Source organism: Protopterus annectens, chromosome 4.part0 (genome assembly GCF_019279795.1).
Source record: "Protopterus annectens isolate FY-2018-M chromosome 4.part0, PAN1.0, whole genome shotgun sequence".
NCBI lineage: Eukaryota > Metazoa > Chordata > Ceratodontiformes > Protopteridae > Protopterus > Protopterus annectens.
Window position 1 is genome coordinate 772,432,516 of NC_056733.1, and position 72,089 is coordinate 772,504,604.

The following is a 72,089-nucleotide window of genomic DNA, read 5'->3' on the forward strand; positions in this document are numbered from 1 at the left end:
CTCATTCTCTTCATTCATCAACCCCTCAAAGTACTCTTTCCATCTGCTCAACACACTCTCCTCACTTGTGAGTATGTTTCCCTCATTATCCTTTATCACCTTTACCTGCTGCACATCTTTCCTAGCTCGGTCCCTCTGTCTAGCCAATCAGTACAGGTCCTTTTCTCCCTCCTTAGTGTCCAACCTTTCATACAACTCTTCATATGCCTTATCCTTAGCCTTCGCCACCTCTCTCTTTGCCATGCATCTCATCTCCTTATACTCCTGTCTACTTTTTTAATCTCTCTGACAATCCCACTTCTTCTTTGCTAACCTCTTTCTCTGTATACTCTCCTGTACTTCCTCATTCCACCACCATGTCTCCTTGTTGTCCTTCCTCTGTCCAGATGTCATACCAAGCACCTTTCTAGCTGTCTCCCTTACTAGCTCTGCTGTAGTTACCCAGCTATTTGGTAATTCTTCACTGCCACCCAGTGCCTGTCTTAACTCTTCCTTGAACTCCACCTCACAATTACCCTTTTTCAATTTCCACCATTTGATCCTTAGTGCAGCTTTTGCACCCCTCCTCATCTTTTTGATCACCAACGTCATCCTACAAACCACCATCCTATGCTGCCTAACTACACTTTCCCCGGTCACCACTTTACAGTCTCCAATTTCCTTCAAACAGGCCCTCCTACATAAGATATGATCCACATGTGTGCATCTTCCTCCACTCTTGTATGTCACCCTATGCCCCTCTCTCTTGTTAAAATATGTATTCACCACAGCCATGTCCATCCTTTTCACAAAATCCACTACCATCTGACCTTCTGCATTCCTTTGCTTAACACCATACCTACCCATCACTTCCTCATCCCCTCTGTTCCCTTCACCAACATGCCCAGTGAAATCTGCTCCAATCACCACTCTCTCACCCTTGGGTACAGTCATCACTACTTCATCCAACTCACTCCAAAATTTTTCTTTCTCATCCATCGCACACCCAACTTGTGGAGCATATGCACTAACATTCATCATTACACCATCAATTTCCAGCTTCATAAACATCACTCTATCCGACACTCTTTTCACCTCCAAAACACTCTCAGCATACTGTTCCTTCAGGATAACTCCTACGCCATTTCTCCTCCCATCCACACCATGATAAAACAATTTGAACCCACCTCCGATACACCTAGCCTTACTCCTGTTCCATCTGGTCTCTGGCACACACAATATACCAACCTTCCTTCTGTCCATCATATCGGCTAGCTCTCTCCCTAAACCAGTCATACTGCCAACATTCAAAGTTCTGACCCTCACTACCACAGTCCTAGCCTTTCTCTTCTCTTCCTGCCTTCCCCCTCTATTCCTACCATGGAAAATAATAAGACTAACTCCCCAACAATATATTTTGCATTATCTTTACATAAAGGGATAGCTTCAAGCAGAAGCACATCTAGAGAGGGGCAAATAGGGCAGACACCTCAGGTGCAATGCATTAGGGGGCACAATTGGTAGAGATTCTTTTTTTTTTTTTTTATTTTCTCGTCACAAGATAATTGTAGTTTTTTTTTCTGCTCTCACATATGGTACAATATGTAGATCATTAGAACCTAGCTGAGTATAGGAGAAGCACCAGACTGGAGCAGGGACTTTTTTCTGTTTATTTACTTTCTTTTTTACTTATTTTTTGAGAATGTAGCATAGCTGTAAGGTGACAGGATCTGGCATTCATCCTTAGTACAGGAGGAGAACCAGATTGTTGAAGGGACCTTATTTTTTGCACTTCCAATGAAGAGCTGAGAAGTTAGGGAGAGGGCAGGGATTTACCCAGGAATGCCAGAGTTATGGGGACAACGTTTTTTTGTTTTTGCTCTTTGACTGAAGAACTGGAGAGGCAGGGTGCCAGATCAGAGACCAACCCTGAGCACTAGATGAGCCAGCTATGACTCTAGCCTGATGATTAGTTGCAGAGTCCGAAATAACTAAAATATATTGAAATCCACTGCTGTATTAATATGCTTGAATTACATCTCTACAATGGGCATTGGAATCAAAGGATTTTTAAAATCTGAATGAGGGGCTGCCTTCTGGCACTCAGTGAATCCAGTACAGAACTTCTCAATTTCTTTCATTATTTTAGGCCAGCAAAACCTTCCTAGTATCTCTGCCTTAGTACTTGGGTATGTGCTAATCTCATCAGTAGATTTCTGAAAGATTTGTGTACCAATACTTTGCACACTGCTTCCTCTCTCTCTCCCCCCCCCTCTCTCTCTCCTTACTTATTCTGTATAACAAGTCACTTTGTAACTTATGAATAAGAAGTAGGAAGAACTTACTCAGTTTATTTCCCTACAATCCTAGGCATATCTTCCCCTTGCCCTGCACAAAGTGCAGTCTTTCCACTGTGCCTTTTTAATATGTAACTGGCTTACCTGAATATCACCTTGTCATGAGTTAGAAAGCAATGATGTTCTTCGTGTTTCACTGTTGCGTCATCACATTTGTGTTATCTGCTTGCAGGTAGCCCTCAGTCGGCCTGATTATCAATGTCTTGGGGTCTGCGTCAGTTGCTGTCTCATCTTCCCTGACGTCAGGTAGTCAGGGGTATAAAGCATGCAGCTGACGCCATTACATCAGTCTTTCTTGCTGTGCGGTGCCCGACGCAGAAGCAGTTCGCAAGTGCCGGTCGACTGACTTCTGAAATTTTCGTTTTCGAGTTTCAGAACCGAAGTCTTCAGCTAAAGCTAAGTACCCAGTTGGGGAAACTTTTTCTTGCTCTAAACCGATGTCAGTAAAAGTCAATATTTGTATTTCTTGTTTAAAGCAAATACCTCACAAAGATTTTCATTCGTACTGTATTCCTCGCCTAGGCCCAGACCACGATGTACCTCGCTGTCGGTTTTGTACCTTATTTAAGCAACAAACTATTCCTTGTCGGTATATTTACGCATCTAAATATTTTGGTACTCAGTTCAATTATCCAGATATGTCTTCAGTACACCATCCGACTACCGACATTCTGAAAAAACGCAAAGATAAAGACAGAGAAAGGCTGCCTAGGTACAAAGCTGCCAACAACGCTTCTCCTAAGCCAGTCGCCAGTTCGCCGGTACTCAGTGAGGTGCTTTCGCAGCCCCTGATACCTGCTACTTCAGATTCGCAGGCCTCTACTGAGACCCATTCAGAGTCTGGTATGCCATGAGATGCTTCTACTGTGGAACCTGCGGAGGTCTCTACCTTGGATGGGTCCGGAGCTGCTGTGCAGGCACCGGCTTCTGGGAGTGTATTCAGGCCTACTGACTTGCATATTAAATTGATGCCATCTTCTTCTTCAAGGCCTAAAACTCAAACTATGTCTAGAAAACCAGCGCACAGACTGCATGGTCAGGCCTCTATGACTAAAAAACAGATGATAAGAATGTCTGAAGACCTTATTACTTTAATCAGGGGAAGCCAACCTTCCCCCTCTAAGAGACCTAGGACTGAATTTGCTTATGATACTTCTGACCAGGATTCTGAAATGTCTGTTTCCTCTGAGGACCAGGATTTACCCTTATCTACCTATGAGGATTCTGATGTAGAGAATTCTATTCCCTCTGCTTCCCCCCAGAGGATTTCTCTTTTGGTGAAACCCTGCATACTCTTAGGGAGCAGTTTCGCTGGGAAAGCCAGGATTACTCTGATTCTAAAAAGATGCTTAGGGATTTCTTACTCCTGCCCCAACACAGGCCTTTAGCTATTCCTCCTGTGCTAGACATTGTTGATGATGCCTTTTTGGAATCTAGTTTGGCCCCTGATTCTTTACCTCCTGCTCCCAGAAAACCTGATAGATATTACAGGGTTCCTGACTCTTACAAGTTCCTTTTTAAAAATCCTACTGAGGATCCTGAGACCATTTCACAGGGATCCAAGGGCATCAAGACTACTAATGCCAAAAATCCTACCCCCTCTGATAGAGACTCCAGGGCGCTGGATAGATGGGGTAAGAAAGTATACACTTCTGCAACTTTGGCCATTAGGGCCTTAAACTACTAGTTTCATATGTATCAGCGGCATATCATTGGATTACTTAAACAGAAAATGATGTTGACTCCTGACTGTGCTGAAAATAAAGATTTACAGGATTTAATGCATTCTGCTGAACAGGTTGGAAAGCATACTTTACAATGTAGTTTTGATTCGCTAGTGGCATCTACTTGTCATCTTAGCCTCATATACACTGTTACTGTTTTTACATCAGCAGTTAAACCCCAACTCGTCCAAGATGTACCTGCATTTCTTATGTCTAACATCTCACTTGTGTAGTTACCATATCATTCTTCTTGTGGAATAAGAAAAATGTTCATATTATAAGTACGAAGGCTGTAAATTACATAATGCATATTCATCTGCAAACCCCCAAACAAGTACTTTTGTACATTTCACATCATCCTTTATTGTAAGCATTTGTATGGCGTACATTACATAACTAGCAGATACTAACTCTGCATTTAAATTTCAGTTTAAGTCAGTTCCAGCTATAAAACTGTTAGAAAATTCCATGCTACAAAATGGGCAATCAAAATCCCATAACCACTGCTACTATTAAATCTACTCTAGCCCTGTACAGGAAAAAATAAGCCATCTCTCAATAAAGAAATTTCAAATTGCAACTTGTTCACCTCACTACAAGCTAACAGTAGAGTTATACATCCTGGCTTGTTGAGCTGTCTTTAAGCAACAGTATTCTCTGCACTGTAAAAATCTACTGCCAATCATTAGCGAACCAGAGTTCCGCTGTGGCGACCCCTAACCGGGAAAAGCCAAAAGACAAACAACAACAACAATTAAGCGTCATCATATAGACTGCTGGATGTCAACATACACAGACAAGCCCTATCTTTATTCTTCAAAAGAAAATACTTAAAAGAGCCAGCAAAACTGTATAGATTTAAATTTCTTCCCCATCATACAGAATACTTAAAATGCAATGCAGTAAACAACTGCTGTGATGCACATGTCTCTATGTTCCACACATCTTGGTTTTCTACAAGAAGTGAACAAATTAAAACCCTACAAGAGACTGAAAGTCAAAGGAAAATACATATGCACATATCTACCTAAAACTCTATACAGCTGAAATGCCTTTCTCAGGAAATGGAACTTTAGATGAGCAAAAATTACTGACACAATGGCTTTCACATTTCAGGGATTTACTGCTCTTCAACAAATATATATCTGTTGTGAACAAGTTTTAAAGACAAGAGACATCTGAAAATGTAGACACAAACCCACTTAACGCATCAAACTGCACAAAGGAAATTTATTAAAGAGGGACTTCGAAGTAAAAAAAAAAAAAAATCAAACGAGATTGGCACCCGCAGACTTCTTAAACAAAGAGACACATTCACACCATTTAATGTTTTTTTGTAAGTTATATAGGACTGTGACTTGTCAGATAATGCAGTTTATCTGATGTATGCTGGACCAAAGTCTCTAAACAAGCTCTGACTTCCAGATTCACTAAATTAGGAGGTTTGATCCTACATAAACGTATTTTCACCTCCTTTGATGTGGCATAAACATGCATAAAACACGGGGGCTGGTTCTTTGTTAGAGACCAGTTCTACTGTTCTACACTTTATTAATATGTAAACAGTCACAGTTACATGTTGTCCACCTAACAAAAAAATCAGTTTGTCTCTGCGATATGCTTAACTTTTTGTATAGACCTTCTCATGGTAATTTATTTAAATCAGGATTTCACCTCCATTTTTCTTTTTTCGCTCTTCATTCAATGATTTGAAAGGTAGCAAAGGACCTGTGTGCATGCTAAATGCATGCAGATGTATACTTTATTTATTTATTTAGGGTATGGGTGGCGGTGGGGTCCACTGCTGGTTTTAATGTGGCACGTGATTTCATAAAGTCACATCGCTTCAATAATATACGATTCAAAATTTCAACCTACCTAGCTAGTGGCTACAATAAAGAGAAACTACACACACAAACATAAATACACATATGCTCATCTCACTCGTATTCACAAATTCACACAGACATACACATCTGCAAAAACGTCAACATTTATTATTTTAGTGACAGGGAGAGAAAGAGGGATAAGAAACTATGACAAAATCTAGCCAGTAGCCACTTTTTTTTTTACCTGGAGGAGTTGGAGGAGGAAGGAAGTCAAAATCAGTTTCTCATGCTCTTTCTCTTAGTTTGACTGTCACCGTGACCGGCTGGGCAGACTAACTCTGCAGGCTGCAGCTCGATTGCTGCACATAACGGCTCAGTTGCTCACTAGTTGCTCATATTAAATTAAGGGGAAAAGAACAGCTCAAGACTCAAGAGCTGCTCCATTCATTGGTCTGATTCTGACACTGTGTGCTGCTGACTGCTGCTATTTTAAATCCAGCATGGCAAATTGATTCCTCTTCCATAGCCACGTACGGAAAAAGGAAACAAAGAGAGTACACATCCCCCGAGGCCTCACCTTAATTCCAACAGGCTGACAGTTTGTATCATGAAGCTGAAGTCATCGCTCACACCCCTGTATGTGATGACACCAGCAAAAACTTTGCAAAAAAAAATTTTGAAAAAAAACCTGGGAAATTCAGGAATTGATGGGGCCACTCGGGAATTCGTGGCACCCCATTATTTTGCCCTCATAACCAGTAAATAGACTAAATACCTAGGAAGTCAGTACAGTTAAGAGGTAAATGCAACTGTAAAAGTGGGGGGGGGCTCCCCCTCCCCCTCGCTCTATGGTTCCGGTGCCCATGCATGTATGTTGCACCAGACAAGAGGAAATCGAGAGACATACAATCACCTCAGAAAAGATTAATGTTGCACATCTAGAGGTCAGTGTATCAGATCAACCAAGGAAGCATGGATCCACAATAGGGAACAACCATCTCATAAAAATGTCACATCTGTTTATCCCTAAAAAATCAGACTAGGGAATGACTGTGGGCATACTTTATGTAGACTGTGGACAGTTTACTAAAACATGAATCACCAAATCATGTTTCAGACAACAAATGTTTAAAACAAATGAAAACAAGTCTCACAGCAGATGCATTCAAAACACAAAACACAGTAACCATGGCAAAATAGAGAAACATCTTTAAAAACATATATGCCAATACAAACAGCCCTATTTAATAAGATGCCACTGGAGATATGTAAATTTCCTCTCAAAATTAAAACTGTTTTGGCAGAGTTGTGAAAGCACAATGTGAATGAGGTGTTTAATAACACAACTGGGCAACACGACAGATGCCATTAGCTACAAACATGTAGTACACCTGTGTAGGTGAAAGCACAATGTGAATGAGGTGTTTAATAACGCAAGTGGGCAACACGACAGATGCCATTAGCTACAAACATGTAGTACACCTGTGTAGGTGAAAGCACAATGTGAATGAGGTGTTTAATAACACAAGTGGGCAACACGACAGATGCCATTAGCTACAAACATATAGTACACCTATGTAGGTAAAAGCACAATGTGAATGAGGTGTTTAATAACACAACTGGGCAACATGACAGATGCCATTAGCTACAAACATGTAGTACACCTGTGTAGGTGAAAGCACAATGTGAATGAGGTGTTTAATAACGCAAGTGGGCAACATGACAGATGCCATTAGCTACAAACATGTAGTACACCTGTGTAGGTGAAAGCACAATGTGAATGAGGTGCTTAATAATGCAAAGTGGGCAACACAACAGATGCCATTAGCTACAAACATGTAGTACACCTGTGTAGGTGAAAGCACAATGTGAATGAGGTGTTTAATAACACAACTGGGCAACACGACAAATGGCATTAGCTACAAACATGTAGTACACCTGTGTAGGTGAAAGCACAATGTGAATGAGGTGTTTAATAACACAAGTGGGCAACACGACATATGCCATTAGCTACAAACATGTAGTACACCTGTGTAGGTGAAAGCACAATGTGAATGAGGTGTTTAATAACGCAAGTGGGCAACACGACAGATGCCATTAGCTACAAACATGTAGTACACCTGTGTAGGTGAAAGCACAATGTGAATGAGGTGTTTAATAACGCAAGTGGGCAACACGACAGATGCCATTAGCTACAAACATGTAGTACACCTATGTAGGTGAAAGCACAATGTGAATGAGGTGTTTAATAACACAAGTGGGCAACACGACAGATGCCATTAGCTACAAACATGTAGTACACCTGTGTAGGTGAAAGCACAATATGAATGAGGTGTTTAATAACACAAGTGGGCAACACGACAGATGCCATTAGCTACAAACATGTAGTACACCTGTATAGGTGAAAGCACAATGTGAATGAGGTGCTTAATAACACAACTGGGCAACACAACAGATGCCATTAGCTACAAACATGTAGTACACCTGTGTAGGTGAAAGCACAATGTGAATGAGGTGTTTAATAACACAAGTGGGCAACACGACAGATGCCATTAGCTACAAACATGTAGTACACCTGTGTAGGTGAAAGCACAATGTGAATGAGGTGTTTAATAACACAAGTGGGCAACGCGACATATGCCATTAGCTACAAACATGTAGTACACCTGTGTAGGTGAAAGCACAATGTGAATGAGGTGTTTAATAACGCAAGTGGGCAACACGACAGATGCCATTAGCTACAAACATGTAGCACACCTATGTAGGTGAAAGCACAATGTGAATGAGGTGTTTAATAACACAAGTGGGCAACACGACAGATGCCATTAGCTACAAACATGTAGTACACCTGTGTAGGTGAAAGCACAATGTGAATGAGGTGTTTAATAACGCAAGTGGGCAACACGACAGATGCCATTAGCTACAAACATGTAGTACACCTGTGTAGGTGAAAGCACAATGTGAATGAGGTGTTTAATAACACAAGTGAGCAACACGACAAATGGCATTAGCTACAAACATATAGTACACCTGTGTAGGTGAAGGCACAATGTGAATGAGATGTTTAATAACACAACTGGGCAACACGACAAATGGCATTAGCTACAAACATACAGTACACCTGTGTAGGTGAAGGCACAATGTGAATGAGGTGTTTAATAACACAACTGGGCAACACGACAGATGCCATTAGCTACAAACATATAGTACACCTGTGTAGGTGAAGGCACAATGTGAATGAGGTGTTTAATAACACAACTGGGCAACACGACAAATGGCATTAGCTACAAACATGTAGTGCACCTGTGTAGGTGAAAGCACAATGTGAATGAGGTGTTTAATAACGCAAGTGGGCAACACGACAGATGCCATTAGCTACAAACATGTAGTACACCTGTGTAGGTGAAAGCACAATGTGAATGAGGTGTTTAATAACACAACTGGGCAACACGACAGATGCCATTAGCTACAAACATGTAGTACACCTGTGTAGGTGAAAGCACAATGTGAATGAGGTGTTTAATAACGCAAGTGGGCAACACGACAGATGCCATTAGCTACAAACATGTAGTACACCTGTGTAGGTGAAAGCACAATGTGAATGAGGTGTTTAATAACATAACTGGGCAACACGACAGATGCCATTAGCTACAAACATGTAGTACACCTGTGTAGGCGAAAGCACAATGTGAATGAGGTGTTTAATAACACAAGTGGGCAACATGACAGATGCCATTAGCTACAAACATGTAGTACACCTGTGTAGGCTTTTCAATATAGTATAAATGGAGATTACAGTTATGCAGGGAAATACTCTGCTTATCAAAAAAGCCTGATGTACATTTAGCTTAGGGACAGCCACTAAATAAAGTACAAACAAAAAAACAAAACAAAAAAAACAGAAGTTCTACAGCAGTTTCATATATAATTCAGGGCCGGCAAAGGCTTCCAGGGAGGGGGAGGGATAATGTGAACCAAGGAGTCAATGCAAAAAAAGGAGTTCCGCACTATGCAAGCAAAATACCTTAGTCCCACTGGAGCCCCCCCCAAAAAAAAGAATGAAAAAAATATTGTGAAGAAAACAGCACACAACAGGAAATGTGGCACTAACTACAACAACAAAAAGAAAAGGAATTGAATTTATTCTGTAACTTCAAGAATGAAATAGTGACACTTCTTACTCAGGGTGGATGATTGGTCTTTACTCTAAATAGTAGCACAGAGATATACATCATACTGATTATTGTTTCAGTAGCATTAGCTATAAGGGTTATATCCTACATAGGAAATAATAGCCAGCTAGATTCCAAAGCTTCAAGGCACCTTCCACATGCCCAAATTGTTAGTCAGCTCTAGATGAACTAATTAATAGTCAGGTTTGGACACAAAGCCCTTCTGAGATTTCCTGCTGCCAAGAAGAGTCCTCCTCTGTGGCCTTTCGAGGATTGACAGAAAGCTCCTCCATTGCTAGATAGATAAGTTCTCTTCAGGCAAAACCCTTTCATCTCTACTTTTTTAGTGTTTAAAGTTACTTTTCTTTTTGAAAAAGTACATTTGAACTAGGGAACGTATTTCTAAATGGCTGTCTCACAACTATGGCATACTTTTAAACAGGAGCACACTTTTTTTTTTTTTACTTCAGAGGTTAAAAGTTGTTTAAAAGTGTTTAAAACTACTTCTCTGGAGAAACTGTGTTAATTTTAATTTTTGAGAGTGCAAAAGTGTTTTAAAGTGATTTTTATTGTATTTTACTGAGAAAAGGTTACTTTTTATAGACTTTCCATTTTTATTGACTTGTACTGCTAAGCTTCCCAGAAAAGGTGCACTATTTTTGACTTAACCATGGAACAAAATACCGGTTCCTTGGTTGGATCTTCTTCCACTGTCAAAAAGAAAAAGATTCTTAAGCAGCCTTTGTTACCACAGCAGGCTGACATTTTGCTTCAGCCACAGGTGGGTGACCATGTTGTGGCCACAGCTGGTTCCTCAGACCATTCATTTTTTTCTTTGTATCCCTCTGATGTGCATCATACCGATCCCATGGAAAGGGGAGTAGCCACGTCCTCTGCAGTTGTTGGGGTCCCCTCAATGGGCAATAGAGAGCAACTCTTGTTGGTAATGGGGAAAGGGTCAAGGAGTGTGTCCCTTCTTAGTCAGAAAAGAATCCCCTGTGTAAACCGTGGGAAGGCTTATGCTGATATTTCTAGATCTTTCTCTCTCTCTCTTTTTTTATAGCATCCCCTGTTAAAAAGAAACAGAAAATCAAACATTTCTAATCCTGAGCAAGTTTCTTTAGAAAAGTTAGTTGTTGGGTTTGGCTCAAGGTCTTGTATAAACTTTAGACCACATAAGGTGATTTCTGTTAAAAGGAAAAGAGATGAGATTTTGAATCTGTAGGGTATTGTAAAGGGACAGAAGTTTTTTCTTTGCAGATTTTTGATTAAGATTCAGAGGAGAGTATAGTATCTGATTCTCAGTGTAAGGGTTCTCTTTTGCTAAGACTATTTCCAGAATGAACCAATGTTTTTAGTGGGAGAACACTGAGGTCTTTTAGTCACTAAGAAAATATTAAGATTTGTTACAACTGGAATTTATAGAACTTTCATTTCTTCTTTCACTGCTGTCACAGCCTGTGAATTCCCTGACATTCAGCCAGCTACTCCCAAGAAAACAGTTAGATTGTATAAATTTCCTCCATCTTTTACGTTTCTGGACACTAATACCAGACCCGACACAGCAGTTATAGCTTTAGTGAATCCAGCTGCTGCTAAACATTTTGTTAACTCCAGATCATCTCCTTCAGATAAAGATGGCAAGGCTTTTGATGAGTTTGGGGAAAAGTGCATGCTTCTGCAGCTCTGAAGTTCAGCTATTTAAACTGTCAGGTTCACATACTGAACTTTATTCTGACTTACTCTAAAACTATGGGACATGTTTTAGCTTTGGTTTCCTCTTGTTAGGAAAAAACTGCTACAGGTAATTTGGTTTCTTCTATTCCTCAAATCACTATTCATGGTTCAAAAATGTGTTTCTGACTGTTGATACAAGTTCCTGGGCTGTGACTGCTAACAGTGTTTTTAGGTGATTTACCTGGCTGCATTCTCAGAAACTCCCTGATGCTGTTAAAACTGAAATTTTCAATTCTGCCTTGGATAGTTTTTGGACCCTCTGCTGAAGATATTATCAAAAAGTTTGATAAAAGAGTTAAGTTAATTAAGGGAATTTCTCAGGTTTATCAGCTCTACTTCCCTAATTTTCCAATGGATTTTCCATGCCCTCATCTAACTTTGATAAAAAAAAAAAAAAAAACAGTCTCAGAAGAATTTTGGTAAGCAGATGTTTAAAAAGACAGTGGCATGAAGGTTCCAGAAAGAAAGCTGGAGCTCCCCCCAAAAAACAAAGGTCAGTCAATTAAGACAGAATGAATATAGCAAGGGCCTTGCCCCACCCTGACAACCCATTAACTTTTCATAGGTTCATAGGTCCATAGGTAGGTACTAGGCTAGCAGCCCTGGGGCCTATATAAGCCTAGCCAAAAAGGTTCTCTGGCTTTCGCCACCCAAGAAAATTATTTTCCTGTGTTCCTGTTGAGCAGTGCCACAGAAGTGATCTCCGGGCTGAATTTTCTATTTCCCATCCAGTCGTCAAGAATTTTCTTAAAGAGGGCCAATGAGGAGCTTTGCTTGACATGAATGGGTAGTTTGTTACAGAGTATGGGAAGTCTCTGGGACAGGAATCTATCCCTCCAACATTTTCTGTTTATTGTGGTGACAAGGTTTAGGTCCCTGGAGAGTGTGATACAGAGAGATTGGGATTTCTTTAAGTGTAGCATGTCCAACAGCTCTGGGTTTGACATAGCTTTGTATGTTAGGCAGAGATCACCTCTGAGTAGGCGATATGTAACAGAGTAAAGCTGGTGTTTTTTCAGATGGTCTGCATATGGCATCTGTTTGAGGTCGGTAATCCTCTTAGTGAGGTATTTCTGTGACCTTTCCAATTGTAGGTGTCTTGTGAGATACATGCCAAATGGGGCATTGTACTCTATAATGGGTCTGATGAGGGCTGAGTAGAGAGGAACAATGACCTCCTTTTTTCTAGAGAAGAACCCTTTTGTGATGAGGTGTGCCACATAGAAGGATTTCCTAACTACTGTGGCAATGTGGTTATCAAAGGAGAGACTACTGTCCACATGTGTCCCAAGGTCTCTTATATTTTTGGTGATTAGTGAGCTACCACCTTTGTGGTAGTTCATGGGTACCAAGTTTTTCCCAAAGAGGATGACAATGCACTTCTTGGCATTGAGCTTGAGGCCATGACTTTGACACCAAGCATATGTCTCTGTGAGGGCCTTTTGTAGAATGTCTACATCATTAAGTGATTCTATTATGGCTCCCAGTTTGCAGTCATCTGCAAACTTTGTTAGCCAAAGACCTTTTGTGTTGGCCTGCACATCAGAGAAGTGGATGTCGAACAGGAGTGGACCCAGGACTGAACCCTGTGGTACTCCACTCGTCACTGGTCTGAAGTCGGACTTGGAGTTGGCTACTTTTACTGTGTGGGTTCTGTCAGTGAGCCAGTTGGCCATCCACCTTGTGACATAGGGATTTATGCCCAGTTTAGTGAGTTTATCTATAATTCCAGAGTGGGGGATGGTATCAAAAGCCTTGGCGAGGTCAAGATAAGCTGCGTGCACTACCTTGTTCTCGTCTACAGCTCTGGTGACTTATTCAAAGAAGTCAATCAGGTTTAGTAGACATGATCTACCTTTTACAAACCCAACTGAGTTGGGTCCAGGGTTTGGAGGTTACCTATGTCTTTGTTTATAAGCTCCAAGATGATACATTCCATGGCCTTGCAGAGTAGGCTCGTCAGGTTAATGGGGCAGTAGTTTCCAGGGTCCGTGGTGGCACCCCCCTTTGTGGAGTGGGATAACCATCATTGTGCGCCATTCAGCAGGCACATAGCCTGAGGTAAGTCTATGATTGAACATGGTACCTAGGTGGAGTGCCAGTTTGTTCTGTAGTTCATGCAGTACGCAGCCTGGGATGTTGTCTAGTCCCATGGATGCTGCGTTCTTGGCTTTGGAGAGTGCGGTCTTTACTTGTTCATCCATGATTGCAGGAGATTTGCATTCTTTCAGTATTAAGATGGGCCCTTTGGAGGGTGAGAGGGTAATAAAGTTAGCACTGAACCTATCTGCCAGGATGATGGCTATATCGGTTGGTTCAGCATATTTAGTGCCATTGTGCTGTAGCTCATAGCAGATCTGAGTGTTGCCATTGAGATTCTTGACATAGCTGTAGAATGCTTTCTGGTTGTCTTTGGAATGAGAAGCAATTTTATTTTCATAACTGGCTTTGGAGGATTTTATGAGGGATTTCAGCTTCTTACTGAGGCTGACCAAGGAGTTCCTCCAATCTTGGGATTTTACTCTTTTTTGCAACAGCGTCTTCCTTCTGTTGTAGAGTTTGTTTATGGCAGGGGACCACCAGATTAGCTTCCTTTTTTGGAGGATAGCATCTTGGTTCTGTTGGGGATGGCACGATCCATGCACTTGTGTATGTGATTATACAGTGCATTTGTGTAAGATTCAGCAGTTGTACCTCTATTTTCTGTCTGCATGGGTATCGTGACGTTTTCCACTTCTGTCTTAAGAAGCATGAAGTTGGCTTTGGAGTAGTTTTTGACAGTGGTTTCCTTAATGGGTGGTGGGGGTGGGATATGGATGTCTAGGGTGATTAGCTTGTGGTCGGATCTGACCAGCGAGGAGTTGACCTCTGGCGTGGAACACTGGTTACCCATATTGGCAATGACCAGGTCCCGTATATTGTTGCCCCTGGTGGGGTGTGGACAAGCTGATCCAAGGCATTGGAATTTATGAATTCCAGAAAACGTTGAGTGAATGAGTTGGTACATGAGTAGTTTTCCAAGTTGATGGTGGGGTAGTTGAAATCGCCCATAATTAAGGTATTGGGTTGTACCTTAATATTTTCCAGTATCTTAAGAAATGAAAAGTGGGAATCTTGGGGCAAGGTGGGGGATCTGTAACAAGCTACAACCTGGATTGCAGTCTTGCCCAGTGTTAGCTGCACTTGGATAATTTTGGATGCATTATGTTGAGCAACTAGCCTGTTAGTGTGGATATGCTTAATAAATATGGACATGCCTCCACCTTTAGTGTTTTGGTCCCGGTTAGGTGGCCGAAAGGTGTGGTATGAATTAAAGCCTGGTAATGCAAGGGTGCTCTCTGGAGCCTTGAACCAGATCTCTGTCACTGCACAAATGTCAATGTTCTCCATTTTAAGGAGTGCCTCAAGTGAGTGCATTTTGAGGTTTAGACTTCTAGTATTGAGTAGCATTACCCTCAAAGTTTGCTTGCTTGTACCTGTTACGGTGGTGAATTTGACATTTGAACCTTGCCTAAAAAAGGCACTAAGGGGTGGCAAGACCCTTAGCCAGTATCTGGAATCCCAGGGGCAACAGGTGCAGGCCATCTCTGGCAAAGCATTGTGGTCTGTCGACCATATTGTCCCAAGCAGACAGGTACTGGATCCCCTTAGAATGACATCAGAAGCTTAGCCAATTGTTGAAGTCAATCATTTTGTCCTTGTACTGTGGTATCCTTCTGGGCAATGGCAGGATGCTACTCAGGGCTAGGGTCATAACTGCCTGGGCTACAAGATCTGAGAGCTCCTCCATGTCTCATGTAGTACAGGGAGGTATGTCTCAGGTCATTCACACCAACATGGACAATGACAGAGTCGTATTTGTACTTGTTGAGGAGTGAGCTGAGTGTGTGTGTTATGTGATGGATCCTGGCACCTGACAGGCAGCTGACAGTAACTTTCTCCTTGTTTAGTCTGATGAGTGGGACATCAGTGTGACTGACTATAGAGTCACCTATGACTAGTGTGTTGGGTACGTTGTTTTGCCTTATGGGCTGACGTTGAGTGGCACACTGATTTTGTGGGCTATGTGTCATTTGGGTAATGTTGGGAGGGGTGGTTGTCTGCATTTCAGCTTGGGAGGTCTCTGTTGCTTGGGCAGATTTTTTATTGAGAGTGAATGTGGGTGTGTGCTTTGTGTTTCTATGTGTGAGTTTTGAAGGACTATGTGTTGAGTATGGTGTGATGCAGGTGTTAACGTTCTCCTCTTGACTGTCTAGTCCAGTCTTGGCTGGAGAGAGCTTGGCTTCCAATTTGGCTATATAAGTGCATCTCCCAAAAGTTGTAGTGTTGGGTGGTAGGGGGAGAGGTTTGTCAGTGTACTTGAGGCAATTGCTACATTTCCCCAAGATGCCAAGATTCATCAGGTGGACAGGAGAAAACACTGGGAGCTGACCCGTGGACATGCCTGGATAGGTGATTATTTATTTAAGTATTAAGAACTGTTTTCGTCTTGACAAGTGAGGAAAGTCGAGTGCTGTAGTACTTTGTAGCTTATTTAGTGCTTACAATTAATTCTGAGCAAGTGCTGAGGACAAGGAAACAGTTTTATGTGCTGAAACTAAAACACTAGTTCTAGCTAAAACTAGCTAGTTTAAGCACCAATCCCAAGAAGAGAAGCAGGCAACGGCCTCTTTGGTGATCCACAGTCTTGTCCCAGATGAAAAGTCTGAATTGCCATGTCTCGTTTTGGCAAAAGATTGTTTCAGACAAATCGATCTGAAAGGTGATCCATTTAGGCTACAGGTGACAGTGGGAGGAATTTCCTGCTTCTCAGGGAATTCCTATTCATCCACCAGATCAAACTCCTGTACATTCCCCTGTTTTTAATCACTTGTTGCTTCAGTGGGTATAGGACCTGTTCCTATTCCCCAGTTTGGAAAAGGTTTGTACTTAAGAATGTTTCTTATGTTAAAGAAATAAAACTTTGGGAGACTAATTCTGGATCTTTCTTTCCTAAATCAGCTTGTGATAGTACCAAAGTTCAAAGTGCTACCACTTCACAACTTATTACCACTTCTTCCTCATTTGAGTTTTTTAGTAACCTTATATTTATTTAAAAGATGTATGTCATCACATCCAGATGTCAGGTGTTTATTAAAGTTTTGTGTGTCCTGGATCACATTATCAGTTATATGCCTTATTTTTTTTAATTTCTCCAAGTCTTTGGGGTTTCTAATACCATGATGGAAATGGACCCCTGTAACGAGTGATATTTCCACCACTGCCAACCAATATATGACACATGACAATCCCACCACTGCCAATCAATTTGTGACTACCCCTCTCTGGGCCAGTAATCAAGGAGCCTTAATCCTCACCACTGACACTGGAGAGGGACATGCACTTGGAATACACATTGATACACACAGTATTTCCAGGTGCAGACCTATCTGCATTAAGCACAATTTTGCTTAAGAACACATGAGGAACACACTTAGTCTGGGGTCTGGATCTCCCTATCTTTCTCTCTCCAGATCTCCAATAAGACTCTCCACTGGTACAGCTGTAGGGTTAGGTCCTCAGTCAACTGTCCAAGCCATGACCTCCAGCACCTTCTGTGTAATCCCAGTGCTTGGTGTGTGTCCCTGCTACAATTAACTGACACACACACACAAACACACACACACTTTGAGATTTGATTTTTCACACACACAAACACACATGCACACACACACACACACACACACACACACACACACACACACACATAAACACACATGCAGGCATGCATGCCCACACACCTGGGAAATGCTGGCACAGATTTATCTGCTGTGTCTGTTTCTTCCCAGAGTATAAGGTAGTTATCAATGCCAACAGACACTCCACAATCCGCTACTCTAAGGCCCTTAACAAGGGGGGGGTCAAATTATACTGTGTAATATTAATACTAATACAAATGGTAGTAGTTGACCAAGACAGCTAGGCCGACAGAAGTGGTCCACACAGTGTCACCAAAGAAATATAAACACTCTCAAAGATTAAATACTTTCTACAGGGACCAGCCACAGTAAAAGTTTAAATATATTTAATAATAAATAATAAAAGCACATGAAAATACTGGATATATCTTCACAGTAAGACACAGAGTTCAGATCACAGGAAATATTGAAAAGAACATTGATGGACAGACTCAGACAAATAAAGAAAAATATATCTAAACTAAGCTTCACTATATTCCTGACTTAATCTAGGAGAATTATTATTCCCTAATAACTTACTTGATAGATCAAGGCACAGTGATATACATGAGCAGTCTTTCTAGTCAGGTTCCCCAAAACATACTACCTTCTCAGAGATTACTCCCTGCAAATATAATATCCAAGATGGCTTGCAGAATGACCTCATCTGGTCACCTGTATCTATGTTCTCACAGTAACCCCCTTTGAAGCTGAGACAGGAATTTAGCATAGATGGCTCCAATACACATCTTAAATGTTTATGACAGTGCCTGTTGCTTCCCCTCTTTTTACTGAGCTAATGAACAAAGACTTCTTACAGACCCACTTTCTAAGAAATGTTAATGTAGAGTTTCTGTTGGCCTGGGAAACCAGATAATTGTTAAGAACGATGTCATCTAAAATGAGTCATCAGGATGTATTATCAATTTTAAAGGACTTTCTCAGAGACAGAGAGAGAGAGAGAGAGCATTTTGCATTTGTCTTCAGAACTGACCACTCACCAGCACTTGTTTTGCTCTGTCTGTATGTAAGTAGGATCTTAGACTTTAGTGTCTCTCCTAGAAATAGATAGAAAATAGTAAGTTTAGACTAGGTGTTTTCTATATTGATGTCAAAACTGTTCTAATATATTATTTTCAGCATTTTCCTGTGATCTCTGAACTCTTGACCAGCACTATGTAGTAAGAAGTATTGTATTGTGTTTTATTATTATTTATTATTAAATATTTTGAAACCTTTCAACTCTGGCTGTTTTGTGTAGAGAGAATTTCAACTCTAGAATACATTGCATGTATATAATAGTACTGCACAAAGCCATTCCAAATAAGCCTTGCTGCTCAGTCACACTTACCATTTGGATAATAATATTGCACAGTAATAATTGGACACCCTTTGGTAAAGGCCTTTTTAGTAGCTGATAAGTAAGGGTCCTGGTGGCAGTGATTACTACCTTATAGCTTGGACAGAAGGGGCACAGCTAGTGAACCTGTGCCAGCCTTCCCCATGAGTGTCTATGTGGTTGTATATAAATCATATATCAAAGTGTGTGTGTGTGTGTGTGTGTGTGTGTGTGTGTGTTTGTGTGTGTGTGTGTGTGTGTGTGTGTGTGTGTGTGTGTGTGTGTGTGTGTGTGTGTGTGTGTGTGTGTGTGTGTGAGCTACTTGGGCATGGACACGAAGCACTGGACAGATAGAGTACTAAGAGGACTTGTCTTGGGACCTTGGCTAAGGATTTAAACCAAAAACAATAAAACGACCAAAAAAATAAGAAAAGAAAAAAGAAAAGAAAAAAATCGGTCCAGTCCCAGCAAATGAACAACTTTTAATGCAAAAACATGATTAAAACAGTATTAAATGCTTTCATCTCTGCTAGGGAGACGTCTTCAGAATACATCACAATCCATTACCTGAACCATTTTAAATATTTCAATTAAGAAACATTATAATTGACTAACCAATCACCATTCAGTTTATCAAACTTCATGAATAATTAATCTATAAGTTACTAGGAAATGTTAAAAAAACACTTTACATAACCCTTTAATTCATTAAAAATGTATATACATAAGTAAGAAATGTGAAAAACATAGAATATATTAATATAATACTGTGGATTAAATAATGTTAGCTCTTTCATTTAGCATAGAGGAGAAGGATATAGCATCATTTAACCTGGGTGGGAACATTGCAGAAAACCTTAGCTTCCATTCAGTTTCTTTCTTTTTCAAGTAATTTTTCCAGTCCCCACCCCTAGGATCCAAGCTGATGTTATCTATTATACCAAACATAAATTTAGTAAAGGAAGTCCAAGATACTGAATGTTTATAAAGAGCGTTACTTAACTTTTTGTTCTTTATGTCATTCAGATGTTCATAAGCTCTACATTTTAAAGAACGCTCTGTTTTACCTACATAAAAATGTGTACATGATTCACATTCTGCTAAATATACCACCCTGCTTGTGCTGCAATTTCCCTTTTTAAAATTTACTTTACTTGTTAAACAATTATTGAGTACTAAGGAAGTCAGTTTAATAATATATGGGCATTGACTACAACTACCACATGCCCTAGTTCCATAATCTATGGAATCATTTACCTCCAACTTATGTTCAAAAAGCTTTTTAAAATTTGCCCATTTTGGTAACAAATCTTGGACCCCCACCAACCTTCTCAAACACTTTGTTATTAGTTCTAAAAATATTCCAGTTATGTGAAAAAGCAGTCTTGATACTGCTAGTAAGTGATTGAATTGCAATACACATGCTTTATCATACCTATTCTGTCCATCATTTATTCCATCTGGAGTTGATTCCTTATTTAAACCAACCCCTAGAAGTGGCTTGTATTGAGTACCCCACGCTTTGTATACTTCCCCAATGATCTCATCTATACAAATCTTGGGGTATCCCCTTTCCTGAAACATTACAGAAATGTTATCTAATTCAGCTCGGATGTCCTCAAAATGAGATGTCATCCAGACTACTCTTACTACCTGCCCTTTAATTATATTCTTTTTGTTTTGTTTCAATGGATGGTTGGTATCAAAGTGCAAATAGGCATTACAAAAGGTGTCCTTCCTAAATACTCTAGACCTGAAGCCATTCGAACCATGTGTTATAAAGGTGTCTAAGTAATTAATACCATCCTTGTCGAACTTATAAGCACATTTAAGGAAATTTGTAGTGTTGTTTAAATATTCAATAAATTCTTCTATCTCAACTCCAGTTCCCTGCCACAAAATAGAAATGTCATCTAAAAAATGGGAATACAATTTTATTTTACTCCAATGGGGGCAGCCTATAACAAATCTGCTTTCCCATTCCAAAAGCACAAAATTTGCATAAACTGGGGCACAGGCTGCCCCCATTGCCACTCCCTGAATCTGCTGATAATATTCCACTTCGAATGAAATAAAGTTGTACTCCAACACCAGGCTCATGAGTTCACAAATAAGGGTCACTTGTTCATGTGATAAGTTGGAAAAACGAAACAAGGTCTCCTCAAATAATACAAGTCCCTCATCTTTAGGAATTACAGTGAAGAGATCCTTCACATCAATAGTTAAAAAAATCAGTTCCTTAGGCCACACATCATGTTTTAATAAACCCTAAAAATTTCATGAGTCCTTGACTTAGTGGTGTGTTTTTTCTACAACATATTGTACACTATTATCAATAAATACTGCCAAAGGATGTTTCTTAGATCCTCTGGCAGCCACAATTGGTCTGAAGGGGGGTTTATTCACATTTCTATGTATCTTGGGAATTCCAAAGTATACCGGGATAACACAATGTTTTCTGCATAAAAAAATGTGCAATTCAACATCATTTCTATTACTGATCAAATATTCTTCTAAGTATGAATCTTTTCTGGAGTAAGAAATATTAATCTGATTCTTTCACACCCCTACATATGTTGTTTCATCAAACAAAAGTTGTTGCATCTCATTAGTATAATCCAGAGGTTTACAAAGGACCACTCCTCCACCATTGTCTGGGGTCATTATAAGTACAGTTTTGTCCTTTCTCAAATCCATTAACAGGTTACATTCATCCCTTGTTAAATTCCAAGGTACCTTTTTGTCATTTATATGTATTCTATAAATATCTTCCAGCACAGGTTTTTCAAAGGTGTCCGCCAAAGGGTGTAAAGGGGGATTAAAATATTTCTCTTTTTCCACCCAGATGTCCTAGATATAGGAACTTCATTAATTTCCTTATTGGCTCCACCAAAAAATATTTCAAAATTCAATTTCCTAGCATATAATTTCAAAGCTAAAATATTATCTACTAAATTTCCTTTTCCTTCTGGGATGAATTTTACCCCTTTAGAAAATAAATGGAAATAATCCTGTGTAATATGTCTATCCGTATAGTAATATAAAGTGAAACCATCTTTACTATTCACAATTGTATTATTTAGTTCTTGTACCTGTTCCCATTCTGATAGTAATTCCTCTCCTGTGACTGTGGATAATATCTCCTGTTGTATTCCCCTTTCTCCATATACCTTTGAGCCAGTCTCTCTGAGCGCCTGACTATTGGAAAATCCTGTACCTCACCTTGTATTGGTTCAAAATGGGTATTATGCTCATTATTACCCCTCAAAACCTCACTATAACTGAATGGTTCTGTTTCACCACTCTCATTCACATTTCTGTTGTAAAAATTCACAACATGTGTTGTGGGATACACCTGTTTGTACTGGGAAAATAATAGGTCTTCCCCAATCTTCCCATCTAGAACTTCCACTTCCTGTGCCAAAGCATCCTTTTGTTTTTCATAATAGAAAACTGTTTTTTCAACAAACTCATCCCTATATCATCAAAAAAATAATAATAAAATCATCTATTACATCACTATTATAAAAGATACCAAACGGAAATTTATATAATCTTAGCCCCTGAGGGACTATTTTTAAAGATAAACATTCGCTCAGGTAGGCAATGTCCACTTGTAAAGTTTTCAATTTAAAATGTCTTGGGTCTTGTGATGTCAGCAGATATGTATGCATCCCCACTATTGCAGATCTATGCATGTAATCAATTTCGAGGAGGCCCATACCACCTTCATAATGGGGAATATATAGTCTTGGTATACTCTGATTTTTATAAATCATTTGATAAGCATGAATCATGATTCTTGTTTTCCTGTCCAACTGATCCAACACCTTTTGGGGCCAGTCAGTCACTCCAAAACTATACATTAGGACAGGAAAAGCAAATTGGTTTATAACTTGGACTTTCTTCCTAGATGAGATCACCATTTTCAGTATTAATTTTAGTCTTTTAAAATATTTCTTACTAAGTTTTATTTGCATTTGTTCATGTTTTGTTGTTGATCCTTCATCAATTCCTAAATATTGATATGCTCCGTCTTGATGAAGTTCTCTTCTGTCACATTCCTATCCCAACCTAATGTTTTTGGTGCTGCAGCTTTCCTGCTTTAAAGGTTGCTTTTGCACATTTATAAAGATCAAATGACATTCTTATATCATCTGAAAAAGTTTTGTCCCCTTGCAGTTGTGCTTTCAGGTCCTCATCTGGTATACTATACAATTTTAAATCATCCACAAAAAGAAGATGACAAGTCTTTACACTTCATTGTTTTCTGGGAGCCAGCTGTTAAGTAGACAGCGTAACGGGTTAAGGGCAGGACAAAAGAGCAGCAGTGACAGAGTCACCTTGGAATATCCCCCTTTGAATTTTTATCCTTGTAATAATAATTTGTCCTTTATCACGGCTTAAGTGCCACTGTTTCATGTTCACTGTAATGTAATCGATCAGTGTAGGATGTAGTTAATACATTTTTAAGCACTCTTTTATCTGTGAATGTGGGATACTGCCAAATTCTTTTTTATAGTCTAGCCATGCCATTCTTAGATTTTCCTCCTTTTTACAGTTCTCCATTTATTTATTTAACAACAAATGATCCTTTGTTCCTTATGGCTTTCTTTTATTACCCTTTTGTTCTATTGCCATGATTGAGTTTTCTTCTAAATGACTATAAACTCTGTCGGCATCAATTCCATTCTATAGCTTATACATCGTCAGAAGGCAAGTTACTGGTCTATAGTTTTTAGGACAGCTTGCAGGTTGTCTCTTAAGTAGGAGAATTGCTTTTCCTGTTGTTAACCAGGTTGGTGTCTGCTCGGGGTATCCATATAAATAGTTCTTACTCATGGCTAAATATACATGTAAATAAGTTAATAATTTTAACCAGAAGTTAGGTACTGCATCTGGGCCTGGACTTTTCCATCTAGGAGCTTTTCAGAACTTTGTTTCAATCTCTCTGGCTGTAATTTCATCCCATTTCATATCCTGACATTTGAACTTCTTATTCTTTCTTTTACTTCTTCTATCTATCTGTTCAGTGTCTTTATTCTGTTTCACAGGATCTCCATAGATATTTATCCAAAATGTATCCATTTCTTCTTTTTTGGTGGCATTTCAATTCCTTTTGCCTTGTTTCCCAATTGTCTATAAAACTTTTTTGGGTCATCAACAAGTTGCTTATTTTGTACTTTTCCTTTATATTTATTTGCATATCTTCTAAGTTTTTCTGCCTGTGGTTACATTTTGAGTTTATTATTTGCAATAGTACATGATAGATCCTCATCTTTTCTGATACTGCACATTGGTTTTATCACATCTATCTTTCTGAGTATTTTTGTCAATCTGTTCCCTCTTCTAAACTGTTCTAACAGTGACAGTTCTTGTCTTAACTGCTTTATTGTTTTCTCTATTTGATACTTCCAAGATGGCATTTGACTTCTCCCCTTCTTTTCCCTTACTGCCCCTTGTTTTTGTGGTAAGACTTTATCTGTTATTAATTTAGCTGCACAGTAATATATCCTATTTATTTCTGTTATATCACATGAATTTCTATGAACAGTCCTAATTACTGTAACAAACAACACAAAACTAAAAGTAAAACCTAAATAACGACCAAAGCCAGTAAAAAAAAAGACCCAACTTTAATTCAGCAAAACAGTAACATTCTCTAGCGCCACAACCAAAAGGCCTTTCAAGAGTAAAAAAACAAACTGCACTCAGACAGTTAAACACGTACTCACATTAAAAACCAACAAATCAAGGCTTTCATTGAATTAAACAATCAATTTAAATACACCAATCCCCCTAATTACAAAAACATTTTCCAATTGCATTCTAAATTCAAACCACTGGGGTCAGTGTAGTGTTACATATTTCAAAACAAATAAACTCTCGGGTAACTTTTGATTTAAATCCATATCTGTAAAAATGTTCACTTTTTCTAAAATAGTACCTTGAAGATGTTTTTCATTCCCCCAAGACAAAGAGAAAAATACACAGCAAATGAACTTTCTATTTTTTGATTTCAAACGTCTCTCAAATGATCTAAAATCCTGGCTCTAAAAGACCTTTTTGTCTCTCCTATATAAAAAAAAAATTACACAGACATCTGAGGGCATAAATTAACCCCTCTGTATCGCAATTATACAATTCCCTAGGTGTGCAAACAATGCCATTTATTCTCTCAAAAAAATTCACTATGTATCTACATACAGAACAGTATTACAAGAAATTACCCTTTTACCCCCATATCAATATTCAAAACTGATGTAGTATAATGACTGTGAACTAGCATATCCTTGCTATTACATCCGTGCTTGTTTGAAAAGGACAATTTACTAGGTAATAAATGAACTAAACTCTTATCCTTTAGTAAAAAATCCCAATATTTCACAATATTAGAGACAATACCAGAAAAAAATTGTATATTCTGTAACAAAATATATTTTATTTCCCCCACTTCCTTGTTCACTTATTCTAATATTACCCTGACTGTTACTTCTAACAAAGTTGCATTTTTTACTGGCTTTGGTTATTATTTAAGTCCCAATTACTGTGTTCATTTGCTGTATCAAACTTCTGACTTTTGGGGTTTTATTGACTTTCTGTAGTCTGTTTCTTTATTTAATCTTAATATGTCTGTCCATCTCTACTAAATCAAGCAACTCTTCTCTTAGATGATTTTCTTCTAAATTAAGGGTGCATTCTTTCTTCTACATTTCCTGCATGCATTTTACAAAATGTTCCAGAGCATCTTCCTGTCCACATTCTCTTTAGTTTCACCCTGTGCCATCCTTTACTCTTTTATATGGGAACTCACTGGCCTATCACACAACATTGACTGTGCCAGAGTTGCCACAGTTTCCTATTCCTTCCCTTCTGTGCAACTCCAACTGAACTTTTGTACTGGTTTTCTATGGAAAGCTCCATATTATCTTCATCTGGCAACTGATCAGATGTTTCCTGCTCCATTGCTTTCTCCTTAATTTGGGGATCCATTGATTTATCCTGTTGTGGCCTCAACGTTAGATTTTCTACACTAATCCTTCACTTTGCAGGTAATCCGTAATCTCAGTTTCTATTTCTTTAACTTCTCCATTACTAATCCTCTTTTCTACTTTTCCTCTTTGTTTTCTTAATTTTTTGTACTGTAAAATTTTCCATATCTGCATGCCTTTGCTACTATTTCTCTTCGGGTTCCTATCAGAAGACCGAAGACGCATTCTGTCAAATGCGTCTTGGTTGAATTTCAAATGTCAAAAACGCAAAATGACAAAGCAGCATATAAGCAAATTCTTTGCCTGGGAAAGAAGTCGCTTCTGTCACTTTGCCGTTTTTGGCACTCTAGTGCGATCTCAGAGTTGGTATATTTAAGTAGGGGGGTGTGGGGGTGAAGCCCCCCACTTAAAATAGTGTTTAGTGTTTTTTTTTTGTTTTGTTTTTTTTGGAACAGCGATTTTATTTCCCTGGGAAAAAAAATCACTGTTTTGGGAGTTCACTCTTTTTAGTTTTCGATTTTTTGGGATAGATATAACAGCGTTCGATCTTTTGATCATTCGCGGTTATAATATGGACCCTTTCTCTTCAAATGTCTTTGGTACTGCTCTTTTTGACTTGATTAGCGTTGCTTTCTCCTTTGCATAAATATTGCACCATATTAAATCTCTTTTTCTTTTCCATGTCCATAATTCTTCTTCAGATGTCTCCTGCTCCTCTTTTTTCTCCTTACCTGAGGGACTCGTTCCACTATACTGTGATATAACCTCTGTTAGACTTTCTACACTAAATACTGCACTTTGCAGGCATTCCATAGCTTCAGCTTCTATTTTTTTAGCTTCTTCTTTATTAATCTTTTGTTCTAGCATTGTCGCCTCACAGCAAGAGGTTCTCCCATTCAATTCTCGGCTGGAGTGCCTTCTTTGTGGAGTCTGCATGTCCTCCCCGCGGTTGAGTGATGTTTAAAGACATGCAGGTAGGTGCATGCATGAATGGGTGTGCCTTTTTTGAAGGTTGGGCATTGGGCTGGCAACCTGGCCCCGTAAAAATCCACTGCCAGTCATTAGCGGACCGGAGTTCTGCTGTGGTGATCCCTAACCGGGAAAAGCCGAAAGACATTACTTTTACTAATCTTTTGTTCTATGTTTCCTCTTTGTGAACTTTTTCTGTTGTGAAATTTTCTATATCTGGATGCCTTTGCTTGTATTTTTCTTCAAATATTTTTGGGGCTGCTTTCTTTGTACTGATTAATTTGGCTTTCTCCTTTGCATAAATATTGCACCATATTACATCTCTCTTTCTTTCCCATGTCCATATTTCTTTTTTATATCTTTCAAAATCTCTAGATTTTGTTCTTTATATTTTCACACTTCCTCACTTGCTTCTTTTTCCAAACAACCCTATGTTTCTTGATCTGTATAATGTTTTTCATAAATCTGTTATCTTAATGAACACACATTTTTATTTGAAGCTTCTGACAGTTTTTCTTTATACCCAAGCAGAGCTCCACGTGGTCCTACTTTCCTGATTTAAGTACTTTTTGGCTTTTTTTATCTGCATTGTCCTCTCTGGCTTTCATTTAATAAGATACAACTGTTTTTGTGTTTTTCTGCTATATTCTAAAGTATCTGCACTTAAAAGTAGCATTTTGGTCGACTCTGGTCGAATATTACTGTTTTTTTGCTAATTTAATTGCTGAGGCTGCTCACTAAAGTGTGCTAGCCTGTGTTAATCGATTTTACTGTTTGCCTTACTGCATTTCTGTGTTCTTTTCTAAAAAAACAAAAAAAAAAAAAAATACTCCTTGTTTTCCCGCCTTTGCTCGACTAGTTAAGACCAGTATACAGGCTTTGCTGTATTCTGGGCTGTGTGTAGTTCCTGTGTTGGCCATTGCCTTACTTGGATAGAAGGAAGTTTCTGAGCTCACCAGTGGGAGTGGGGAGCCTTGAGCAGCCTATCTGTCCCTGGGGAAGTGATCTCAGCACTTGAGCTGTAATTCATTGGTTGCCTTGGACCATTTCCAGCTCTTTTCAAGTTCCCTGTATAAAAATCCGCCTCAGGGCGTTTTTTGGCTATATACCCAAGCAGAGCTCCACGTGGTCCTGCAGAGGGTCCTGGCTACAGAGAACTGAAAGAAGCGACCACTTTCCTGATTTAAGTACTTTTGGCTTTTTTTATCTGCATTGTCCTCTCTGGCTTTCATTTAATAAGATACAACTGTTTTTGTGTTTTTCTGCTGTATTCTAAAGTATCTGCACTTAAAAGTAGCATTTTGGTCGACTCTGGTCGAATATTACTGTTTTTTTGCTAATTTAATTGCTGAGGCTGCTCACTAAAGTGTGCTAGCCTGTGTTAATCGATTTTACTGTTTGCCTTACTGCATTTCTGTGTTCTTTTCTAAAAAAACAAAAAACAAAAAAAAATACTCCTTGTTTTCCCGCCTTTGCTCGACTAGTTAAGACCAGTATACAGGCTTTGCTGTATTCTGGGCTGTGTGTAGTTCCTGTGTTGGCCATTGCCTTACTTGGATAGAAGGAAGTTTCTGAGCTCACCAGTGGGAGTGGGGAGCCTTGAGCAGCCTATCTGTCCCTGGGGGAAGTGATCTCAGCACTTGAGCTGTAATTCATTGGTTGCCTTGGACCATTTCCAGCTCTTTTCAAGTTCCCTGTATAAAAATCCGCCTCAGGGCGTTTTTTTTGGCTATATACCCAAGCAGAGCTCCACGTGGTCCTGCAGAGGGGTCCTGGCTACAGAGAACTGAAAGAAGCGACCACTTTCCTGATTTAAGTACTTTTTGGCTTTTTTTATCTGCATTGTCCTCTCTGGCTTTCATTTAATAAGATACAACTGTTTTGTGTTTTTCTGCTGTATTCTAAAGTATCTGCACTTAAAAGTAGCATTTTGGTCGACTCTGGTCGAATATTACTGTTTTTTTGCTAATTTAATTGCTGAGGCTGCTCACTAAAGTGTGCTAGCCTGTGTTAATCGATTTTACTGTTTGCCTTACTGCATTTCTGTGTTCTTTTCTAAAAAAACAAACAAAAAAAAAATACTCCTTGTTTTCCCGCCTTTGCTCGACTAGTTAAGACCAGTATACAGGCTTTGCTGTATTCTGGGCTGTGTGTAGTTCCTGTGTTGGCCATTCCCTTACTTGGATAGAAGGAAGTTTCTGAGCTCACCAATGGGAGTGGGGAGCCTTGAGCAGCCTATCTGTCCCTGGGGAAGTGATCTCAGCACTTGAGCTGTAATTCATTGGTTGCCTTGGACCATTTCCAGCTCTTTTCAAGTTCCTGTATAAAAATCCGCCTCAGGCGTTTTGCGCTTTTGCGTCGGGCGCGCCTAACAGCGGTTATACAGGTGTAAACTATTCTATACAGGTTTTAACTTTTCTGGCTCCGCCAAGTCTGCTCTTCAATTTTTCGCTTAGAAGCTGTACTGAGTCTACCTAGCTGTATATATTAGCACTTGTTTTGAACTTCTATCCTTAGCAAGCACTCATAATAAAACCAAGCACTCTTACCCTAAAGTAAGCACCACAGGCATCCACTACCCCTGTGAATACCCACTTCCCTTAAAGGCACAACACTCCTTATAATATTCTAGTATGTCGAGTGGTAGACCACTAGCATCCTCTCTTGTTCAGCTGGTTAATCTGGGAATCTTAAGACAATGTTACAATTGTCTCATGTACACAGACAACCCTCTCCTCCTTCCTACTAACACATATACTTGTGAGAGATGCAACTATATAGCCAGACTGGAGGCTGAACTCTCTCAACTCAGGACTGGCAAGACCAGTCAGGAAGAGATGGTACCCACACCCAAAGCAAAACCAGTCACACATATAACCACCACCAATGCAAACCAAACACATAAAAACACAAAGACATACTCGGAGGCTCTTGTAAAAAACTTACCAAAACAACAGAGGCCTCCAAAGCAGACACCCAGAAATACACCCCCACAAAACACAACACCTACAACACATACCTCAAGCAACAGGTGTGTCGCACAATCACAGCCCCTAAGGCAAAATACTATGCCAGAGACATTAGTAATAGGTGACTCTATAGTCAGACACACCGATGTTCCACTTACCAGGCTGAATAAGGAGAGGGTAACGGTGAGCTGCCTATCGGGGGCTAGGATCCGCCACATTACACACGCACTCAGGTCCAAAGCAAGTACAAATATGATTCAGTCATTGTCCATGCGGGTGTGAATGACCTGAGACGTACCTCCCTGGACTACATGAAAAGAGACATTGAGGAGCTCTCCGATTATGTAGCCCAGACTGGTATTACCCTGACCCTGAGCAGCATCCTGCCCTTGCCAAGAATGATGCCTCAGTACAAAGACAAAATGATCAGTTTTAACAATTGGCTTAATCACTGGTGTCATTCTAGGGGGATCCAATGTCTGTCAGCCTGGGATGATATGCTGGACAAGCCACGTTGCTTCGCAAGGGATGGCTTGCACCTGTCACCACTGGGCTTCCGGATACTGGCCAAGGCTCTTGCCACCCCCATAGTGCCTTTTTTAGGCAATGCTCAAAGGACAAATCAACCTCCATAAAACCAAAATGGAAAAAATTAAGGGTAATGCTGCTCAACGCCAGAAGTCTAAATCTCAAGATGCAGGCACTCAAGCACTTCTCAGTATGGAGAACATCGATGTCTGTGCAGTAACTGAAACCTGGTTCAAGGCTCCTGAGAGCACTCCAGCTACCAGGCTATACCTCATATCATGCGTTTCGGCCTCAAGTTCCAGGCCGAACCACAAAGGAGGGGAGTGTCCATTTTCATAAAGGACACCTACACCTCTCGATTGGTGGCTACTCATGAAGCATCAGAAACCATACAAGTTTTACTCACCATAGGCAAAACTGCCATACAACTGGTCGCATGTTATAGAACACCCTCCCAATCCCAGGAATCCCATCAAGCATTCCTGAAAACACTGGAGGATATGAATGTCACACCAAACACCATCGTATTGGGTGACTTCAATTACCCCAACATTAGACTGGGCCCACTATTCTAGCCCTAACACCCTGGCCCAAAGATTCCTGGAATTCATAAACTCAAATGCTATGGAGCAACTGGTCACTTCTCCTACGAGGAGAGATAATATACTTGACCTGATTATCACAAACATGGGGTCCAAATGCTCCTCACCGGATATAAACCCCTCACTAGTAAGATATGATCATAAACTGATCACGTTGGATGTACATATCCCACCCCCACCCCCAGAACAAAAGACTACAGTGAAAAACTTTTCAAAAGCTGACTTTGCGCTCCTTAAGTCAGAAATGATATCCTTTAAGCCTACTGGGTTAATGGAAACCACATCCCAAAATGCTGAATCCTTCACAAAAGCCTTCTACGGACATCTCCAGGAATGCATGGATCAGGCAATCCCAACTAAAACCAAGACCCACTCCACCAAGGGAAAACGCCCGGTTTGGTGGACCCCGGCTATAAACAAACTGTACAACAAAAGAAGGAAGCTACTGCAGGACAGAGCCAAATCCCACAAGGAAAGGCTTCCTGATCAGCACAAGCAAAAACTACGCTCTCTCATAAAAACATCTAAAGCAAACTTTGAGAAAAAGATTGCCAAGGATACCAAAGACAATCACAAAGCCTTCTTCAACTATGTCAGAACCTTGGGAGGAAATTCTCAGATATGCTCTGCACTGACCCTACTGACATTGCCAACATTCTGGCAGATAGGTTCAGTGCAAATTTCTCCCCTCCCTCACCCCTAAAGATGAAGTAACTATCCCTGCTGAATGTAACCTACCTGTCATCACAGACACACAGGTGAAATCAGCACTCAACAAGGCAAAAAACACAGCATCTATGGGACCCGATGGTATCCCCGGTTGCGTGTTACGTGAACTCCAAGATGAACTAAACCCACCCCTAAGAACTCTATTCAATCTTAGCCTCACTACAGGATATGTACCTGAACACTGGCGCACAGCAACAGTGGTCCCACTCCACAAAGGGGGAAATTCTACTGACCCAGGTAACTACCGCCCATAAGTTTGACCAGCCTGATCTGTAAGGCTATGGAAAGAATCATCATGGAACTCATAAATGGCGACATTGGGGATCTACAGACCCTTGATCCCACACAGTTCAGTTTTGCAAAAGGCAGATCCTGCCTCTTAAACCTGGTTGACTTCTTTGAGACAGTCACTAGTGCCATCGATGAGGGCAAGGCTGTCCACACTGCCTATTTGGACTTGGCTAAGGCCTTTGACACAATACCACACTCTGGCATCATTGACAAGCTCAGCAGCCTAAATGTAAATCCATATGTCACAAGATGGGTAGCAAATTGGCTAAAAAACAGAACCCATAAGGTTAAAATTGCTGGAGCCATGTCAGACTCAAAACCCGTCACAAGTGGTGTCCCACAGGGCTCAGTCTTGGGTCCACTCCTATTCGGCATTTATTTCTCAGATGTGAAAGCAAATATGGAAGGATTATGGCTGACAAAGTTTGCAGATGACTGCAAACTGGGTGCCATAGTGGATTCACCTGACACACACATCCTACAGAAAGGTCTCACTGAAGCGGACAACTGGTGCGGAATCATGGCCTCAAACTTAACGCCAAAAAATGTATAGTCATCCCCTTTGGGAAAAACAAAGTACCCACAAACTATCACGTAGACAATAACTCACTGAATACAGAAGATGTAATCAGAGACCTGGGGACTCAAGTCGATAGTGACCTCTCCTTTGACAACCATGTTGCCAAAGTGGTCAGAAAGACTTTCTACCTTGCCCATCTCATCATGAAGGGATTCTCATCCAGATCAAAGGAGGTCATTGTACCTCTGTATTCCTCCCTTGTCAGGCCCATGATTGAATATAATGCTCCATTTGGGATGTATCTCACCCGGCACATGCAACAACTGGAAAGACCCCAGAAGTACCTCACCAAGAGGATCATAGGTCTAAAACATGTGCCTTATCCAGCTAGATTAAAGAAACTCCAGCTCTATTCAGTAGCATACCGCCTGCTCAGAGGTGATTTGTGCCTAACATACAGGGCCATGTTCAACCAGGAATTGATGGACATGCTCCATCTCAAAAATCCAAATCCACCAGAACCACACGAGCTAAAGATTTCAACCTCTGCACAAATATGAATAGAACATGCTGGAGGGATAGATTCATAACACAGAGGTTACCCATACTCTGGAACAAAATCCCAGTTCACGTGAGACAGAGCCCTTCATTGGCACTGTTCAAGAAAAATCTCGATGCATGGATGGGAGATCGCAAGTTTACCCCGGGAGTGACCTCAGTGTCACTACTAGACAGAGGTATAGTTTACTAAATAATGGGGTTCCACATGTGTCACTACTAGAGAGGCGCAACTATATAGTATGGGGTGGCGTAAAGCCACATCACTGTTGGCTAGGCTTATAAATGCCCCCGGGCAGATAGCCTAGTACACTACTATGAAACTATGAAACTAAGTATTTTTCGTTCTTCTGATTTTTCCTCTTAATCTTTTTGTAAGTTCTGTCTAGAAATTATGGGTTGCTTGCATATTGGTAGCAATACATCTTATCTTCAACAGTCCACTCTATCTTTATGGGTCTTTTTTGGTCTATCAGTTTTTATGATTTTTGTGGACTACTACTTCCTTCTACAACAGGGGGCATCCTCTCCCTGAGCATGGCCTAGCCCCATTGTAGGAAAGTTTCTATGTCTTGAGAATTCTACACTGTCATTTTTTCCAGTACTGGCACCTGTGCCCCTACTAGGATTGGGAACTTTTTTATTCTGACTCTTGTGCACCCAGATATCTTTTTTTATTTTTTCACCTACTTCTGTCCATGATGTATGCTATATAAAATACAGTCTATATATCAGTGTCATCTTGGTGAGATTTTGTGAAAACAGGGTTCACCTTGTGAAGGTACTCACCAAGACATGAGGATGACTTCAGTTCCAGCAATACTACTCTCTTTTTCTTACTGATTTATCATCTCTCTATTCAGACCCCTCTGGACTATCCACTTCTCCAAGAGAATTCACAAAGTGTCTAGTACCAGTTGTAGCCCATTATAGGCTACAGGGTATCCATATTTTTCTGTATTTAGATGATTTGCTTATCTTTGCAGAGTCTTTTTTTTAAAGTGTCAGGAATCTCTCTTTCTCTCTCTGTTAGGTAATAGATCCCCTTCACAGACTGAGATTCAAAGAGAACATCCAAAAGCCATTTTGACTCCCTCCCTCTCACAGGATTGAGTTTCTGGAGTAATGCTGATCACCACAGTACAGACCTCTTTTCTTCACCCAGAAAACATAGATCTATATTTGATCTATTCTAGGGACATTTTACTCAGACTTTAGTCTCAGACAGGTAATACTTCAGAATTTTGGGTCTCATGACTTTCACGATTCTCATGATGTCTCTTGCAAGACTCCACATGAGAAACATAAAATGGTATCTCAAATCTCTTGGGTCCCAACATTAACACCTATTGTCTTTTCAAATTCCAGATCTGAGGTTTGTAAAAAAAAAAAGGAAATCAGACGGTGGAGACTTCAAATCTCTGAGAGTCCAGGTCTCCCTTTCTCCTCACCTGCTCCAGAGTAGTCTGTCACAACAGATGCCTCGAACATTTCCTGCAGAGTCATATCAATGTGTATAAAAACACAGGGTCTTTGGGACAAAGGAAAGGCATCTCTGATCAGTATTAGCAAAAAACTACGGGCACTCATAAAATCGTCTAAGGCCAGCTTCGAGAGAAAAATTGCACAGGACACTAAGGATAATCACAAGGCTTTCTTTAGTTATGTTAGGAACCTGGGTGGGAATTCCCAGATATGCTCAGAATTAGTCCAAAATGACAAAAAATACACCGAACCCACAGACATTGCCAAAATCCTAGCTGACAGGTTCAGCGCAAACTTCTCCCCCACTCCCCACCAAAAGGGCAAATATCTATCCCAGCAGAGTGCCTCCCTGACATCTCAGATGCTCAGGTAAGAGCTGCCCTCTCTAAAGCAAAAAACACAGCATCAATGGGACCAGACAGTGTCCCGGACTGCGTCCTACATGAACTCCAAGAAGAGCTAAACCCAAACATAAAACTACTGTTCAATCTCAGCCTTACTACAGGATATGTACCCAAAGAGTGGCGGACAGCAACAGTGGTCCCTCTCCACAAAGGTGGTGCCTCAACGGATCCTGGAAACTATCACCCCATAAGCCTGACTAGCTTGGTCTGCAAAGCTATGGAAAGGATCATCATGGACCTCATAAATAAAGATATTGGGGACCTACAGACACTGGATCCTACCCAGTTTGGCTTTGTTAAGGGCAGATCCTGCCTCTTAAACCTGGTTGATTTCTTTGAAACAGTCACTAAGGCCATTGACGAGGGGAAGGTGGTCCACACAGCCTACCTGGACCTCGCAAAAGCCTTCGATACAATACCACACTCGGGCATTATAGATAAGCTCACAAGCTTAAATATAAACCCCTATGTCACTAGATGGGTTGTAAACTGGCTCAAGGACAGAACCCACATTGTTAGAATTGCTGGAGCCATGTCAGACTCCAAACCAGTTACAAGTGGCGTTCCACAAGGCTCAGCCCTGGGACCTCTCTTGTTCGGTATATATTTCTCGGAGGTACAGGCCAACATGGAAGGACTGTGGCTGACCAAGTTTGCAGATGACTGCAAACTGGGCGCCATAATCGACACTCCAGCTGACACAAGCATCCTCCAAAAGGGCCTCATAGAAACAGACAACTGGTGCCAGAGCCATGGCCTCAAGCTAAACGCCAAAAAGTGTATAGTCTTCCCCTTTGGCAAAAACAAAGTGCCCACAAATTACCACATAGGTGGTAATCCATTAAGTACAGAAGAAGTAATTAGGGACCTGGGGACCCAAGTTGAAAGCAATCTCTCATTTGACAACCACGTGGCCAAAGTGGTTAGAAAACATTTTATATAGCCCACCTAATCATGAAGGGATTCACATCTAGATCAGGGAGGTCATCGTGCTCTTTACTCATCCCTCATCAGGCCCATAATTGAGTACAATGCCTTTGGGATGTACCTTACCAGACACCTGCAGCAACTGGAAAGACCCCAAAAGTACCTCACCAAGAGGATCAAAGGGCTCAAACAGATGCCATATGCTGCCCGGTTAAAGAAACTCCAGCTTTACTCAGTGGCATACCGCCTGCTCAGAGGCGATCTGTGCCTGACGTATAAAGCCATGTCCAACCCGGAATTAATGGACATGCTGCACCTCACAAAATCCAAATCCCATCGAGCTACGCGCTGGAGAGACTTGAACCTCAGCACTGAAATAAATAGGACATGCTGGAGGGACAGATACATAACCCAGAGGCTCCCTTCACTCTGGAATAAAATCCCAGTCCAGGTTAGGCAGAGTCCCTCATTGACTCTCTTCAAGTGGAATCTTGATGAGTGGATGGGAAATCGTAGGTTTACCCTGGGTATCACTTCTGTGTCACAGTTAGACAGAGGCACAGTATACTAACCTCGAAAAAGGGCATAGCAAAATTATTTTAAAATGGGTGGCGAAAGCCAAACACACTCTGGCTAGGCTTATAAATGCCCTAGGGCAGATATCCTAGTGTGAACCTACGAACCTATGAACCTATGAACAAGGAAGTCAGACCAAGATACACAAACTTAAAAGACACTTTTGTCTGCTCAGTAGTAGAAGGAGAAAGAGTTCAGGTCATGTCTGAGCTCGAATTCACTGTTTGAAACAATAAAGTGCCTGTTTACTATTTGCCTGAAGGCTACATTATTTGTTCTTATTGTTTTCTTGCCTGTTTACTATTTGCCTGAAGGCTACATTATTTGTTCTTATTGTTTTCTTGCCTGTTTACTATTTGCCTGAAGGCTACATTATTTGTTCTTATTGTTTTCTTGCCTGTTTACTATTTGCGTGAAGGCTACATTATTTGTTCTTATTGTTTTCTTGCCTGTTTACTATTTGCCTGAAGGCTACATTATTTGTTCTTATTGTTTTCTTGCCTGTTTACTATTTGCCTGAAGGCTACATTATTTGTTCTTATTGTTTTCTTGCCTGCTTACTATTTGCCTGAAGGCTACATTATTTGTTCTTATTGTTTTCTTGCCTGCTTACTATTTGCCTGAAGGCTACATTATTTGTTCTTATTGTTTTCTTGCCTGTTTACTATTTGCCTGAAGGCTACATTATTTGTTCTTATTGTTTTCTTGCCTGCTTACTATTTGCCTGAAGGCTACATTATTTGTTCTTATTGTTTTCTTGCCTGTATACAGTTGTCATGTTTGCATGATGCTTCGCTCATTATCTAACATCTGCTCTTATCACGGACCTCAGCTCTTTGAATCATCTGTGGTGTCCAGGATGCCTTTAAGTGTTTACAGACAATACCAGATCTTACCCCCATGCAGATTAGCCATGTTAACAAAGGATATAGCTTTACAGCACAATTTCATTCTGCAAGCATCTTGCATTCTATCAGAACAAAATTGTTGGCAGACAAGCTGAACAGAATCAGTGCAGACCCTCACAACTGGAAACTGCATCAAAAAGTCTTTCAGGAATTGATCCATCTGTGGGGAATATCTCAGGTAGGCCTTCTTGCCTCCTCTGTAAACAAACAAATGACAAAATTCTGTTACAGCACTCCATCCAAGAAAGCCTGGAAGACAGATGCCTTTTTTTTCATGGACAGAAATGTGCCTGTATGATTTTCCCACTTTCTACTAATAGCTAGGGTATTTTTGAAGATTCAGAAGGACTCCCCATAATCATTGTGGTGATTCCCTTCTGGCCTAGACAACAGTGGTTCTCCCTTCCTTTGGTAATGGCCAAAGACAATTACCCAAAGCATCCTCACAGGCTGGATTTACTCACACAAGGAAAGGGGTGTGTGATACACCCTGAAATCAAACTGCAGTAGACGGCCTGGCTGATAGGGTCTTAATAGCTTTTAACCACGTCTTTTCTGAGGACATGCAGCAAGTGCTTACGGAGGCAAGAAAGCTAGAAAATCTTATATTAACAAAATGGAAAAGGTTTTCTAGTTGGTGCCAACAAAATAGCCAGGACCCATTCATGGCTAGATTTTCTCTTGTGTGAATTACTATCTTGTTACCTTTTCTATTCCTCTATCAAGGTTCATCATGTCTGTTCATGGCTCCCCCTCTTTCAATGCAGACTCACATCAAAATGTTTTCGAAAGGGATTTTACATAAGATGCCTCCCAGAAAACAAGTGGCTTCTCCTTGGGATCTTAACTTTGTGTTACAGAAGCTAACAATTGCTCCATTTGAACCAGCTTATCCAGCTAATTTGAGGTTCTTAACATGGAAAACAGTTTTAATGACTGCACCAGCATCTGCAAGAAGAGCATCTGAGCTGCAAGCCCTTATAGTCGGGTAGCCTTCTCTCATCATTCACAAGGATGGGTTTCTTTAAGAACTAATCTTTCTCTTATGCCTAAAGTAGCATTTGAGCTTACTTTAAGCCAGTCTATCCAGCTCCCTATTTTCTTTTCAGAACCCAAAAATGAGGGAGAAAGGATATTTCATACATTGGCTGTCTACAGGCATCTCAGGTACTATCTTGACAGAGCAAAATCTTTCAAACTTCATATCAGTTGTTCATTTCTTGTGAAGGTAAGAAGAAGGGAAAACCTGTGTCAAAGCAGACTGGTTCCAAATGGTTGTCTCAGACTATTACATTTTGTTATTCTCACCATAACAAAACTATTTCAGGCAGGATCAGCTAGGGACTTAGCTTCATCTATAGCTTTTTGGGAACGGCTGAACTCTAGAAGCATGCTAGAGGCAGCAACTTGGTCCTCTGTGCACACAATTACAAAGCATTATAAACTAGACTCTTTTTCCAGACCTAGGACAGACTTTGCTAGGACCATTCTCCAAGAGATCCTGGACTCTTCTCCTTCCACCTCCTAGTTTTCTTAAGCTATGGTAATCTACCCATATACGTAAGGCTACTGCAGCAGTAATCAATAAGATGAACATAGTACAGTGGTGTAAGTAAACTTACAATAGATGTCCAAATGACCACAGCTGCAGTAGCCACTCACTCCCTTCACCCCCTTGTTTAAGTGTCTTTTAGTATGCATAACAATGTCTTGTCAGAGCCTATCCTTCCTCTCTCAGTCTGCTGGAAAGCTGTGAATAGCTTGCCACTCAAAGCATACTTTAAATCAGCTCATCTTGAGCTTACTAGCTGTTTGAATGTGTGGAAGGTGCCCTGAGGTTTTAGAAGCTGGCCATCTATTATATACTATGCAGAATATAACTCATATAGCTAAGGCTCATTTATCTACTAACATTTCAATTAACATCAGTACACCTCTCTCTCTCTCTCTCTCTCTCTATATATATATATATATATATATATATATATATATATATATATAGGTAGGTAGATATACATATACACACACACACACACACACACACACACACACACACACACAGGGATTCATGAAGCTTGTACCAGTGTACCAGGTGCAGGTGTAGAGTTGGCGTTCCAACACCAAATATGGCCGGCGAGAGATCCAGGTACAAGCTGTTTCCATGTGCACTACCTGCGTACACTATGCCCGCACAGCTCCCGACCCCTGTATGCTAATTACCCCATTTGCAGCAGTGTAGCATGCAAATGAAGGTATTTAGTGATCCAGGAAGTGGTGCAGGCGTAGTGTAAGCATGCAGAAATGTAAACTGTAAAAAACTGTTTACATTTTTGCAAACATAAAATCGGAGCCATGACAGCTGGCCAAACACATGTATTATATTGTTAATATATGCCAATGGCTAAAGATATAGCCATTGGCATAAAAAAATGTCCAAAATATAAAAAGAACATTTAATTTCATTTTTCGCACTATTGTGAAGTTTAAGTGCTTTGCAGCGGCACGCAAACCGGATCGCAAGGAAAATAGAAAAATATAGAATAAAACTGCAATGTAACACATATCATGATTTCCCCATAATAGTCAATAGCAGGCATGTTACACCACACCATGGTGCAAGGGTTGCTAAGGGGCTGTGACAGTGTTTTGTGCGGTAGCTAGGAATTAGTAGGCATTGCCATGCAAATGAGAGGAGTAATAATGAATCACAGACTCCCCGCTGGTGTAAGGATGCACCTCACAGGGTATATAACACCGAGGTGTGCCCTTGAGATAGAAATGACATCAAGAGAGGGATATGTCACCTTTGCTGTAAGCAGATTGGAGCATTGCTAATCCGGTTCTCCCATAGCTAAGCAAAGCTGCAGGAAAGGGGTGTGTTGAACTGGCTATAGCTTTGCTTAGCTGAGAGCACACAAGGTAACCGAGTATGCATGTGAACGGAGATTAAAATGCTCTTAAACTCACTAAACGGGTTTGCACGGTGCACACCGGAGCTGAAAGAGGAAAGATATAGGAAAAAAATAAGGAAATGCTGCAGCAGGGAAATTGGAGTACAAATGACTAATTAACACCTAGGAACCTACAGTGGGCCATTGACAACAGCTAACAAGGCTGCAAGCAGCTATCTGCAGAACAAGAAAGGGGAGGGGCTGTACTGCAAAGAAAACAGTAAAGTGTCACAGCAGAACAAAGCAGATTTGCATTATATCAGCTACAAGACACATTTTGCAACATATGACCGGGTAGGGAAAGTACAAAACAAGAAAGACGGCAGGTGGAGGCATGCCTGATAATGGGAGGGGATCCTGGTATAAAAGTGAATTAAAGGGCAACAGATTAATCAAGGCAGGAAAGCATAACTCCACACTAAAGGCCCCGCACTTGCAGTACTCACTGTAAAACCCATAATTAAGACACCCTGCAGCTGGAATTGCTCATACACACCCAATGACATCAGCAGCATCCACAGCACAATAGTATAAAGTGTGAAAGCACCTCACACACACTTGTGTATTCCCATACACTCTGCACCATTGGTGTATACAGACGGTCGACTTTTAATATGTATATGTTAGGGTCTGCTATAGCTTTGATCCACCAGCATGTGTTGGAGTCTGAAGGTGGTGTGGAGGATGATGCTCACAACCACTCCAGGCACCAGAGGAGGAGAAGACTGTTCAGACCCAGGGTAACCTACCAGGGACTACATGATCTGGAGATAGTAGAGCATTACAGGGTGGACAGGGGCACCCTACAGCAACTTGTGGAGCTGTGCCGGCTATGCCTCAAAGCCTGAACAAACAGAGGGGAACCCATCCCAGTGGATACAAAGGTATGTGTAAGCCTGAGAATACTAGCTACAGGTACCTTTCAAAGGCCAACTGATGGATATCATGGGGATCTCACAGGCATCAGCATCCAGGGTACTTCACCAGTTCCTGGATGCCATGTTACCACATGCCAATGAGCACATATACTTCCCCTGAACGCATGAGGAGTTGGCCAGCAATATGCGTCTCTTCCACCGTGTGGCAGAATACCCAGAGGTACAGGGTGCAATAGACTGCATGCACATACACATCAAGTCACCACCCAGTGAGCAGGGTAGGCGCTACATAAACCACAAGGGATACCCCTCCATCAACTGCCAGGTCATGTGCAATGCCCAGGGCATTATCATGGATGTGTGTGCTGGCAGCCCTGGAAGCTATCACAACTCCCTCATCTGGCATTCCTCACAGATGTATCAGGTATTTGCCAGAGGGGACATCCCATATGGCCACCTGGTGGGGGATGCTGGCTATGCACTGGAACCGTGGATGATGACTCCCATCAGAAAGGCACACACACCCATGCAAGAACGCCATAATGAGGCACACACACAAACCAAAATCATCATAGAGCATGTGTTTGGGATGCTTAAATCACTTTTCCATTATTTGGACATATCTGGTGGAGTCTTGCAGTACTCTCCAGGCACGTGTGCCCACATCTTCATAGTATGTGCCATGCTACACAATATGATCCTGCGGAAACAGCTGCAACAGGGACAGAATGGTGAAGGCCCTCACAGCCCACCACCATTGCCAAGGGCCCCACAGGCACAGAGGTACTCAGACCACGAACAACCTGAGCCAGCCCCAGTAGGCAGATGGAGGCATGCCCAGTATGCCCATGCCTTGGCAAGGAGGGAACATATAGCACACACACTGACAGTGTAGGCACCTAGGGACTGACACCTTTCTCCTCCTGCACACACAGTAAAAATGGATGGCACACACACAAGACTACCTGTAAATTGTCATGTGTAGCCAGTCTACTGTGTGCATCCAACATAGGCAGCCCTCAACTATTACACACACAACTGCTATTGGCACAAGGTAAATCAACACTTGAACAGTAAATTAAGCTATCAGCATGTGCTGATACTGTATGTACAGATTCATAGGTTCATAGGTAGGTACTTGGCTAACTGCCTGAGGACATTCATAAGCCTAGTCAAAATGTGTCAGCTTTTGCCACCCCATTGATTAATTAACTGTCCCTCTGTGGAGCAGAGTCAATGGCAGGATCCCTGGGGTGTATCTACTGTTCCCCATCCACTCTTCAAGGTTTCTCTTGAAGAGTGTTAGTGAGGGGCTCTGAATAATGTAATTAGGGATGTAGTTCCAAAGTATGGGGAGTTTCTGTGACAGGAATATGTCCCTCCAGCATCTTTCAGTTATTGCTGTGGCAAGATTTAGCTCACTACAGCATGTGGCTCACTGTGACATGGATTCCCATAGGTGGAGCTTATCCATTAAGCCTGAGTTGGACATGGCTTTGCTGGCCAGCAGAGATCATCTCTCACTACAGCATGTGGTTCACTGTGACATGGATTCCCATAGGTGGAGCTTATCCATTAAGCCTGAGTTGGACATGGTTTTGCTGGCCAGCAGAGATCATCTCTGAGTAAACAAGATGCCACTGAGTAAAGCAGGAGTTTATTCAGTCTGGCAGCATTGGACATATGTTTGAGGCTAGTAATCATCTTGGTGGGGTATGTTCGTGGACATTCTAGCTGTTGGAAGTGTCTTCTGAGGTACATCCCAAAAGGGTTATTATACTCTATGATGGGACTGATGAGTGATGAGTATAGGGGTACTATAACCTCAGTATGTCTAGATGTGAACCCTTTAGTAATCAGATGGCCTACATAGAAGGATGTCCTAACTACTTTGGAGATATGATTGTCAAAGGAGAAATCACTATCTACCTTAGTCCCCAGATACCCTATTACTTCATCTGTATTAAAGTGGCTGCCACATATGTGTTAATATGTGGGTGTTTAGTTTTTCCAAAATGGAATGACCATGCAGTTTGTGGCACTTAGCTGGTGTCCATGACTTTGACACCCTGTGTCGGTCTCTGTGAGGCCCCTTAAAGAGTGTCTGTGCTAGCTGGACTGTCAATTATGGCTCCCAGTTTGCAGTCATTGCCAAACATGGCCTGCCGTATTCCACCTGTGTTTGCCTGTACCTCTGAGAAATATATGCCAAACAGTAGGGGTCACAGGACTGAGTCCTGTGGGACACCAGCTGTGACTGGTTAAGAGTTGGACCTGGAGGCTTCTAGTCTTACCATGTGGGTTCTGTGTGTAAGCCTGTTGGCAACCCATCATGTGATGTATGGGTTTATGTACAGACTGGTGAGGTTATCAATAATACCTGAGTGGGGAATGGCGTCAAAAGCCTTGACGAGGCCCAGGTAGTATGTGTGAACCACCTCTTCCCTCATCTAATGTCTTGGTGACTGTCTGTAAGATGTCAAACAGGTTCAATAGGCATAATCTGCACTCAACCAAGCTGACCTGGGTTGGGTCAAGTGTTTAGGGGTTACCAATGTCTTTGTCAATGAGTGCCATGAGGATGCGCTCCATAGCTTTGCAGACCAGGCTAGTCAGGCTTATGGGGTGGTATTTACCATGGTCAGTTGTAATTCCACCTTGGTGGAGTGGAATAACCGTTGCTATGTGCCATTGTATGGGCATGTAGCCTGTGTAGAGGCTGAGGTTGAAAAGCTTAATTAGGTGGGGGGTTAGTTTGTCTTGTAGTGTTTGCAAGATGCAGTCTGGGACGCCATCTGCCTCCATTGATGCTGTTTTTTGTCATCTGAGAGGGCCATTTCCACCTGTGTGAATCTGATATCTGGGATACTGTACTTTCTGGGTATTGTTGTGGGCTCTTTAGGGGGTGAAGTTTGCACTGAATGTATCTGCAAGGATGTTGACAATATCAGTAGGGTCAGTATATTTTGAGCTATATTGCACCGGCACAGTGCAAATCTGTGTGTTACCACTTAAATCCTTGACATAGCCAAAGAAGACTTTGTGCTTATCTTTCGAATCCCTGCCTATTTTCCTGTTGATGTTAGCCTTGGATGATTTCATGAGGGACTTATGTTTCTTACTAATACTGGTCACGGATGTCTGCCCTTCTTGGGTTTTGCTGTTTTTCTGGACTACTGTCCTACTTCTGTTGTATAGCCTGTTTATTGCAGGGGTCCACCAGACTGGTGTCCTTGTCTAGGAGGAGCGAGTCTTGGTTTACCAGTGATAGCACGATCCATACATCCTTGTAGGTGCTTATAGAGTGCATTTGTAAATCTTTCTGTATCTTGAGCAGTGTTTTCTCTTAGCATGTGGGCTGTGAAACATCCCACCTCTGTCTTTAGTAGTGTGAATTTAGCTGTAGGAAAGGTATTCACTGTGGTTTTCTTTGTGTGGGGGAGATGGCTGGGTGTGAAACTCATCAGTGAATAGTCCATGGTCAGATCTAACCAATGACCGGTTTACCTCTGCTGTGGTGCACCTGTCGCTCATGTTAGTGATTACCACTTCTAGTATGTTTCCACCTCTCATTAGGGAGTTTACCATCTGACACAGGGCATATGAGGTGATAAATTCCAGGAAGCGCTGGGCCTGGAAGTGAGTACTTGAGTAAGTTTCCCAGTTAATGGTAGGGTAGTTGACACAGACCAATACCAGGATGTTCGGTAGGACTGTCATGTTTTCCACTGTCTCCAGGTAGGAGGAGTGGTGGTCCTGGGTCATGGAGGGCGATCTGTAGCAGGCCACAGTTTGCATTGCAGTTGTGGCTGATGTTAGCTGCACATGGATGATCTCAGAGGTATCATGCTGCCCCACTAACCTGGAGGTGTAGGTATCCCTGATGAATATGGATACACCCCCTCCATGTCTGTGTCAGTCCATGTTCTGTGGCCGAAATGTGTGGTATGGGTTGTATTCCAGTAGTGCCTGTGTGCTCTCAGGAGCATTAAAACAGGTCTCTGTTACTGCACAGATGTTGACGTCCATACGGAGGAGTGCTGTGAGTGCATGCATGTTGTGATTACAAACCCTGGCATTGAGTAGCATAGCCCTCAATGATTTCACTATTGTGCTGTTTACGGAGGTGGGAATCACCTTTGAGACTTGCCTAAAAAAGGCACCATGGGGGTGCCAATAGCCTTGGCCAGTATTCCAAAGCCTAAGGCTGACACATGCAAGTTGTTATGGTATTGTTGCATGCATGTTTCGCATCTGTGCTTATTTCTCATCTTTCCTGTAGGTAACCTACTGGTAAGCAATAGAAAGCCTTAAACTTATACAAGTCTTCTAGCTTCCAAGATAGGCTTTTGGAGTGATTAAGTATCAGTGTTCTGTATGTTCTTACTGTACTTAACTGTTTTCTGACTACATGGTGATTTTTTACTGTATATTGTGATCTGAAAGCTCTGTTTATTCACATATTATGTCTGTGATGGCCTGCACTTTAGAGGTTCACAGATAGGTAGTAGGCTATCTGCCCAAGGGCATTTAGAAGCATAGCTACAGTGTGTTGGCTTTCTCCACACCATTGATGAAGTAACTGAGCCTCTGTCAAGCATAGCCAATGAAGTGATTCCAGGCAGAGTTGCCGGAAGCTGTTCAAGACTGGGGTGGCAGAGGGTGATGGGGCACTTAGTGATCTAAAGAAGGCATGTTAACGTGAAATATCAACACCATTCAATTTCCCCGACAGGTCTTACAGCTATAAAACTGGAGGGGCTCCCCCACCCCCTGGCTGTATGGTTCTGGGACACAAGATCCCAGGGGTGTATATTCTGTTACCCATTCACACATCAAGGTTTCTCATGAAGTGTGTCAGTGAGGGGCTATGCCTAATGTAGTTAGGAATTTAATTTATAGTCTCTAATTTCATTTGTTAAGTTTTTATTTCAAGAGTAAGTGAAGCTCAATGGGTTTGGGTGCCTCTACCCTTTGCTTAGCCTAGCTTACACGTAGAAATTATCTAAATAGGAAATAGGCAGAAGCAACGTTAATGTCAATAGTGTAATGGTTACAGCATTTGCATAGTATCTGTGCATTCCTGGTTCAAATCCCAATAATGTCAGAGAAGTTTTTCATGTTAAAAAGTATACCTTAACCACAGCTTGCATATCTAGGTAGTATTCTTCAGTATAATAAACATTTGAAACACCCATATATACCCATGTGTGATGGAGGGTAAAGTCAACAGAGAATGTAATGCTATGTAAGCACATACTGAAATGTTACTTCACTGAAATTTATATATCCTGAGTAGTTAGCAGATGTGACCGTGTTTGTGCTCACGTTATAAGTTTTAAAGTTTGTTTAACTGTGTTTAACTGCTGCTTTAGTGTCGCACAAACACTTTTAAACATTCTTACAACTGCTTAAATGAGCCTTATTCTGGAGAAAAACACATTTTTAAAGCATCACAGGTGTTGAACCCTGGACCATGCACACCATTGTCATGGGACTTAACCACTAAGCCATCTGAGCTGTATACATGTTTCATGGTCTTTAGACTACACCTTATACTATAGGCATTTCACAGTACTGACCACAAATGGGACAGTCACTTTGTGTACATATGTGCAGTACATTGTAATGTACTGTAGTTTGTGAATCAATATATACAAGTCTACATATGTATAACTGTTAAAAATTAATACTATATATATATATATATATATATATATATATATATATATATATATATATATATATATATATATATAGTTACATCCATAGCCATATATATAAACATCTATGAATGCACTTTGTGACACAGAAGCAATCCAAAGGAATTGAAGTGTACACAAAACACATGCAGCTCTGCTATTATAACTATTAATATTAACTTAATTCACCATAGAAGGGATGGTTGTTGTGTATGTGGGGATTGGGGTGGGGGAGGAATGATGGGCATTGAAATTATGCATCAAGGAGAACCTGGGTTGGATGTTCAATAAGTGAACTGGAGGGGTATACATGGAGTATGGGGACAATATAAAAAGAAACAAAACAAGAAACATTCTCATCCATAATACACCCTATCAGGTCACATTGCAACACTTAATTCCACAAACATATAAACATTAACATTTATCATACATATGTACACTAACTGACTGTCACATTTGTTTTCAGTAGTGAGGAATGCCCATAGTAAAATGTATATTCTAAACACCATAACATTTGTACATATCTCAGATGCCTTAGTGGTGTTCATGGTCCCAGATTCAAGACCTGCAAGGGTTGTTAATTTATTTTGAGGGCCAGAATAAGGGCTGTCAGATGCAAGTTGATTAAAGCACTTTTAAGCAGTTGTAAGCAGTTTTGTGCGGGTTTGCGCGATGGTAAGCAGCGCTTAAACACGGTTAAATGGATAAGCGCTTCACAGGTTTAACCTTTGCTTAACGTTGCGCAGACCATGGACAAACCTGCTTACAACTGCGTAAATTTGCATTAATCACAATTTCCTTATCAGTGCCTGCTCTGATAGGTAAAATAATAACCACTTCCAGGATTAGAACCCGCAACCATGTACACCATCCTCAGAGTAACCTACCACTAAGCTGCCTGAGATGTACCTATGCCAGTTGTGTATTCAAACAAGTTAAAACACAAAAGGGAGGACTGTGTGGAAATAGGACAAACTGCCATGTACCCAATGAAAGGTATATGCTATATATATATATATATATATATATATATATATATATAGAGAGAGAGAGAGAGAGAGAGAGATACATAGATACATGTTGATATATGGAGATATACATATATATGTAGATATATAAATAGGTTAAAAACATGTACATATCTATGGAGATACATATAAACGTATGCAATAATATATATTATATATCTATATCTCCATATACACACACACACACACACACACACACATATATATATATATATATATATATATATATATATATATATATATACATACATACATACATGTGTGTATACAGCATCTGAAGTGTTCAAATCTGAGTATAACATGGACCATAGCAATCACACATTCTGCCACCCCCAAACAATATGAACATAACATATGAAGAGTATATGACAATACACTATTACAAATATGTTCTATGGACATGAGCCAAATAGGGTTAGTCACCAACACAACTACAATGACTGCAAATATCCATGACAGAAATACACAGACATCTTTCATTTAGCAAAACTTTATTACATTCCGATATATTGCCAAAAGGATTCAAGGACTAACAATACCTGCATGCTATACAGGAAGCATTTAACAGTCCCTTAATGAATCAGCCTGCAATTACCATAGTATTTGTCCACTAAGGGATAGTTGTTCACATACGGAAAGAACCTCCACACACATATAGAATATGTATAAAAGCAGTTCCTGCACACCTGCATCTGGTATGTACACCCACCAACATCTCCCTCACACCCAAACTAATTACAACAATACATACTGTCATACCATAACCAATTATTCACCCACTGTACGACATCTGCTAAAACCTTAACATACCTGGACAGAGACACACTAACATGGCCCTGTGTGAAATAGTTGCTGTTATACAATGGAACTGCTGCTGATGTTACAGGGTTTATTTGAACTAATGCTGTTTCAGAGGGTTGAAAAGTAATTACACCAGGAAGTGTTACCAGTTACTGATTATCAGCACAGTATGATAAACATTTACACCAAACTAAAGATGTCTGATGAGCACACTGTAAACCCCCTAACATTATATGCATAGCCATACAGCCTCGAGCTGGTCAAACATCCTGGCTAGACTGAAACATATGCAGAAGTATTAGGTACAGACAAACCCTGCACAAGTAGCAATGTTCAGAAATATAACAGCAGTACTCACATGTAGACCAAATCTTCTAGGCATTACACACAATATATTTGTGCTGGTCTCCATACAGCTGTTGCAATAGATTTCAAACAACACTTCCAGGCTGTCTTCCTCACAAGTAAGGCAAAGGGACAATGCCCAAGTGGAGTACTCAATTATACTCGGCCATTGCCATGGTATTGGTTAAGGGAGTAGCTGCACAGCTGATGTGCATGTAATTAACTACTGTGGAACACCAACTGGTGATCAGGATAGCACATGTTACTGATCTCTAACTATAAAAGGATGCCTTGTCACACATTCAAACCATCTGTATCTACCTGCAGAATAGTACAAAATACCCAACAGAAGATCGAAACACAAACCGAAAACGATTAATATACCAGCCAATAACACCTCCAATTACTAAGAAGGTATGTATAACATTTAGTATGTCTGTTTATGTAGTACCTGTTCTGTAATAATTACAGTGTAACCAATGCATATAGTGGAAATAGTTACCTTGTAGTGATATATTGTTGAGCAGTAGTAATGCTTGTAGTATTTTATGTGTGTACTGCTGTAAGTCACAAGGCAAACACCTCATACACCACAAGGGATGATATATATGGGCTTGGAATTCACCAGTTCTTTTCCAGCCACTGTCAGTGTCAGGGTTGGTCTAACAAGTATGTGCTATAACAGGGGATAGTATATGTTGATATATTGTAAGAGTAGACATATGTATGGGTGTATTAGTGAGATGAACATGTCAAAGGTGGACTTACTGTGCAAATCTGATTTGCATTGTGGGATATTGTGCCAATAACTGTGTAATGTACAGTATTTTAGGCAGATCTGTATTCCATTTTAAGTAGCATTTCTGTTATGTTATGCAAACATTAGTTATGTCTATTGGCAATTACAATACTCAATAACAGGATACATATGACTTGTATTCATCTGACAGTTTAGCAGCATGATAGCAAAGAATACTGGAGGAGCCAGGTAACTATCCATGCACATAAGACATGTAATATCCACCTCACTAGTATCGTTTACAAGCAATAACAGCTGTGCATGTGTGCATGTTATGCAAATGTGTAGTGACCCTTGTTACAGGGCTGGCCCAAATGGCTATGTGCACACCTACATAGAGTGGATACTGAGAGTAGAGACACACTGGTTGAACTTTCAGGTTTGTGTAGCCTAACCTCTCATTGCCAACCTAACAGCCACTTGCAAATACTGTATGTAAGGTTGTGCACAGTACTGGTAATGAAACAGGTTGCATATCATCTGTAACTCCAGTGTAACATCTGTAGTAGGAGTGTAACATGTAGGAGACTGCTGCCCATGTGTAATAGCTGCTTCATAGGTGATAGCTTACACTATCTGATTATATCCTGATCATGCTGATAGTGGCAGCAGAGTCTATTGATAATTGACTGTTTGGGGAGTGGGTGCCTGTGCCCAACAGACCTCATGGTTCTGGTGGATATGTGAGTATATAACCAGAAAAGGATACAGACCTGTTGATGCATCATCTGTAATCAACTATCAGGATGTGATGTGCTCCTCAGAAGAGGATTGCTGCTAAAGGTAGCTACTATGTTTCTGTAATAGCCAGTGTTGTCACGTCCATAACACAAATATATACTTGTGAGCATCACTGTCTAAAACATCTTCATAAGCAATAAGTAAACTAAATACAGTACTTGGTACTTGTAGTACTGAATGCTCATACAGGCATGTCCACTAGTCAGCTACTGGTGTTTACTAATGTCAGCTTTGTGTATGTGGCCATCCTGGGGGAATGTAATCTCTATGCCATGTACACTGCCAAACCCACCTAACACCACACCCCACACATTGTCTGGGATGCAGCTACAGGGGTAGGCAGGAAGGCAGTCCAGTCTACAGCCATGACTGGACTGGACAGTCATGAGGTGTAGGTTAACACATGCATCTCATCACCACAACCAACACATACCCTTACCAGAACACAGTAAGGACACCCACACATACCACCAGAAATCACACACGTTCACAGAGGCTTCTAAGTATCTGGAAAAGCAAGAGACCTCCCAAGCTGGAATAGACAGACAACAAAATACACAAACTGTATGACATAGTTTGCATAATTGTGCCACACCTCAGAACACGTGGCCAGAAACATGCTCAACAGTACGCATTTGTGAATGCAAACTCTAGCACTATGTTACACACCAAGCTATATGAGGGCAAACATACTGTCAGCTGCCTGTCTGCCATGATTAGCCACATACCCATACACTCAGACCACCTTTTGAACTATACACATGGCTCTGGCATATTCCATTTGGTTGTGCAGGACCTGTGATGCAGTAGCTTGGACTGCATGGAAACACACATGTAGGAACTGTCAGGTCTTGTAGCCCATGCAGGTATGTTCCAAGGCCTGGGTAGCATTCTGCCATTGGCCAAAATGATACTGCCGTACAGAGACAAAAGGATTGTATTCCACAATTGTCTAATGTACTAGTGTAATTCAAAGGGTATCCAGTATCTCTCTGCCTGGGATAACATGGTTGACAGACCATGATGCTTTGCCAGACAGGGCCTGCACCTGTCACCCCTGGGAATCTGGATACTGGCTAGGGTTCATGTTTCCCCTATAGTGCCTACATCATGCAATGTTCCAGTGAAAGTCCACTGCTGTAACAGGGGCAGCCAAACAATAAACTGTGGGTCTCACTACTCAGTGATACATTTCAGAAACTCAATATGGACTCACTTACATCAATCCTTAACATGGAGAACATATCTGTTCAGTGACTGAGATATGGCTCAATTCTCTGGAGAGCACCCCTGCATGACCATATTTTAACATATACCTCACCTCTTGGCCATTATCCTTTATTGGAACACATGGCCACAGGTGTGTCCATATTCCTGAAGGATATGTACACCCCCAGGCTAGTTGCACTTGCATAACTTCAGATGCAGTATGCTGAGCAACTACCTTTGTGCCAAAGTGGAATCCAAATTGCACCTTGCGATAGATAACCCACCATGCCTCAGAATTCTCAACTGTCATAGTGTGCTGTAATGGGGAATATTAGGTTTGAGACAGAAAACCATAATAATGGCCGCTCTCAACTATCCCATTATGAACTGGGAAGACTCATGTACCAACACCTGTGCTCAATGAATGTTGGAATTAATCAACCCCAATGACCTGGATCACTATAGTCACACAAACAGGGCTAACAGTATGCTACACATAGTCAGTCTCCAAAGCCAATGTTATGCTTTTTAAGAGTGAAGTGGTGACTGTCATGGCACCCATGAAGATGGACAATGCATGTGTAAATGCTAAATCCTACACAAATGCACTTTAAGCATACACATAAGTGCAGTGATTGTACCATTGAAGCAGAACCAAGATTCAACCAAACACAAACAGGAAGGCAAACTGGTGGTATCCTGCCTTAAACTGTACCACATAAGGTAGTAACTGTTGCAAGGGTGAACACACGAGTGGAGATGATCCTAAGTCAGCCTCAGTAAGATGCAGATACATTATATAAAGCCACACAAAGCTACTGTGAAACTAATCAGCCACATATGTGGCCAACCACAGAGCATTCTATAGCTGTGTCATGAATCGTAATGGCAACAACAAGACCTGCCGTGCTTCACAGCACTACAGCATGAGAAGTACTGCACCTACAGAAATAGCACTGGTTCATCCAGATAGGGTCTTGGATAACCTAAACCCACACTCACCTCCCCCCAACAGGTACACATATTTATATATCCATGTACACTACGGAGCCCCTGTAATAACAACTATGCAGGAGGTACAAGCTGCACTCTCTAAATCCATACATACAGCTTGCATGGGACCTGTCAACATCCCAGGGCGTATCCTACACAAATGTCAGAACAATTTGCTCTCCACATACACATCATGTTCAATCATAGCTTCATGTCAGGCTGAATACACACTGAATGTTGCACAGCAACAGTTATCACACCGCACAAAGGGGGAGACACCACTGATAATGGAAATAGTGCACTACTACCCTGCTGAGTCTGGTCTGTAAGGCCATGAACCTTGATCAACTTATTTGATGTAGTCAGTACAGATGACGATGACAGTAAGGTTGATTCACACAGCATATCATGACCTTGCCAGGTCTTAGGACACCATCATCCATACTGCGTTCCAGCTACACTCAGTAAACTAGGTGTATATTCCTATGTCACAGGAGTGGTTGGCAACTGGACTGCTGTCAGAACCAACACTACAGAAGGTGTTTGACTAATACAAACACATCTAACCAGTGCTAGTTACAGTAATACAGGGTTAATTCCTGGTACTCCCCCTTTTTGTTATATATACCACACAGACTAACACAGAAGGCATCTGCCTATTGAAGTTTGCAAATGACTATGAACTAGGAGCAATAGTTGACTTAGTGAGTGCTGCGGGCAACATACAGAAGGGCCTTTGTGGGTCAGATGTGTGGTGTGTGACGTATGGCCACAATCTGACAGCTAAGTATTGCATTGTCATCCCCTATGTTAAAAACCCTGTACCCATGAACTACCACCTAGGCAGCGGTCAACATAATGGAAACTGTGTGTGTATGGGATGCAGCTGGACAGTAGTCTTTCCTTTGATAGTTACTTCACCACACCAGTCAGGTAGTTATAAGTGGCACCCCTAATCATGACAGGGTGCCATCCATGAATATACAGATCATTGTTCAGCCATACTCTACACTCAAGTGACCCATAATAGATCACATATTTTCTTTAAGGGTTATTGCCCATGTTCAGATGGCCTACACTGGCCTTCCCAACCCCTAGCTTCACTATGTAGCATGATGCCTACCCTGAATAAAGCCATGTTCAACACAGAGATGTTGGACATGCTACACTTATACATCCTGATTTCAAATAAATACATACTTCATGGACATCCACCTTTCTAGTACAAGGATCACAACATGCCTGACAGATCCCTGTCCTATACACTTTATATGCTCCTGTCATACTATACATCCCTGCCCAGCAAAGCTGCACATTGCCCCTCTTTGAGATATGGTGTGATGACTGCATGGCAAATATATCAGCAACCCTGTGGATCAGTTCTGTAGCACTGCTTGAACTGGCCACTGAAACTTAACTGTCTGTTAGCTACAGCTAGGTAACCTCTCAGCCTAGGCTCATAAATGGCCCAGGGCATATAGCCTACTAGTTCATTATGACCATACATGCTTTAGTTGATATCCAACCCTGCAAATACCATCAAGCTAGCCACTGTCCCATGTGTTTCACATGTGCAACACAGGTAATACATGGCAGGATGCTAAACTGCTGTACAGTGCCATGTAGATGCATATGAAAAAACACATACATGTAAAATTTTCCATGAGCAAGTCTGCAGGGTCACAGGTCATGACCCTTAAGACTGTGTATGACTATATATGTGACATATACACAGCATTAAGGTCTATTTCATTAATGTGAACACATCCAGGCATGTGCTGATAGGTAAAGACACCAGTACAGGCAAACAGACATGCCCACATCAAGACAACATCCACATGGAGTATGAGCAATGTCATCACTTGACACAAACATATATGATGATAACATCAAATCACCAGTACATGTCAAATGTGTGTAAGTTAAACATGACAGTGGTGTTAGCGTCACATAGATTTGCAAATACATATTTGTAATCTTAATAAATGTGATACACATGTATGTTCAGCTGTACATCTGTATTTCTCTGTGAGTTACTGTGATCTGTCTCCATCATTATGTCTTCCAGGTATGCCATGTGCCAGGTTGCCACCATACACCCGCTTGGAGGATGAGGTCCTCATTCCATACCTCCTCGACAACCATATAACATTCTTCAGCCATGTGCCACAGGATGCACAGCAGCAGGATGCCCAGTGGGAAGAATTGCGCAGGAGAATAAATGATGTTGGCGGCCACAATCGCACCTATCAGCAGGTGCATCGACACTGCACTGACATCATTAGACGGGCAAAACAGCATGCAAATGCAATTGCCAGGGAACAAGGTGCAACAGGTGGGGGGCCACTCACCCAGCCCCCACTAACATGTACCGAGGAGCTACTAGCCAACTTGGGGACACCTGCAGAACTCCATCCACAAGCTTTAGCTAGTATTGTGGAGGTGGGTGTCTCACAACCACTGAGCCTGGAGTTGCCTGGTAAGGCACTATTGCACATATAATACAACTATATTTCATATAGTTACATGTGTTACTGTACAATATGTAATGTAACATCATATGCAAGGCATGTATGCACACATGCCACATACTATAGTTTGCTACTCTATGTATGCACAGATGTGCATACTCCATAGTATAGTCTATTGTACTGGCTTATGTGCTAACATGCACATTGCACCCTGTAGCTATCACACAGTGTGGATAATGATCTTACTGCTGTGTCACTCCTATTTAGGTCATTTTGCAGTGACAGCAGCCTGTTGCAGATGAGATTGTTATTATTTATCAGGCTCAATAATGCACAGATCATATTAATTGCATGCTATCTGCCATATGGACATTTAACACATGTACACATAATGTATGGTAGTCCTGTTAATATATACACGTCAGACCTGCAATGCATCACAGTGGTTACCCATGTGGAATAATTGAAGACTATATAAAACACCTACACTAAACCTTACAAACTGTCATTGCCAGATGTGTGGACAGCTGTGAACAGAATGGTGGAGGTGTGGCTCACTGTAGGGACATGTGCTACAAATCAGCATTACACATGTGGGGAATACAAACAGTACTATACAGAGAGCATATGTGTGCACACACTCTAAATATTTTGGAGCTGGAGTATGACAGCCCACAGGATTCACCCTTGTGGATTATACCCTTGCTATGAATGTCACACAATGTCATGTGCTATCTGACATGTCCATGACATTTAATGGGCTGACTGCAACACTGCTTAATTATCCTGCAAAACATGATATCGCACATCCCAAACATACCACCTTTGTCTGCATAACCCTGTCCTCAGTGAAGCATATGACATCTATGGGTGTATGTCATATGGGACAAGACTGACATGTGAAATAGATGCCCATCACAACCATTGGACAAAACATGTTTACACATGGCCATGGAGGATGGCCAGAGACATGAAGCAACACACACACAGTAGAAGTGATGTACATGTGTGTACACTCTGTGGTACATTGGCTCAACACAATACAACTATGGCCTTTGTGTAATGGTGATATTGCAGATGTGAAACACTAAACATCATACAGGCCTGTGCACAGCTTGTGTAGACATGACATCAAACCACCACATAACATGTCTTGAACATTATAAGTGTATCACAACATGAAAGCATTCACCTATACAGTATCCAAATACATACATGTGTTGCACAACATACACATACAACCACATCAGGCCACAGATACAGTACATTCACCTTGCTGGTGTCAGACATCACTGTCATGCTTGTTCCTCATTTGTGTGAGATACACAGATGGCATGTGGGACATGGAGTACTGCTAAGTTAGCCATGTCTGGGCATAGTTGCCAGGCATCAGCAATATGGTTGCAGATGTGCAAAGGTGTCATCTGTATACCATTCAATGACCTGTGTCACACATTCCACATTAGGGTTTAGTGTGTATACACCTCAATGATGTGGGTCACATTCCACATTAGATATGTATTGTATCTGAACACAGTCATGGCTATGAACTGTATCTGCAACTCACACTGTATAGCAATAGTGAGGCCACATGCACATGGTCCTGGATGGTCCCAACAGGGACACAGTTCCAGTGGACATGTGTCATCAGACAGTACCAAATCTGGACCTCTGCCTGGTAGTGCCCGTGCAACCCCTGGCAGGTGCAGGTCACGTGGCTGTGCCCGGACACCGTGAACTGTGAAACCTGCCCTGTACAGTCTACAGCTATCAATAATACCCCTGTGTAGGCCAGCCACATGCCAGACATGTAGACCTGTGTGCATACATACACGCACACACCAGAAATCAATGTAGGGCAGCTCAACACACACATGTATAACATCCACACATGCCCAAAGAGATCAAAGGCCCTAACCCACACACATGATGTCATCCAATGGTGCAGACTAGGCCTCTGGCAAACATTATCACCCTGTGCATATGATGATGCCTGTGCCGCATCCCTGTCATCCACACCATCGGTGCAGGGACATGCTCATATGGTCTGATGCACAGGGTGAACATACTAGGAAGGCAATTGTAGATTACAATTGTTGAGTGGTGTTGACAGGCAGCAGACATACCATGTACTACAGTTCTAGAATGCATTTTGTACTTCTGACAGTATGTATCATGTGTAACAACAGTAACTGCATGTTGATCTTGATGTTCTGCCTTCCTCTTTCAGGTGTAGTTGCATGTGCCGGGGATGTCAGTGTTTGCAGTTAGTGTCCTATATGTAAATGTAGACTACTCACAGGTCTGTATGACAATACCTGCATGCACTTTGTAGCTTCCATATCACAGTTATAATCTCCCAAGTTTCAAACATGTTTACTGATCTAATGATCCAAGAGCATGATAGCTGTGTAGTAAGCTACTGTGTTCAGAGCCGTCACATCCATAGTGGATGACATCACAGGTATAGTTACCTGGAGGGGGAAGGAGGTAAAAGAGTGGTTTAGCAGATGACAAGGGTAAAGGCCAGTGGAAAAGGTGGTTTCTCATTGGGAAGCAGTAATACCTGCTCTCATGACAGGATGCATACACATACACACCCACACACTCAGGGATTCACAGACACAGTAACACACCCACACACTCAGGGATTCACAGACATAGTAACACACACTCTGACACACACACACACAGTTGCCAGTGTTGGGATGAGAACCCCTGCCTATGTGCAAACCATCATTATAGTACTACGCAATTACAAGACGCCCCACCGAGATTACACATGTACAGGTAGTCAGAATGGCCTAAGATCAAGGACATCAGCAGGGATACTAGATTGAGGGGAGTGTATGTGGGGAGGGGGTTCATCAGTAGGCTATGTAACAACAAGTCTCACCCCAGGGCGTATATGTTTACAGGCGGTTAGAATGCCCTTCTAAGATTGATGACATCAACAGGGATACTAGATTGCATTGGGTGGATGGGAGGAGGGGGTTTTATAAAATACAGCCTTACTCCAGGGACCAGACAGCCATACATACACACACACACACACACACACACACACACACACACACACACACACACACACACACACACACACTGCGGCATTCACAAAGATATGCACCTGTGTCATACACATACAGACACTTCATAGTTTCATAGTGTAGTACTTGGCTATCTGCCCTGGGGCATTTGTAAGCCTAGCCATAGTGATGTGGCTTTTGCCACCCCATGAAATGGTACAAAAATGTGCAGAATAAATCTAGAATACTGTGCCTCTGTCTAGTAGTGACACAATGAAGGTCCCCTTATATCATAGAATTAGTTTACTGTGCCCCTGTCTAGCAGTGACACAGATGTGACCCCTGGGGTAAACTTTTGATCTCCCATCCACTCATCAAGATTTCTCTTGAAGAGATTCAGTGAGGGGCTCTGCCTAATACGAACTGGGATCCTGTTCCAAAGCATGGGAAGCCTCTGGGTTATGAATCTATCCCTCCAGCATGTCCTATTCATACTTGTGTCGAGGTTTAAGTCTTTAGCTCTCGTGGTCCTGATGGATTTGGATTTTTGAGGTGGAGCATGTCCATCAAATCCTGATTGGACATGGCCTTGTACGTCAGGCAGAGATCACCTCTGAGCAGGCGGTATGCTACTGAATAGAGCTGAAGTTTCTTTAGTCTGGTGGAATAAGACATATGTTGGAGACCCTTGATCCTTTTGGTGAGGTACTTTTGTGGTCTCTCCAGCTGTTGCAAGTGCAGGGTGAGGTACATACCAAATGGGGCATTGTACTCAATCATGGGTCTGATGAGGGAGGAATATAGGGGTACAATGACATCCTTGGATCTGGATGTGAATCCCTTCATGATGAGGTGTGCAAGGTAGAATGTTTTTCTAACCACTTTGGCAATGTGGGTGTCAAATGAGAGGTCGCTGTCTACTTGGGTCCCTAGGTCTCTGATTACTTTTTCTGTACTCAGTGGGTTGCTGTCTATGTGATAATTTGTGGGTACCTTGTTTTTTCAAAAAGGGATGACTATACATTTTTTGGCATTTAGTTTAAGGTCGTGACTACGGCACCAATTGTCCGTTTCAGTGAGGCCTTTTTGTAGGATGTGTGTGTCTGCTGGTGTATCGACTATGGCGCCTAGTTTGCAGTCATCTGCAAACTTTGTCAGCCACAGCCCTCCCATGTTTGCTTTAACATCTGAGAAATAAATGCCGAACAAGAGGGGTCCCAGGACAGATCCCTGTGGGACACCACTTGTGACTGGCTTTGAGTCTGACATTGCTCAAGCGATTTTAACTTTATGGGTTCTGTCCTTTAGCCAGTTTGCAACCCATCTAGTGACATAAGGGTTTACTTTTAAGCTGTTTAGCTTATCTATGATGCCTGAGTGGGGTATTGTGTCAAAGGCCTTAGCCAAGTCCAGGTATGCTGTATGGACTGCTTTGCCCTCATCAATGGCTCTAGTGACTGTTTCGAAAAAGTCAACCAGGTTTAAAAGGCAGGATCTGCCCTTCACAAAGCCAAACTGGGTGGGGTCAAGTTTCTGTAGGTCCCCTATGTCTCTGTTTATGAGTTCCATAATGATTCTTTCCATAGCTTTGCAGACCAGGCTAGTTAAGCTTATGGGGCGGTAGTTTCCAGGGTCTGTAGAGGCACCCCCCTTGTGGAGTGGGACCACTGTTGCTGTACGCCAGTATACAGGTACATATCCCGAAGTAAGGCTAAGGTTAAATAGCATTTTTATGTGTGGGTTTAGCTCCTCTTGGAGTTCACGTAACACGCACCCCGGGATACCATCAGGTCCCATTGATGCTGTGTTTTTTGCTTTGTTTAAGGTGGTTCTCACTTGGACATCTGAGATGACAGGGAGATTACATTCAGCTGGGATAAGTATTTTTTCTTTTGGGGGTGAAGGAGGCGAGAAATTTGCACTGAACCTGTCAGCCAGAATGTTGGCAATATCTGTGGGTTCAGTGTATTTTTTGTTGTTGTGAACCAACTCTGAGCATATCTGAGGGTTTCCGCCCAGGTTTCTAACATAGCTGAAGAAGGCTTTGTGGTTATCTTTAGTGTCCTTAGCGATTTTTCTCTCAAAGTTTGCCTTGGATGTTTTATGAGAACGTAGTTTTCTGCTAATGTTGATCAGAGACGTCTTCCCTTCATGGGATTTCGCTCTGACATGCAGTAGCTTCCTTCTTTTGTTATACAATTTGTTTATGGCTGAGGTCCACCAGGCAGGATGCTTACATTTGGTGGAGAGGGACTTGGATTTGTTTGGGATTGCATGATCCATGCATTCTTGGATATGTCCATAGAAAGCATTTGTGAAGGATTCGGCATTGCGGGATGTGGTATCCACTGGCACAGTGGGCTTAAAGGATACCATCTCCATCTTAAGAAGAGTGAAGTCTGCTTTTGAGAAGTTTTTCACTGTGGTCTTTTGTGCTGGGGGTGGAGGTGGGATATGTATATCCATGGTGATTAGTTTGTGGTCAGATCTCACTAGTGAGGGGTATACTTGCGGTGTGGAGCATTTTGTCCCCATGTTTGTGATGATCAGGTCTAGTATATTATCTCCCCTAGTGGGAGAGGTGACTAGTTGTTCCAGTACATTTGAATTTATGAATTCCAGGAACCTTTGGGCTAGGGTATTAGGGCTAGAATAATGTACCCAATCTATGTTTGGGTAGTTGAAGTCTCCCAGAATGATGGTATTTTGTGATACATTCATATCCTCCAATGTCTTCAGGAAGGCTGAGTGGGGTTCTTGAGATTGGGAGGTGGTCTGTAACATGCTACCAGTTGTATAGCAGTTTGCCTATGGTTAGTTGCACCTGTATGGTCTCTGATGCTTCATGTGTTGCTACTAACCTGGAGGTGTGTGTCCTTTATGAATATGGACACTCCCCTCCCTTGTGGTTCTGCCGGTTTTGGGGCGAAAAGCATGATACGAGGTATAGCCTGGTAGCGCTGGGGTACTCTCAGGAGCCTTGAACCAGGTTTCAGTTACTGCACAGACGTCGATGTTCTCCATGCTGAGGAGTGCATCAAGTGCCTGCATCTTGAGATTTAGACTTCTGGCATTGAGCAGCATTACCCTTAGTTTTTTTCCATTTTTGTTTTCTAAGGAGGTGGGTTTGTCTTTTGAGCCTTGTCTAAAAAAGGCACTATGGGGGTGGCAAGAGCCTTAGCCAATATCCGGAAGCCCAGTGGTGACAGGTGTAAGCCATGCCTTGCAAAGCAGCGTGGCTTGTCCAACATATCATCCCAGGCAGACAGACATTGGATCCCCTTAGAATGACACCAGTACTCGAGCCAATTGTTAAAGCTGATCATCTTGTCTTTGTATTGTGGTATCATTCTTGGTGAGGGCAAGATGCTGCTCAGGGTCAGGGTCATACCAGCCTGGGCTACATAATCAGAGAGCTCCTCTATGTCTCTTTTCATGTAGTCCAGGGAGGTACGTCTCGGGTCATTCACTCCAGCATGGACAATGACGGAGTCATATTTGTACTTGCTTTGAAGTGACCTGAGTGTGTGTGTTATGTGGTGGATCCTAGCCACCGATAGACAGCTTACAGTCACCTTCTCCTTGTTCAGCCTGGTCAGTGGGACATCAGTGTGTCTGACTATGGAGTCACCTATTACTAGTGTATCAGGCAAGGTGTTTGGCCTTAAGGGCTGCGATTGGTCGACACACTGATTTATTGAAGTATGTGTTGCATGTGTTTTGTTTTGAGGTGGTGGATTTTTGGATGTCTGCTTTGGGAGCCTCTGTTGTTTTGGTAAGTTTTTTATTAGAGCCTCAGAGTATGTCTTTGTGTTTTTATGTGTTTGGTTTGCAGTTGTGGTAGGTCTATGTGGGACTGGGATTGTTGTGTGTGTGGTTGCCATCTCCTCCTGTCTGGTCATGCCAGCCCTAGGTTGAGAGAGTTCAGCCTCCAGTTTGGCTATATAGTTGCATCTCTCACATGTATTTGTGTTTGTTGGGAGGAGGAGAGGGTTGTCTGTGTACATGAGACAATTGTAGCATTGTCTCAAGATGCCCAGATTGACCAGCTGAACTGGAGACAACGCCAGTAATCTACCACTCGACATGCTAGAACAGTATAAGGGAGTTGTATACCTTTAAGGGAAGTGGGTATTCACAGGGGTGGTAAGTAGATGTAGTGCTTTACTTAGTACGAGAGTGCTTACTTAGTAGAGAAGTATTGAGAACAAGTGCTAGGCTTATAATACAGTGAGTAGTCTGGTTATACTAAGAGTAGAGCTTCCTTAAGGGAAAATTTGAAGAGCAGACTTGGCGGAGCCAGAAAAAGTTTAACCTTGTTTAACCGGCACTGCGCTATGCGCACAACTTGACATGTGTGTGATACAAGCACCTGCCTATGTCTTGCTTTCTACACTTCACTCTGTACAGATGTCTACAACAGTGTACAGGAGAGTGAAAAACATTTGGGACGTATTCCCCACCATACGTGACATATATGGACACACACACACACCCACACATGCAAGTACTGTGAATCAAACACCTGCCTATCTCATGATAGGTATTACAGAGCGACAGCACTATCGTACATGCTACAAAGCGTACTGACACTTTCCTTTTCCAACTGTGCCAATATATGCACAACATATGTACAGAGGAGGTGTTACTGTTCCAGGTGTCAAGAGGTTTGCCTTCAGTGTCACCCTTACTGCATTCTACGTTGTGTGTCTTCCCCTTCAATTAACAAAATCATAGCTTAGCAGTTACACAGGTTATTGTAGGAATGGTTGTAACACACCTGTGAGCCGTCCTCAGTAATCATTCATCTGCAAAGTAGCCCCACCACTTAGTAGTTATGTACAAACATCTGTCCATACCTAAAGTACAGCTTACTGTACTTTGAGCATATCACCATATACAGTTGGCAATGTTGAGGCTGCATTGCAACTACATGATGTACTAAGACAACAGTCACCTTCAAACATCAGACACTGCACACGCATGGAATCTAAACACACATCAGTACATGTACACATATGCAGTCTCCATCAGTAAGTGGACTAGCAGGTCAAGAGGATGCATTCCACACCTTCCCAACACCATGTGTGAAACCTAGCTGAGCATTACACCATAATGGATGTTGTATTCATGTACTTGTAGGACACACAACCACCTTCACTGAGTAGCCAAGTGTACATTTATGCCAACAGCACATCAGCAAGACACACACACAGCAATATTCCATGTCATGATCCCACAAACTATTAGTTGACAGTTCCACTGTGAAGCCAGGGCACTGTAATGGTCACCAGTGAGCACATCATATTTGCCACACACACATAATATTTGCCACACACACTTCATGATTACTTGAAGAGTGCCAGCAATGTGCTCTGTTTGAGCTAGGCAATACACCTATTCAAGCATGTGCGAGGTCTGTGGCTTGTAAACATCTCACCCCAGCATGTTATGGCTATTGTGGTAATAAGGTTAATGTCCAGACAGCACACAGCATGCATGGCTTGCAATTGTTGACATGGGGTATATGTAGGAGCTGTGGGCATACATGGCTGTACATGTCATGGACATATCACCTGTAACCACTCAGGAACATACAGAGCATAACTGTATTTCCCTGAGTCTGTCAATACAGGCTATGTGTGTAGGTCCTATGATCCTGTTATTTGGGTATATTTGTAGGCATTGCATTTGGTAGACATGTCTAATGACATACATGCCACATGGGTTGTTGTATGATATGATAGGTGCCATGGGTGACCAGTAGAGAGGGAATATTACCTCTGTCAACATAGATACCAAACCATATGTACTGTTAGCATTCAGCAGCCATGGATCTATCTCCCATGTGCATGTGTGTAATGAATGTAGCCACCTGTATTCGCAAAGGACAACAACAGCTATGGTATTCTTATTTATGTTGTATGCATGTGGGATGTACATATCCAGGACAGGTACATCTAGGTCATATCCAACCATGAGGGTGTTGTTTACTGGTGTACAGCAACAGTCAACTGTGTTAATGCTGACAACATCCGAGGGACCCTGGTATGTGTACAACTGACATGGTTACAAACAGTGGCATTATTGCATTGCATAACACATTATGCAACTGTGTCAGTACATGGGTACTTTGCACAGTTGATGTAGGGCTAGGTACAGTCCACCAGTCGAAGGTTATTTGGTGTTCTACCATACTATTTCATAGGTTCATAGGTTCATAGGTAGATACTAGGCTATCTGCCCGAGGGCATTTATAAGCCTAGCCCGTAAGTGTCGGTTTTCACTGCCCCATAAATTAGTTAGCTGTGCCGCTGTCAAGCAGAGCCATAGATGTGATCCCCAGGGTGTACTTTCCACTCGTCAAGGTTCTTCTAGAAGAGTAATATTGAGGTGCTCTGTCTAATGTAATTAGAGATTTTGTTCCAAAGCGTGGGGAGTCTCTGTGACAGGAATCTGTCCCTCCAGCATGTTTTATTTATTTTAGTGTCGAGGTTTAACTCACTGGAGCGTGTGGCTCATAGTGACTTAGATTTATTTAGGTGGAGCATGTCCATCAATTTCGAGTTGAACATGGCTTTGTAGGTTAGGCCGACATCACCTCTGAGCAAGCAGTATGCCACTGAGTAAAGCCAGAGTTTTTTCAGTCTGGCTGCATATGGCATATGTTTGAGCCCTGTGATCCTCTTGGTGAGGTACTTCTGTGGTCTCTCCAGCTGCTGGTAGTGTCTTGTGAGGTACATTCCAAAAGGGGCATTGTACTCTATGATGCATCTGATGAGTGATGATCATAGGGGCACTATTACCTCTTTATTTCTAGATGCAAACCTTTTAGTAATTAGAAGGGCTACATAGAAGGATTTCCTAATTACTTTGGCGATGTGATTGTCAAATGAGAGATTACTATCTATATGAGTCCCCAGGTCTCTTATTACCTCTTCTGAATTAAGGGGCTGCCACCAATGTGGTAGTTCGTGCGTGTTTTGTTCTTCCCAAATGGGATGACTATGCATTTTTTGGCATTTAACTTGAGGCCATGACTTTGACACCATGTGTCAGTCTCAGTGAGGCCCTTCTGGAAAATGTCCGTGTCAGCCGGAGTGTCAGTTATGGTTCCCAGCTTGCAGTCAGCAGCAAATCTGGTCAGCCATAGACCTTTTGTGCTTGCCTCTACTTCTGAGAAATATATGCTGAACAGTAGCGGGCCCAAGACTGAACCCTGGGGGACACTACTTGGGACTGGTTTAGAGTCGGACATGGATCCTACTATTCTTACCGAGTGGGTTCTGTCTGTAAGCCAGCTGGCAACCCATTTCGTGATGTAGGGGTCTATGTTTAGGCTGATGAGTTTGTCTATGATACCCGAGTGAGGAATGGTGTTGAAAGCCTTGGCAAGGTCTAGGTAGGCTGTATGAACCACCTTACCCTTGTCAATGGCTTTGGTGACTGTTTTGAAGAAGTTAACCAGGTTCAGTAGGCATGATCTTCCCTTAACAAAGCTGAACTGAGTTGGGTCAAGTGTTTGGAGGTCTCCTATGTCCTTGTTAATGAGTTCCATGATGATACGCTCCATAGCCTTGCAGACCAGGCTGGTCAGGCTTATAGGGCGATAGTTACCATGGTCAATTATTGCTCCCCCTTTGTGAAGTGGAATAACCGTTGCTGTGCGCCATTCCAGGGGCACATAGCCTGCGGATAGGCTGAGTTTGAAAAGTTTCTTTAGGAGAGGGCTTAGTTCATTTTGCAGTTCATGCAGGACACAGCCTGGGACTCCGTCTGGCCCCATTGATGCTGTGTTTTTGGCTTTTGTAAGGGCTATTTTTACTTGTGCTTCTGTGATTTCAGGGATGCTGGACTCTTTGTGTATTACTATGGGTCCTTTTGGGGGTGATAGGGGGTGAAGTTGGCACTAAATCTATCTGCCAGGATGTTGGCGATGTCAGTAGGTTCCATATATTTTGTGCTATTTCGCATCAGCTCGGTGCATATCTGTGATTTACCAGATTCTTTACATAGCCATAGAAGGCTTTGTGGTTATCGTTTGAATCCTTGGCTATCTTTCTTTCGAAATTTGCCTTGGAAGATTTTTTAAGGAACCTAAGTTTTTTACTAATACTGGTCAGGGATGTCTTCCCTTCTAGGGATTTGCTTTTTTTTCTGGACTAGTTTCCTCCTTCTATTGTATAGTTTGTTGATTGCCGGGGTCCACCAGACTGGTGTCCTTCTTGTGGAGGAGTGAGTCTTGGTTTTACTAGGGATGGCACAATCCATACGTCCTTGTAGGTGTTGATCGAGTACATTTGTAAAGACTTCTGCATTTTTGGTGGAGTTATCCCTAGGTGTGGGGGGTATGAAGCTACCCACCTCAGTCTTGAGCTGTGTGAAGTTGGCTTTGTGAAAGTTTTTCACTGAGGTTTCCTTGTGTGGGAGAGATGGTGGGGTGTGGACATCCAGTGTGATTAGTTTATGGTCAGATCTAACCAGTGACTGGTTTACCTCCGGTGTGGAGCACCTGTCACTCATGTTGGTGATGACCAAGTCTAGTATGTTTTCACCTCTGGTTGGGGAGTTTACCAGCTGATCCAAGACATTTGAGTTGATAAATTCCAGGAATCGTTGGTCCTGGGAGTTAGTACTAGAGTAGTTTTCCCAGTTGATGGAGGGGTAATTGAAATCACCCAATATCAGGGTGTTTTGTAGGACCTTAATGTTTTCCAGTGTCTCCAGGAAGGTCGAGTGTTGATCCTGGGACATGGAGGGTGATCTGCAGCAAGCCACAAATTGTATTTCAATTTTGCCTTGCGTTAGTTGCACATGGATGATCTCTGTAGTATCATGTTGTGCCATTAACCTGGAGGTGTGGGTATCCTTCATGAATATGGATACCCCCCCTCCTTTTGTTGCTCGGTCCGTGTTCTGTAGCTGAAATGTGTGGTATGAGTTGTATCCCGGTAGAGCTGGGGTGCTCTCTGGATACTTAAACTAGGTTTCTGTTACTGCACAGATGTTGACATTCTCCATACTGAGGAGTGCTTCAAGTGCATGCATTTTGAGATTTACACTCCTAGCATTGAGTAGCATAACCCTCATTTTCATGTTTTTTTGTGCTGGTTATGGTGGCCTGTTTGACGTTTGGGCCTTGCCTAAAAAAGACACAATGGGGACAGCAAGAGCCTTGGCCAGTATTCAAATGCCTAGGGGTGACAGGTGCAAGCCATTTCTTGCGAAGCAACGAGGCTTGTTGAGCATGTCGTCCCAGGCTGACAGATACTGGATCCCCTTTGAATGACACCAGAAGTTTAGCCAGTTGTTGAAGCTGATCATTTTTTCTTTATACTGAGGTAACATTCTTGGTGAGGGCAGGATGCTACTCAGGATCAGGGTTATACCCGCCTGGGTTACATGATCAGAGAGCTCTTCCATGTCTCTTTTCATGTAGTCCAGGGAGGTACATCTCAGGTCATTCACACCAACATGTACGATGACAGAGTCATATTTGTACTTGTTCTGGAGTGACCTGAGTGCTTGTGTTATGTGGCGGATTCTGGCTCTTGACAGGCAGCTTTCTGTAACCTTCTCCTTGTCCAGTCTGGTGAGTGGGACATCAGTGTGCCTGACTATGGGGTCTCCTATTACTAGTGTGTTAGGTATGCTATTTGGCCTTAAGGGCTGAGAGTGTGCGGCACACTGATCTTGTGGTTTATGTGTTGTTTGCTTTGTGATGTGATGTACTGGTGTGGGTTGTTTTGGAGTCTGCCTTGGAGGTCTCTGTTTCTTTGGTAAGTTATTAGTTAGAGCCTCCAAGTATGATTTTGTGTGTTTATGTGTATCTTTTGCCTGTGCTTGTATAGTTGGTCTATGTGAGGCTGGAGGTGTGATGCAGGTGCTGACCTTCTCCTCTTGACTGACTGTTTCAGTCATGGGTGGAGAGAGCTTAGCCTCCAGTTTGGCTGTATAGTTACATATCTCACATGTGTTAGAGTTGAGTGGTAGGAGGAGAGGGTTGTCTGTGTACATGAAGCAGTTGTGACATTGACCCATGATACCCAGATTCACTAGCTGGACAGGAGAATACACTTGATATTGCCCTTTGGTCATGCCTGAATAATAGGGTGGGTTGTTATGTACCTTTGGCTGGTTGGAATGAATAAAGAGCCTTGCCCTGCTGGACAATCTAGTGCTGGAGTTGTGCTTACTGTTAGCTTTAGCTAGTGGTGGGTGTTAGGTGTGTGGTTGAGTGCTTAGGTTGAGAGTTTAAAGAGTTCCAAGGGAAAAATTGAAGTGTAGACTTTGTGGAGCCGGGAATAGTTTAACCCTAGCTAACCCACGCTGCGCGGAGCGCAAAACCGTGCAAACGTGGTTTATATGGCAGGGAAATGAAAGAGATAGGAATTAGCCCAAATGGCCAATAGACTACAAACTTCTGTGCTGGGACCACTCCTCTAGGGATAGATAGGCTGCTCAAAGCTCCCCTCTCTCACAGGTGAACAGTGAAACTTCCCGCTATTCAAGTAAGGTATGGGCAACGCAGAAACCTGAAACACAGCCCTGAATTCAGCAGTAGCCTGAAAACTGAACTACACTAGTATAGGAAGGTGGGAAAAGCAAAGATATATTTTTTTCTTTTTAGAAGGCAGAAAACAGCAGAAAATACAGTGATACAGATAAAATGACTTTCTTTAAATGCACAGAAAGGCAAACACACTTTAGTGTGTAACCTACAACAGTTAAACAAACTTTTTAACAAAAAATGACTTTAAAAAGTGCAGGCAGTCAGGTAAGTACAAACGCAGATAAGTACAAGCTTATAAATCACAATAAATGCTGAAAAATCAGCGTTTAGGCGGAAAACACACTAGCGAGGTATAAATAGCAGAAAAAATGTACTTAAACCACTCCAAAAGTCTCTCTTTAGTTCTCCGCTGCTTGTAGACTCTGCAGGACACCAGGTAGGAGCTTGCTGAGTTGAATAGAAGCCAAAAACCATATGGTGGCTTTTATGGCAGGGAAATGAAAGAGATCAGAATTAGCCCAAAATGGCCAATAGACTAAAAACTTCTGCTCTGGGACCACTCCTCCAGGGATAGATTGGCTGCTTAAAGCTCCCCTCTCTCACAGGTGAACAGTGAAACTTCCCGCTATCCAAATAAGGTATGGGCAACTCAGAAACCTGAAACTCAGCCCTGAATTCAGCACTAGCCTGAAAACTGGACTACACTAGTATAGGAAGGTGGGAAAAGCAAAATATATATTTTTTTCTTTTTAGAAGGTAGAAAACAGCAGAAAATACAGTGATACAGATAAAACAACTTTCTTTAAATGCACAGAAAGGCTAACACACTTTAGTGTGTAGCCTACAACAGTTAAACAAACTTTTTTAACAAAAGAACACTTTAAAAGGTGCAGCCAGTCAGGTAAGTACAAATGCAGATAAGTACAAGCTTATAAATCACAATAAATGTTGAAAAATCAGTGTTTAGGCAGAAAACACACTAGCGAGGTATAAAAAGCAGAAAAGGGTATTTAAACCACTCCAAAAGTCTCTCTTTAGTTCTCCGTTGCTTGTAGACTCTGCAGGACACCAGGTAGGAGCTTGCTAAGTTGAATAGAAGCCAAAAACCACATGTATGTGTTGGTAGTCTGAGGACATGGTGGTGGATGTATATGAAGATACAACCTAGAATGCAGCTTTTGCCACTGTCACCTGTACCTGACTCATCTGTGATGAATTATGCCAGAATAGTGGTCTTTACTTGTGAGTAGCCTTTATGAATATGTGGACACCACCACTTGGAGTGGTCCGCACCAGTGTTATGGCCCACATGTCTGGATCTGAGTTATATGGTGGTAGTGCTATTGTGCACTACAGAGCCTTCAGCCAGGTGTTCCTCACTGCACAGATGTCAGTATTCCCCATTGTAGGGTCTACATTGAGCAAATGGATTACGAAAGCCACACATCTGGTAGTAAACTTGTATGATGTGCATATATACTGACAGTTAAGATGTACATAGCTGTAAACCTGTATGTTTACAATAGGGGTCCATTACAATGTGTTCTGTACATCTAAGTGTATGAGCATGCACACTGTGGCCTTCTGTGGTTAGAATCAAACTGCATCCCAAACAGCCCTGTGCTACTAAGTGTGTGAGTGTACCCACTGCCACCTTGTGTAATTTGACTCAGTGCATCCAAACAAGCCCTTTGTTTCTAAGTGTATGAGCATGCCCGGTATAACCTTGTGTAGTTGTAGTCAGAGTGCATCCCAAACAGCCCTGTGCTACTAAGTGTATGAGCATGCCCACTGTCACCTTGTGTAATTGGAGTCAATGCAGCCAAACAAGTCCTGTGATTCTGTGTATGAGCATGACCACTGTAACCTTGTATTGTGATAGTAGTTGTCCATTCCACAGATGGACATACTCCAGTTCACGGCTTGTTGTGCTACAACTATACCTCTCAGGCCTACCTATGTCTTACCTGCAGATGATGTGTCTTGTTTGTGCATACAGGTTGTAATGGACTCCTACTTTAAACACACAGGTTTACAGCTATGTATATCTTAACTGTCAGTATCCCTGTTGGTGTCCTCAATCTTAGAAGGGCATTCTGACTGCTTTGAAATGTATAATCTCTGTGTCGTGTCTCGTAACTGTGTAGTACTGTAATAGTGATCTGTAGATAGGTAGGAGTTCTGATCCCACCACTGGCAAGTGTGTGTGTGTGTGTGTGTGTGTGTGTGTGTGTGTGTGTGTGTGTGTGTGTGTGTGTATTTGTATCTGCATCCTGTCATGACAGTGGGTTTCACTGCTTTCCAAAGGGAAACTACCTTTTGCACTGGCCTTTATCCTTGTTATCTGCTAAATCGCCCTTTTTCCCCCTCCCCACTGCAAGTAATCAGTCCTGTGATGTCACCCAGCTCAGAAGCAGAATCAGAGTAAGTGTAATTGTATGGGTTCTGTGGCACATACCCCAACTGCATACCACTCTACTAGTTACCTTTACATAGGCAAGACTTGTAAGCACAATACTGGCAAGTGTGTGTGTTTGTGTGTGTGTGACTACCCTGTAGCCAGGCATACACACGTGTTATGTCTTTTAACATGCTGCACACCATGATGGTCATCTGTGGTGAGTGGAGACTACAAATTATTACATAGTTAGGGATAGAAAGGAATAGACAGTCAAGAACGACTACTGTTGGGTATGTTATTTTCCTCTGCCACTGTCGAGCAGTGACACAGATGTTGTCCCCTGGGTGTATGTCATACCAGTCATTCCCCCACCCAAACTCCACAATCCCTGGGGTATATTTCCTTAGCCATCATTCCCCACCCCAAACTCCACATACATAACAACCATCCCTTCTCTGGTGAACTGATTAAGATTTAAATGTTATAAAACAAGAGTTGCCTCTGTTTTGTGTACACGTCAATTCCTTTGGAACCCTTCTGTGTCACAAAGGTTGTTCAAACATGTTTATATATATGGCTATAGCTGTGTATGTGTGTGTATATATATATATATATATATATATATATATATATATATATGTGTGTGTGTGTGTGTGTGTGTGTGTGTGTGTGTGTGTGTGTGTGTGTGTGTGTGTGTGTGTGTGTGTGTGTTTCTACACATCCCGTAAGTGCATATATGTATTTAGTGTTTAGTTATAACAGTTGTGCATATGTAGACTTGTCTATGTTGTTTCACAGAGTACAGTACATTTAAGGGTACTGTACATATGTACACAAAGTGACTGTCACATTTGTTTTCAGTACTGTGGAATACCTGTAGTAAAATGTGTATTATAAAAACCATAAAATGTGTATA